General features: G+C 36.6%; 4 protein-coding genes and 1 long non-coding RNA gene across 5 annotated transcripts in view; 2 read left to right on the top strand and 3 right to left on the bottom strand.

The window, feature by feature from the left end:
• LOC110724598 (vacuolar protein sorting-associated protein 36-like) overlaps positions 1–2674 on the top strand; it is a 7041-nt gene extending 4367 nt beyond the window's left edge. The window contains exons 4-8 of the mRNA XM_021904010.1: positions 130–187; positions 272–341; positions 1031–1166; positions 1233–1317; positions 2120–2674. Of these exons, the coding sequence (XP_021759702.1) occupies positions 130–187; positions 272–341; positions 1031–1166; positions 1233–1317; positions 2120–2174 (404 nt within the window). The 3' untranslated portion in view covers positions 2175–2674. The remainder of the gene's footprint in view (positions 1–129; positions 188–271; positions 342–1030; positions 1167–1232; positions 1318–2119) is intronic.
• A 23620-nt stretch (positions 2675–26294) lies between these two features.
• On the top strand, positions 26295–30679 carry LOC110724596. The gene is made up of 4 exons (XM_021904009.1): positions 26295–26535; positions 27834–27927; positions 28041–28145; positions 30265–30679. The coding sequence occupies exons 1-4, from the start codon at positions 26360–26362 to the stop codon at positions 30532–30534; spliced, it is 645 nt and encodes a 214-aa protein (XP_021759701.1). The 5' UTR covers positions 26295–26359; the 3' UTR covers positions 30535–30679.
• A 2327-nt stretch (positions 30680–33006) lies between these two features.
• On the bottom strand, positions 33007–35537 carry LOC110724525. The gene is made up of 3 exons (XR_002512000.1): positions 35140–35537; positions 34308–34367; positions 33007–33223 (listed from the first exon to the last, which is right to left on the bottom strand). It is a non-coding gene; the product is annotated as an uncharacterized LOC110724525 (long non-coding RNA).
• Positions 35538–35813: 276 nt separating this feature from the next.
• Positions 35814–40515, bottom strand: LOC110724481 (zinc finger BED domain-containing protein RICESLEEPER 2-like). Its single transcript, XM_021903901.1, has 7 exons — positions 40479–40515; positions 40239–40359; positions 39430–39654; positions 38982–39327; positions 38329–38667; positions 36231–36236; positions 35814–35987 (listed from the first exon to the last, which is right to left on the bottom strand). The coding sequence occupies exons 1-7, from the start codon at positions 40513–40515 to the stop codon at positions 35814–35816; spliced, it is 1248 nt and encodes a 415-aa protein (XP_021759593.1).
• Positions 40516–42973: 2458 nt separating this feature from the next.
• Positions 42974–66066, bottom strand: LOC110724595 (DNA gyrase subunit A, chloroplastic/mitochondrial-like). Its single transcript, XM_021904008.1, has 27 exons — positions 65524–66066; positions 64885–64954; positions 64726–64791; positions 63460–63561; positions 63277–63321; positions 63088–63186; positions 62879–62965; positions 59790–59860; positions 55355–55463; positions 55200–55262; positions 53110–53175; positions 52936–53024; positions 52701–52749; positions 50179–50265; positions 49975–50068; positions 47303–47373; positions 47121–47210; positions 46752–46877; positions 46511–46668; positions 45224–45305; positions 44993–45157; positions 44780–44881; positions 44032–44168; positions 43769–43889; positions 43633–43687; positions 43436–43535; positions 42974–43332 (listed from the first exon to the last, which is right to left on the bottom strand). Exons 1-27 carry the CDS (start codon positions 65934–65936, stop codon positions 43209–43211), a joined length of 2841 nt encoding a protein of 946 aa, XP_021759700.1. The 5' UTR covers positions 65937–66066; the 3' UTR covers positions 42974–43208.
• Between the last annotated feature and the right edge of the window lie 6023 nt (positions 66067–72089).

The following is a 72089-nucleotide window of genomic DNA, read 5'->3' as shown; positions in this document are numbered from 1 at the left end:
AAATAATTGTTTTTTATTTGTTTTATTTTGGAATTTCTTTATCCTCTACATTCTGGAAGATTATTATAACATGTATTTTTGAACATTGTGTGACTTTGATGATAAGAAACATTTTGTTTTACTCTGCAGAGTTGATTTCACCTGATGATTTATTGCAAGCATGTACTCTTTGGGAGAAGCTTGATGTGTAAGGACAATATAACGTTAACATTAGAATTTTTCACTCGTAGATGCTTTGAGTTTCTAATAGAATAATATTTTGTTATGACAGTCCTATAATGCTGCGGAAGTTTGATAGCGGTGTTATGGTCATTCAAAGCAAGTCCCAAAGTGATGATGAGGTAATTTCCTCTTGTTTTCTTATGTGTGATATTATTTTATAAATTTGGAAAATAAACTACCTTATAAACAACACGTTCTTTTTAAGAACTACTTAATAAAAAATTAAAAAAAATAAATTAAAAGCAACAATGTTGTAAGAAGCTACATTTTGGCTAGATCCCAAATGTTGACCACCTTTTTCAGCGATGACTTTTTCTCCCCTCCATTTTACCCAAAAATTTCATTCTCCTAAGAAAAATGGTATTAAAACTTGGTTGTTTAGCAAATTCGGGTGTAAAAGAAGAAAAAAGGAAAGGGGATAAATAAAACATATATTTAAAAAAAATCAATGCCAAAAATGGTGGTCAACGGCCGGAATCCAACCAAAGGTAGCTTCGTATGACATTTTTTTTTTCTTTGAAAGGTAGGTCCTTAAATAATTTTGTTAACGTGGATTTTCACGTAAACATATCTTTATAAGATAGGTCTTGACAAATTTTTCTTTAAATTTTTTCTGGCTATACTTGGATAAATCTCTATAGAATTTTGTTGCTTTTCACTTTTCCTGTCCATATTAGCTTTGATGCATATTGCTTAAGTGATTGCAGTATTGTTTTCCTGATCTAGTATAATTTTCTTACTACATTTATTATAAATGCCTTGGATCAAGAAGTTCCAGTTGCTCATAGAACACATTTTCTGGATACAGGTTTTTGGTAGAATCAGAACGCTTGTACTGAAGCCTGAAGCCCTCCGAGCTGGTATAAGTGCAAGCGATGCTGCAATGACTCTTGAGATAGCTCCAGCTATGGCCAAGGAGCATCTTCTTGCTGCTGAAAGTAAAGGTATGCTCTTGCCAAATATTATGGCATTGATCTATTTTGGTATTAACCTTTCAATTCCGTTGTCAGGTCTGCTTTGCAGGGATACTAGTCCAGATGGCTTCAGATTTTTTGTTAATCTCTTTCCAGAGATCAATTTGGATGACATGTACCTGTAAGACAACTCTTTACATTTCCCATTTTGATGTTTTATTTTTTTTCTTCATACAACCTTATGATGCTTATTTTGTGGCTCTTGCGTAATATTTTGAAATTTATATTCTTAGTCTTATTGAGGGTGAATTTGTGAATGTTACACCTAGTTATGAACTTGATAAATATTCTTAGGGTTTAGACCACTAATTATTGAACTTTATTTTGGGAGGATTGTTTCAAGATGACCCTCACTTCAGTGTTCCAGAGTTGCCTGTATGGCTCCGATCCTTGGTGTTTTCATCTAGAAATACTTATCTTCACTTCTAGGGTCAGAACTATGCAGTATATTTCTTGTGCAACTTTGAAGTTTAGAGTTCAAAATCTCTGATATCAGATTCTTCCCCTAAAGAAACTCTGGGTTAATTCCTGTAAAGTTGTAACTGCTTGACTGAAAATGATACTGCAGCTTTTTTTCCTCTTCTGAATGACTTTATGGAAACGAGGACTATCATAGTTAGGAGTAAGGATCAATAAGGAAAGGAAAACTCCTCTTTTGTATGTGGCCACTTGAGTACTAAGATGTTAATTCGTTGGCCATGGCCTCTTCTTCTTTTGCAAAGGATTTCTTTGTTGATGATTAAGTCTGTAGGGACAAATGATTGTCGTTTATATGGTTAAAAATGCCACGCCTTAATGAAACATACGAAGTATGATGGAGACTTGAGTTACATTTGAATTTATAGAGTGACTTGAATATGAGGTGACTTACTCATGAGCATGGTATAAATTTTTCTGATATGCATCACGTCTCTTATTTGCAGGGTGAATGAAAGTGGGATTTATGCTTCCTGGGTTTCTGCTGTCGGGGCATCATAGTAAAATGGCTTAAACATCAAAATGTATGCTTTAGTGCTCTAGATTCCTGCTATTGTTGGGTACCTTTTTTTCTTTGCTCTCTGTAACAAATACTCTTAGCAAATCTGCATTGTATAAAAGGTCAAAGCTCTTTGCAATCAAGTCTGAATAACCCGTGTGATGCATAACATCCTCTTTGCATGGAGCTGTTGATAACCTGAGAACAGTGTGAAGCGTACAAAGGTTGCGTCTTATGTAACATAGATTCATTTATGTAACCTCGTTAAAAGTTGCAGACTTGGGGTTCTGTAATCTTTTCATTGTAATCTATTTAATTAGGTTTTTGTTTTGTTCGCCTCGTTTAATATCTTCCAAGTGGTCAAGATTTGTCAACGATAGTAATAGTTGTGAAAGTAGAACTAGAAAATAGAAAGGAAGCAAGTTTAACAAGTACTTGCTATTGGTTTTTAGGCCCGAGCCTGGGTTATCGTATAAAAAACATTTATATCCCTGTGCATGAATTTCTTTTACCTCATCCGTTTTTTAGAAGCATTATTATTTTATTTTTTTTTTATTTTTTTTTATGTAAGTTTCGATTTAAATACATCACTTTTCTTTTTATCTAGGTAAAGTTTTGGGTGAGACGGACTCACCGTGAGTCTGCCGCCAACACTCACAACACCATTCATTCATCAACTCTTGTAAAATCGAAATCCAACCATCATCACCTCGTTACCTACTTCCACCGTCTTCCTCCACCACCACTTCCACTTTTGTCTTCTTTGTTCTGGGTTTCTTTGTTGGCGTTTTCGATAGCATTTTTCAGTGGAGAAGACATTGATATTGAAAGGGGGGAGAAAGGGAAAGTGGAGGAGAGAGAAAAAGGGACCTGAATATCGATGATTCGAGAAGTGTATTTGCGAGCTTCTGATTGGTCGTAGAAAATCTCCGACGGTGCTAATAGCTCAGGCCTCGCCGCCATTATTGTGTAGGAGCTGAGGAGAGAGAATGTTAAATGTTGTTGCTTATGGAGTTGAATGAAAAGAGGGGTTTTGGATGCAATGAGGAGAGAGAATGGAACGATTTCCCTAGAAATTGATAAAATATAAATTAATTTCCTTATTGTGTCGGTTTAAAAACTTATTCCCATGGTACTGTCCACGTAGGACTGGTAGAAGGCTCGTTAATTTTTTTTTTTTTAATTTCTGATTCAGAAAAGAACCGCTAACACCGTTAGCGGTTTTATACATAAAGAACTGCTAACGTCATTAGCGGTTCTAATATATAAACCGCTAACGTCATTAGCGGTTCTTTATGTATAAAACCGCTAAAGACGTAAACGGTTTTACCCTGTGAGCCTGCCAACAGTTAATTACAACTATATTGACCTGTTAAATAAAAAGGCATAATGCCTAAAAGAACCTGCGACAAAAAAATAGAAAAAAATGCAATACAAAATTTTATTTACTCAAATTTAAAGTCCATATGCATTACTCAAATGCTACTTTGGGTTTTGGGTGATCATCAACTGCTTTCCTTTTTTCGTAGAGCAAAATTAGAAGGAATTTGAAAGAGAAATATAAGTGTGGCACTATTTAATTACAAGAACTGCTAATGCCATTTGCGGTTCTTGTCTAAGAATCATTAATAGTGATAGATGTTTTATACAATAGAACCGATATCAGCGTTAGTGGTTCTTTCCTGAACCAGGAAAAAAAAAAAAAAAAAAAAAAAAAAAAACAGAACCTTGTACCAGTCCTACGTGGACAGTAATGTGGGAATAAGTTTTTGGACCGACGCAATTAAAGAATTAATTTATAATTAAGCAATTTCTACAGAAATCATTCGAGAATGTTCAATTATATTCTTATTCTTTGTTCTGAGTGTAAGAGATGCTTTGTTTGATTTAATGTGGAAAATCCCAATCTTGAGGGGTTTTCATGGATGTAATGAGGAGAGAGAAAAATATTGTAGTCATGAAAGAAGAAGAGGGTCTGAAGGAGAAAGTAATGTCAGGTATTAGATTATTATTGTTTGGTATTAGATTATTAATTATTGTCAAGTATTAATTATTATTGTCATGTATTAGAATATCATTGTCAGACACATTATACTCATGGTGAGTCCGGGCTCACGCAAAACCTTAAATTTGCTCATATCACATGGTCCTCTTTATTTCTTCTCTCTATTTCTCTCTACTCCAAAAATTGATTAGGATTTTATAATATCAAAAACGATGCTTTAGAAAAACAGAGGGAGTACATATAAAATCGAGACACGATTAGATATTCACTTATGTGATCAAGATTATGTGAAATTAAAGAAATAAAAATGTACCGCTATTATTTTATTGTAACTAAGTAAGACCCCGTGCCATGCACGGTGATCTATAGTTATATATAATTATAGATTATTGATTGATAAGTATTATAATCATAAATTTAGTCGAGGAATAATAAAAGTATGTGATATGCTGATTTGGTATTTGCATTTTATATTAAATTGTAGCTTCTATACACAACTAAAACAAAAGTAGGCAAAAAGTGTGAGTAATATTTTTTCTTGTTGTGAAACAGGTCACAAATTATTCTAAGAATATGATTTTTGGTTTATAGTTGTCTAACTTTTTTATAGAAAGATTGGTGAAATCTTTTTATTTTAAATATAATAATTACTATATATTAATATGAAATATGTAATATATATATATATATATATATATATATATATATATTGTTTACTTAATCAAAAGATTTTAATAACTAAGGACACAATAGGAGATGACATGTGTCATTATTGGTGTGTCTTTTAGTATTTACTAGATGAATCCCGTGCGATGCACGGTTTGTTTTTATTTTTAAAATAAATTTTATTCGTTGTACGTAGTATATCAATTAATATTTTTATTTTAAAATAAATTGTGATATTTAGATAAAATTCTTGATCTCGAAAGATAGTAATTTATATTTAATTAATTTAAACTTTAAAATCTCATTCGTCAATTTTGCTTATGTGGCATTTGAATTAGTTAATTCTAAAAGAATTTACAAATCTCTTATTTAATTGGTTATAACTAACATTTATAATCCTACATGGCGTGTTAAGAAAATTAATCCTACGTGGCTCTTTAAAAACTCGGGAAAAAACTCCTCTTTATATAAATTTAATCTCTTATTGATTGATTGATTATTGATTATCGAAAAATTTAAACTTGATATGCATTAATTTGTTAAATCTACCCTTTCTTTAGTTTGATTGTTTTCTATAGATAAATATGATTATAAGTGCTTTTGGCAATTTATACTTTTTTCCACGGTTTTGTATAATAGCCGTGTGTCGTTTTGCATATTTAATTATTTATTAGCCATTGATATGTGTAAACCTATACTTAGTATTTAAAAATACAAACCCCATTTGACACATGTCTTCCATTCTTTCTACATTTCATTATATTATTTTGCCATGTGTCTTTGTCTCTTACATTTCTTTATAATCATGTTCTTTTATTGGCCTTCTTTATATGTCATTAGTTATTATAGAACTTTTCTATCTTCCCCCATTTATGTATCAATAGCTCTAATAATTTTGTAACATCCTCTTTAATTCAACATGTTTAAACATTTTGAATTTCTTAATCTTTTCCTCTGCTCCCTCATCTTTCAAATTCAATCTAATTGAATGTATATTTAATTCATTGACCCTTTATCATCTACCCATATTTCCTCTCATAATATAAATTTCTATTTAAGCATTTTTTTACTTCATCTAAATCCCCCTAATAAAAATGACATAAAAATATCTCTAAAAATGTGGTGCAAATTCTGTGCAACGATAGATGAAGATGTTGATTGAAAGGAGATAAATTAAATTTCAGAGAAGGAAAATTTGAATGACAAGAAAAGGAAAGGGTGTAAGAATATTCAGAAAGCCAATACTGTATGGCATTGCTTGCATGTCATAATAAGACCATGCATACTTTAAGATACTAAATGTTCTCTTTTAGAAATAGATTTTAATTTCATATTTGATGTAAAATGTAAATTTATAACAAGCATTTGGTCTTTAGTTATTTGATTTTATATAAGTACCATGCATTCTAACTGTTGATTAGAGGATTTTTCCCTACCAATCATCACTTGACAAGTGGACCATTCAGGCTCTGCCAAGTGTCCGCCACATGGACCAATTGGAGCTTGCCACGTGTCAAGTATTGACTAGTCCACCTTGGACCTCTTATGCTACGACACGTGGCCTCCCCCATGACAAATGGGAAAACCGGCCACCTAGGCCCAAAGTCTTGTGGAAGCCCAGTCAGCCCTAGGTTAATCTAAACCTAGTATTTGGCACGTTTCCCAAGGTTATAAATACTCTAATTAATCCTGATTAAAGGAGGTTAAGAGATTTAATTACACTCACCTAAACACTTTGATCACTCCTCACCTAGAGGAACCAGATCTTCCAACCTTTACTTTTCCGCACTATTCACTCCTCAAGCAAGTACTAACTTGATCGTCGGAGGCGGAACTCCCACCACAAGGAGTCTCCGTTATTTTGCAGGTACAGGCGCACGGATCCAACCGGAATTGTAACTCTCCCGCAGGACATCAGAAAACCCCAAAACATTTTGGCGCTGTCTGTGGGGAGAGTACTTTCGAGATGGAATCACAGTCTGTACCGAATCAAAGTGATAAGCGTCCCATGGACGATCCCCTATTCAGACGGACCAGGATACTGAAGATGAGGTTGAGGTTGAGACTCACACGGCCCCCGACGGGACCCTAAGAGCTCGACGAACTCGTTCCTCCGAAAGGAAGGAGCGCCAGACTTGCCTGGCTGGTTCTAGTAAACCAGCCGGTCAGCCGCTTGATCATCAACAGGCGGTCGATGGATCTGCCCCCATCACTGGAGGTGAACTCATGACCTTCATGAATAGCTTCAAAGGGGAGATTCATGATCTCATCAACAAGAAGACGCCTGCTCTATCCAAGGGGCAGTCGGCTAGAAGACCCTCCCAGTCTGGGAGGAAGAAGCCAGTACAGGGTCGGGAGGCGACCCCCTTATCCTAAGTCTAGGAAGTGGGAGCCGCCAGTGATCGATCTAACAAAGTATCGCTTTCCTTCACCAGTAAAGAGAAAGCCCATCCGTCATGTTCAAGCGGATGGGTCAAAGAAAACTTACTCAGATGCTCGATTGTTGCTAGAGTAGAAGAAGAGTGACCGATTGTCAGAGTCGACCTCTACTTCCGATTTTCAAGACAGTTTGCAAAATACTTCCATGAGGTATTCAAAAACAAATTATGAGAGCCATACACGCGGCACCTCCCGTCGGTCTGGATCCCATAAACACCAGTCAGCATCGCATGAGCCACACCAGCCATACGTGCCGCAACAACAATATTTGTTGCAGCCTCCTTTGTTTAGGGGGCAGGCGGCAAGAAACGTCCAACCTTTGGATTGGCAACTACGGTTGCTAAGACTTGGAGAACAGTCGTCCGCCTTCTCCAAGGAAATTATAGAGGCTGCCCAGTCGGCCAAAGTGAAGAATGTATTAGTAGGCGTTTATGATGGCACTACTAACCCAGAGGACCATCTGATGGCGTTCACCAACTTTATGTACCTCCAAGGGTTGGATGATCCCACAATGGTGCAAGTGCTTCCCAGCTACTTTGAAGGGCATCGCACACCAGTGGTTCGGCAACCTGCCGACTAGTTGTGTGAATAATTTCAAGACCCTCGCCTATTTGTTCACCTCCAACTTCGCCATGAATATTCGAGCAAAGAAGACAACCCTTGATTTAGGGACTATACAGCAGGGAGAAAAGGAGGGACTTCGTTCCTACATCAGACAGTTTAACCTGATGAGAATCCAGATACAAGGGCTGCCAGATGAGGTAGCCTACACTGACTTCTTCAGAGGTCTTAAGGACGGGTCGACCTTCAAGTTTGCCCTGGTCCGAAAGAGAGTCGCTACTCTACAAAAAGCATTAATTGAGGCGGAAGCCTACATACAGGCAACTGACCTGTGTAATACTGGGAAGCAGTCGGAAGGAAGAAAGTTAGACAAAAAAGAGAGCCGGCAAAAGCAGTTGGCCAATAAAGATGAGAAGAAGAGAAAAGAAGTATGGGCGGCCGACTCTTCTGATCAGCCGTCCTAGAAAAAGAAAAAGAGTTCAAACCATACTCCCCAAAGTATGAGTTCAATAAGGATAGCCAAGCTATCCTCAAAGAAATCCAGGGCCGGATGTCCGTTGAGAAGTCGGCCCCCATGAAAGGTTCTGCGAGTAATCGGAACCAAAATAAATTCTGTAATTTTCACGAAGACATTGGTCATGAAACCAATGAATGTATTAGCCTCATGCGCTACCTAGACCGCCTGGCTGAAAAAGGTGATCTTGATTCCTATGTCAAGAAGTCCAAGGGAAATGCTCCCCCTAAACAAAAGAAGTCGGCCAGGAAGAATCACCAATCGGTCGATAGTTCCGATACTAATGACGCAGTCGTCTATACCATAGCAGGCGGCTTCACAGGAGGCGGCCCCACAATCAGGGGCAATAAAAGATAGCATCAGAAATTGTATTACAGAAGAGGATCTGGGAGGTGTTAGGGGGCCGCATGACGACCCCATTGTCGTTGAATGTAAAGTGGCCAACCAAAGAGTTGGCCAGATCCTCATAGATACCGGTAGTTCCTCTGATCTCATCAGCAACAAGTGCTTGGCAAAGCTCAAGTACAAACCTGACTGCTTGCATCCGGTATCTCACCCTTTAGTAGGGTTTGGGGGAAGTGTCGTACACCTAGTAGGACGAGTGGATTTGCCCATTCGTCTTGGTGAGAAAGGGGAGGGCTGCCACATGGTGGTTCGATTCTTAGTTGTGGAAGAGCTCTTGGCCTACAACATGATTTTGGGGAGACCCACCCTGAACAACTCTAAAGCTGTCATTATTCCCTCTCTTATGCTGCTCAAATTTGAGAAGGATGATGGAACAGTTGGCTCCCTAAGGGGAAATCAGAAGATGGCGCGAGAATGTTATCTCATTGATATTAAACCCACTGTAGTGGCTTCTGGCCCAAGTGGAGAAAACAAAGACCTCGCACAGCTCAAAGAGGATGCGCCTGTTCAAGTAGCAGGCGACAAGAAAAGAAAGGCTCCCCAACTGGGGGCCGAGAAAAAAGAAAAACGATAGCAATCACTGGCATAGGAGCGGTCAGATGAATTCCGCCCTCAGCCGGCTGGTGAGCATACGGATGTCATCCTGGACGACTCACGTCCTGACCGAACAGTCAAAGTTGGGACGACTGCTCTTGCGGTACTAGGTGATGATCTTCACCAACTCTTGAAGAAATTCAAGGATGTCTTTGCATTTGAAGTACATGAGATGACAGGCATTAATCCAGACTTGGAAGTGCATAAACTAGCTGTGGATCCAAAAAAGAAGCCAGTCCGGCAGAAGAAACGGAACCATGGTGAAGAGAGAAGTCAGGCGGCTGCCGCCGAGGTAAAAAAGTTGCTTGATGCGGGATTCATTCGGCAATGTTATTTCCCAGACTGGGTTGCAAACGTTGTGCTAGTAAAGAAGCCGAATGGTACCTGGCGAATGTGTGTGGACTACACTGATTTGAACAAGGCGTGCCCCAAAGATAGCTACCCATTGCCAAAAATCGACAATCTGGTCGACTCAAGACCCGGCCATGCTTTAATGAGCCTCATGGATGCCTACTCTGGCTTCCATCAAATTCCTTTGTGGAAGAAAGATCAGGAGAAGACGGCCTTCGTCACTGATCAAGGGTTATATTGCTACACGGTCATGCCTTTTGGTTTGAAGAACGCCCCGGCCACCTTCCAAAGAATGATAAACACGGTCTTCTTTGACCAAATTGGAAGGAATGTTGAGGCATATATAGATGATATGATTGTGTCCAAGCTTCAGACGGACCACTTGGCCGACCTCCGAGAAACATTCACCACACTCAGGCGGCACCATGTCATGCTCAATCCCAAGAAATGTGTTTTTGGGGTTGAGTCTGGGAAGTTTCTCGGATTCCTCATCAATCAGAGAGGTATAGAGGCGAACCCCGAGAAAGTGCAGGCGGTCATAGACATGCAGTCGCCTCGCACGGTCCGAGATGTTCAGAAGTTAACAGGTTGTTTGGCGGCCCTGGGAAGATTTCTCAGCCGATCAGGCGGCAAGTGCCTTTACTTTTTCCAAGCAATAAAAAAGAAAGCCAGGTTTAAATGGGGGCCAAATGTTGAGGCGGCTTTCCAAAAGCTAAAGGTTCATCTGCACTCCTTACCAAGGCTGGTCAGCCCCTTGCCCAAAGAAGTGCTCTACATGTACCTAGCAGTGTCTGAACACGCTTTAAGTGCCGTCCTCCTTGCTGAAAGAGACGGCTGTCAGCTCCCGGTCTACTTTGTTAGTCATGTGTTGAAGAATGCTGAGTTGAGGTACCCCTGGTAGAAAAATTCGGTCTTGCTCTGTTTATGGCAGTTAGAAAATTGAAGCCTTACTTCTTGGCTTATCCAGTCGTCGTATACACCGATCAACCAATCAAGCGGCCACTGACAACCATGGAGTCGTCAGGCCGAATGATCAAATGGGCGATAGAAATTCAAAGCCTTGAAATCACATTTGAGCCAAGAAAGGCAGTAAAGGGGCAAGCGTTTGCTGATTTTATTGTAGAAAATGACTCGGCCCTCTGATTCTGAAATTCCAGACCAAGTCTGGAAGGTCTATGTGGACGGGAGCTCCACTTCAAATGGTTGTGGGGCAGGCGTCATATGTCAGTCGCCAGAAGGCGACAGGTACGAGTATGCTTTACGCTTTAACTTTCAAGCCTCGAACAATGAGGCGGAATATGAAGCTTTACTGGCCGGTATACGCATGTGTAAGGCGGCTGGGGCAAGAAAAATAGACGCCTGTTCTGACTCACAGTTGATAGTAAGTCAGTACAACGGCGAATAACGAAGCAACCCATCCGGTCATGATTAAATATTTGCAGGCGGTTCGACAAACGGCCGGGTCACTTGAGGAGTTTCATCTAACTCAAGTACCTAGGTCCGAAAACAACCAGGCGGATGCTCTCTCAAAGTTGGCATCCTCGGCCTCGTGTGATACTCCAAGAACCGTCTTCTGAGAAATTATAGAGAAGAGAAGTATTGAAGAAGAACCTATTGGAGTTCTAGATCGAAGTTCAACCTGGATGGACACAATCAGGGTGTATTTAGCAGACGGCTCCTAGCCGAATGATCAATCCCAGGCAGCCCTGTTGAAAAAACGGGCATCCAACTTTGAAATCCGCAAGGGAAAGCTCTTTAAGAAGGGTTACCTTCAGCCCCTCTTAAAGTGTGTGACCCCGGAAAGAGGACGAGAGGTCCTAGAAGATCTACATTCAGGGTATTGCTCCTCACATGTAGGCGGCAGGTCGCTTGCTCAACGGGCTTACTTTTGGCCTACCCTAGAAGCAGACGCCATGGAGATGGTGAAAAAATGTGACAAGTGCCAAAGGTTTGGCAAGTTAATCCACTGTCCGGCTACAAATCTCACTGCCATCCATAACCCGATACCGTTTGCTAAATGGGGCATGGATATTCTAGGTCCCTATACGCCTGCTACAGGTAGTAGGAAGTACATACTTGTTGCAGTCGACTACTTCACCAAATGGGTAGAGGCAGAGGCTGTTAAGGGGATCAAGACGAAGGATGTCATCTCGTTTATCTAAAAAAATGTTATCACTTGGTTTGGTGTGCCCATGTCCATGGTTTTTGATAACGGTCCCCAATTTGAGATGCCTGTTCTCAAAAATTGGTTGGGAGACCAAGGCATCTCACACTGCTTTGCATCATTCGGCCGACCACAAGCAAACGGCCAAGTAGAAGCTTTCAATAAGATCATCTCAGACGGTATCAAGAAGAAGATTAAGCGAGCAGGCGACCTATGGGCAGACGAACTACCACACGTTCTTTGGGTCATTAGGACGACTAAAAAAGGGGCGACTGGAGAGACTCCATTCCTCCTAACTTATGGGGCAGAAGTTGTTCTTCTAATAGAACACTATGAGCTGACTCTTCGTATAATGTTGTATGACGAAGAAGCAAATTGGGAGGTCATGCGCCTAGCATTGGATTCACTCCCAGAACGGAGGGGCAATGCAGCCCTGCGCCATGAAATCTACCGCCTGAGAATGACCAGGGCGTATAATAAAAGGGTACACGGGCGTCCACTCAAGGTGGGGGACTTTGTACTAAGAAAGATGGAAGCAGTCGGTAGGGCTAATGAGTCAGGAAAATTAACTCCCAACTGGGAAGGACCCTACCTGAAGAGGTCAGGGACGGCACCTACCGCCTGGAAACACCAGACGGCCAACCCTTGTCTCGAACCTAGAATGTAGATAATTTAAAGAAGTATTAATTTTTTTTTTTTTTTTTTTGGTAAATAGAAATTTTATTACCAAGAAGAAAAGTACACAGTACAAAAATTGGAGCAAACAGACCACCCAAACTACAAAGACCACAAGGCCAAACAACCACCAAAACCAGTTCAAGGCTCAAGGTTAACCACCTTCTAGGAAGAGTGCAAACCGGAGACAAGAACAAACCTGGATCCTAGCTACTGTTCACCTTCTAGGAAGGGTACCAGGAGCAAGGAACAAGCACTAACAGCTTAACAGAACTCAGAAAACAAGCCTGAACAAGAAATGCACGCAAAACAGCCCAAACTAGCCAAAAACAGCAAGGCAAATACAATAAAAACAAACACGAGACTAAAAAGAAAACCAGTCTGCCCTAAGACCAAATAAGCTTCCTTCTGTCAATCTCATTGCTTCTACAAGCAACTCTATACACCAGCTTCCTGAAAACAGTCTCAGCAGGTTCACAAGAGCCTTTAAATAGGACACTATTCCTCTGGATCCAAATACAATGAACTGCTTCAGCCAAGAACATCAAATGTAATCTGCTAATGTGATCAGTTCGTCTGCTTTTCTTGATAGCCCATTCTGTTTCCTGATGAAAACCCTGAACTGGTTTATGACATTTAAGGAGCTACAAGACTCTTGACCAAATCCTGGCAGAGTACTTACACAGGAAAAAAAGGTGTTGTACGCTTTCATTCTCTTCAAAGAAGTATTATTTTTAAATGATGTAAATGGCCGAGAGCTACTAATAAAGTTGGCTATTTTGCTTTATCTATATTGTATACAGAGGGGCATGCCGACTGGTAAAGCAGTCGACTACTCTCCATTTTATTTAAATATGTTTCCAATTAAGAGGGGCACGCCGCTTGTAGCCATACAAGCCGGCTACTCTCCACAACTTAGTTCGCCATGAACTACCCAAGGTCTATGACCGAATGATTAGACCAGGCGCCCAGCCAACTGATCCAATCTTTAAACTAATACGACCTGTCCCAACATCATAGCAGGCGTCCGGCGGCATCCTTTCGGATGAAATTTGTCGCAGAGAGCAGCTCCCTTTTGGGTGGAACATTGCTCTATAAACTAATTACACGGCACCTAGACGACTGCCCCAAGGGCAACCACGTAGCCGTTTTTGAGACAAGGATAACTCTAACACTAAACCAAACAAGTGTGAATCAGTTAACATCCGCGTCGGATGACCGACTGTATTACTTGGGATAAGTACAGCCGGTACCTCTTGAGTAAATAGCCAACAAAAATTGGCGAATCAAGGGGTTCAGTCGGCCTCCGCCGCCTGGTACCTCTACTACTCAAGCTCAGAAGATTACGAATGAGTAATCTCAAAGATTACTCATAAAACTCTCCCATAATTAGTAAGAATCTAAAAGGTATGACGAGTCCGCCTGTCCAAAGACAAAGAAAGGCTCTCGTACCACGACCCTTACTAAGATAATTTCTGTCCAAACCTGTCAATGTTTGAAAATCTAGTTCGAGGGTCGACTGGTTTTTGACAAACGGGGATTCAAGGACTATTCTCATGTTAAAGCAAACAGGTGGACTGGTTATAAGCGGCTTGTCCCTTTCAAACTTGAAAAAATTAAAAACACCTAACGTGTTTCCTAAAATACGTTGGGGATCCGACTGGGAAAATGGCCGACTGATCGCCTAACCTAGAACCCAGACAATCAGTCGTCCAGAGGCATAGGCAGTCGGTACCCAGTACACGCTCGCACTCCTTGGTTTACGATAAGTTACAGATTTTAAAACATTTTTAGCCGAAACAGTCGGTATGACATGCAAGCGGGTAGTAAGGATCCTCTACACTTAGCAAAAAACAAAGCATAGACAATATTCAGTGAGCAAAGACGATCGAAAGATGGTCGCCACATTCATATAAACAGCCCGCCACAAAGACCGGCAAAATATTCAAGAACCCTGGCCGGGTAAAGTGATACAAGAGCACACGGCACGCAGGCCGGAGAACAGAAAAATAATAAAGCTTTAAGCATTGGGAGGGGCTTCGGTGTTAGCTGTCGCCTGATCAAGCTCAATGATGGGCGCTTGATTCTTCAAGGCCCCCTCTTTTGACAACTCACCTTCAGGGGCAGGAGCTTTATGCGCATCCACCTCAATTGGTTGCAAGGCCACCACCTCCTCTTCCTCCTCTAAGCTGGAGTCGGCCGCCTTGTCTTCCTCAGCCGCCTGCCTTATGATCTGTTGGTTGTACTTTTCAGTACAAGCGTTGAACTTTTTCTCCCAGGCGGCATAGCTAGCTTTTGGGAAGAGGGTTGTCCAAGTCATTTTCATGATCTGAGCTGAGTCGTCCATCATGTCTTGGACTAAAGCCATCTTTTCTTTCTCGGCCTTGGCCAAAAGCTCATCAGTGAGGCTCTTCTCCTGCTTTTGCAGGCGGTCCTTGACGTTTTCCAAGGATTTTTGCAAAGACTCGTATTAGAGCGCCATCTGCCTGAGCGGCTTCAGCTCCTCTCGTAGAGTTTTGACAGTCGTCTCCAGCTCATTATTCTTCTTTTTGGCCGCCTCCAACTCGGTGCGGATAGTGGAAGTGGCCTGCGCCTGATAATAAAGAATATCAGTTGTCAAAATTTCATTTTGGGCAATTTGAAACATTGCCTTATCAACGTCAGAGGCGGCCATAGCTTTAGCAGCCTTTACCTCTTTGTTCTTGGCACTGATCGGCCTTTTGAGGCCGTGTACTCGCAACATGGTCTAAAAAAGGGAAAACATGCGTCAGATTTGGCAATAACAGGCGGCACGCAAAATCAACATTTTGAAATCATTCCAAGTTTACCTCAGAAAGGGAACCCATGATGCCGTCTAGGTCAAGGGTGCCGACTCCCTTGACCGCATCCCTCTCCTCTTGAGGGACGACTTTAATCATAGACTTGGCCATTTGGACCAAGTCTGGTTCCTGAGGGCCGCCTGCATCCAAAAAGAGAAGCGTCAAAAACATGAGGAAAACTATGAAGAAATAAGTTAAAACTAGCAGAGCAGTTTGTAATTCTTGGCGACCGACTGTCCCTAAGGACTAGTGAAGATTTACCCACGCTTTGTGGGGTGACTGGCTGTTTGTCAGCCAACTGCTTCCTGGCAGATCCAGGCGTACTCCCACCAGTCGTCTTCCGAACTTTTGAGTCCGGCTGTTGGGAGGAAGAGGGTTTGGACGTGCCCGCCTGCGAGAAATATGAAATTGTCAATACTAATAATTGCAGGCTTTCAAGGTAAAGTTCAAAAGACTAGAAACTCACTATGGGCGTCTCCTTGGCAGGAGAATCAGAAGAGGTCCGCTTCTGATGCATGATGGAGGCACGTAGCAAGGCGGCCGCCTTCTTTGATGCAGAAATTTGGTCCATAGCTTCAGCTGAAAATAAAACCGCAAAGAGTTAGAAAAAATTCGAAAGCAAAACTAAAAGATGTGGACATATGCTCAAGAGGCCGGCTACCTCTGGAGGACCGACTGCTAAGGCCACAGGCGGCCAGAAAATACTCGTCATAGAGCCATTGAAACTCTGGGACGCAGTTTAGGGGCACTTGCTCTCGTACCCTAGTAGTAGAGTTTGCCCTAATCTCTACTTTGAAGAGTCCTCGGTCAAGGATCTCTTCCCGAACCTTGCGGGGGACAAGCGGCATGCTGCGACCGCCTGCTAGAAGAGGCAGATCCTTGTTCCACCTATTGTAGTGCTTGTTCAACAGCTTGTCAGGGCTGACAATGATGAGGAAGATGTTTCTCCAATCCTTCCATTTATTTTCTTTGCCCCTTATCATTAGGTAGCCTTTGTGGCTCGTTATTTGGTACCAGTCGGTACCGCTTGCCTTGGGGGTCCGGCTGAGATAGTTCATATGGGTAAACGCCTCAAAATTCGGCTCCACCCCGTGCATTTCACATCTGGCTACATAGCCAAGGATGTTAAACCAGGAATTCGGGGCTAACTGCCATAGCCCCACCTCATATCCATCGAGGATTTGTTGAACAACCGGATGCAGGGGAAAGTGATGCCCAGCCTTAATGGCCGCCTCATAGCAGCCAAAACAGGCGTCCCCATAGCTGGTTCCCGCGGGCCAGACGACTGTATCCTCAGCATCCGGCACAAATACTTGAAAATCAGGACCCATCACATGGTCCGATAGAAAGGAGTCTTTTCGTTCTTTCATGGCCTTGATCCGGCCCTTTGGGACATGACAGTAATAAGGAGTATTCAACTCCCTATGAGAGGCGGATGGTTCCGACCAGTCGTCCCCCTTTTCAGATGCATGAGAAAGCCTCGCCTCATGCAAGCGAGCATGCCTTTCCTCTGAATTTATAGAGAGGCTGTAACACCTCCAATTCACTAGCTAATAATAAATAATATATAAAGGAAAAAAATAAACCACCTTAAATAAAAACTGCGAAAGCATACACCTAAATCGGAGGTATTACCGCCACACTCAACAACTTGTCAAGTGCTAAGGCTTACAAAATCCCAATAATTACAACTCAATAATCTAAGTGGGCTATTAATACAACTTTACAAACTTGTTATAAAATACTAATCGAAACACTTGAGCTCCTTTAGCTACGATCACTTGATCAACCTGTTTAGACAAACTTGACTGCTCACCATTAAGAACAAATTCCGAAATAGATCGTCGCAGGGCCACCATAAGAAAAAGACATGGCCGCAAACACAAGTAGCACAACAAAATAACACACACGTCAGCAAAAAGCTGAGTAATCATCACTGATCAAAATACAAAGAACAATAGAGTAATTAATATAATTAACTCACTTAAAATAATGTAGTTCGAAACTACATTACACATATACACCTCAAGGGTAAAATAACTCCGTACTCTGAAATAACCTTTGTCAAACTCAACCTCAAATAATAATAAGTCAAAATCAAGTTGTCACATAAAATTTATTACTTTAGTTAAGAAAGGGAAAGAGAACGCCAGTAAGCCGGGACTAGTCCCTGTCACCACCTACTTCACAAAGGGTCGCGCGTAACCCCAAATGGCCATAAATTAAACAGAATGTCCTTAGTGTGCACACCCCTCACTAATACCCATTGATTAGCAGGAAGACTAAACAGCAATATTCGTCAATTTAAACCAACTAGTAGCAACCATAACCACTAGTGGGCAACCTGTTCTTCACCCTTTCGGGTTTCATTTCCCTTCTTAATTTAATGTACATTTAAATAGATTAAATCGCCTCATCACATTGCACACAAGTATTGCACATATCAATTTAATCCCAAGTGACAGTATTTCAATTTCAATATTATTAGAACATAGTCATTTAACATGACATAATAGTTACAACTCGTTTCCCAATAAGCCTTGGAGACCATCAATCACATATAATCAATCATCAAAATTCCCAAGATTGTAATTTTATATAAAAAAAAAAAACTCATACGATACCAATAATCAAATTTTCAAAAATACTATACTAGTACACAATTATAGAAAACTAGTATATAATATGATTCCATAATATCATATGGTAACACATCCATCACGTATAATTACGTAAGCATATAGTTGGCACACAATAATACGTTGTACAATCAATACAAACAATAAGTTATAATTAAACAATTTCAAAGATTAAGATTGGTGTGATTACATAAAAATAAGTAATACAATCAAATTATAATCAAACAATTCCGAAAGATTGATAGTGTTATTACATATAATAATAAGAGTAAGCAAGCAACTCTAAAACGACGAGTGTGATAACATATAATAAACTATACAATCAATTTATAATCAAACAACACCAAAAGATTGATAGTGTGATTACTTGATAATAGATTATAAACATACAACTCAAAAAAAATTAAATTTGTGTAATTACCTTCGATAAAGTACAATGGAACAACAATATTCAAGGCAAAAATTAGATCAAGTGACGTTGCAATTTGTGCAGGTCCTCTATCGATCTCATAATGTAAATCATCAACATTTAAATCCATAGTCAAGATAATGGATAGTAGATAATGAAATAAAAGCTTATAAGAAAGAAAAAAAAAAATTGGGTTTGATTAACAAATATCAGGGCAATTGGAAAACGGCCGCTTTTCTTTTCTCTTTTTTTTTTTTTTTTTTTTTTTTTTTAAAAAAAGCAATTGATAACTTTATTAGGGTTTAAGATAATTTTTATAGGATAACAAAAATAAAGTATAAAAATTCATAAAATAATTTAAAATATCATATTTTAGCCATAAAATATATTTGATAAAATCTTAAAATATTCGGGTATTACAGAGGCGGCTTGAAGAGCTAGAGTTAGACTCGCTGTCAGAGGAGTCCAACCCCTCCCCTCTCCCTGAGGGGACCGACCCTTCTTCAAGGCCCATCTGCTGACTGGCCAGGTCAACAATGAAGTGGGAAGGGGCTACCTTAGCTCCCTCTTTAGAGCTCTCGGCAGAAGGGCTACCTTGGGTCCCTGCGGTATCAGGCGGCTGGTCCGATAGCTCGCTAATTTGAACCCGGAACGAGGAGCCATCCGAGTTTTCAATCCTCGTTGTTCTTTTTGTTCTTGCCATACTGTCCTGCATAGATACAAAGATAGTTGGATTCCAGGACTCGCTCAAAGTTTGAAGTACCGCAGAGCAGTCGGCACCCCTAGTCCTAGACTCAGCCGTCCCCGGTGACCGGCTAATTGCTAACCTAGGTCGTGCCGGATGCTTTTGAGGCCTCATTTTCAAAAAAAAAAAAAAAAATGCAAAAGGAAAACTGAAAAAGGATAAAGGAACAGTCGGTTACCTGAAACTTAAATTCTGGATGAAAAGATTGACCGAACAGGCGTCCCACAAAAAACAAGCGGTTAGTAAAAGCAGTCGTCCAAAAAGTCAGAGCTCAAGTTCAGGGGTCCGAGAGTTCTCTTGAAAAAGTTCGCAAATGTGAACAAAAGACTTGGTCAACATGCCTTTATATAGGGCAAAGGAGAATGCAAAGAGTCGCTTCCAAATTCATAAAACGAGCGGGAAAAATGCTCGGCCCGTCATAGGGCGACACCTGTAGCAGGTCGTCGCCTATTACAGGCCGACACCTGTCACAGGTGACATGTGAACAGTCACGTGCCACCTGTGAGGGGCAAATGATTAGGGGATTTTTCCCTAACAATCATCACTTGACAAGTGGACCATTCAGGCTCCGCCAAGTCTCCGCCACATGGACCAATTGGAGCCTGCCACGTGTCAAGTATTGACTAGTCCACCTTGGACCTCTTATGCTACGACACGTGGCCTCCCCCATGACAAATGGGAAAATCGGCCACCTAGGCCCAAAGTCTTGTGGAAGCCCAGTCAGCCCTAGGTTAATCTAAACCTAGTATTTGGCACGTTTCCCAAGGTTATAAATACTCTAATTAATCCTGATTAAAGGAGGTTAAGAGATTTAATTACACTCACCTAAACACTTTGATCACTCCTCACCTAGAGGAACCAGATCTTCCAACCTTTACTTTTCCGCACTATTCACTCCTCAAGCAAGTACTAACTTGATCGTCCGAGGCGGAACTCCCACCACAAGGAGTCTCCGTTATTTTGCAGGTACATGCGCACGGATCCTGTCCCGGAATTGTAACTCTCCCGCAGGACATCAGAAAACCCCAAAACAACTGTTATAAGAATGTAAAAGTTATATTTTGTAAATGATTTTTGTAACATAAGTAATAACTTTTACACAACCCGTGCTTAGAACGGGCCTAAAAGCTAGTTTTAATAAATAAATAAAAATTTAATGCAAACACCGCCTCCTTGTATATTCTCTCACAATCTAGATGAAAACATAAGGCTAAATACAAGTTTCTCAATTAAGAAACATAAGGTTTCTCAAAGGGTTAAAGTTATCTTTTCAACCAATAAATATAAGGATAACAATGTAATTTTATGATTTCCCCCCCCCCACCCTCTACCCTCTTTCCCTCTCCTCTAGCTATACTCCACCAGACTGCCACCATCAACACTCCCCACTGCACGGCTACCTCTGTTCCGCCGCTCCAACCCCACGACATAGCACCATACCGCCTCATCACTCCAACTACCCGACGATTAGCAAATACCTTTCCCTAAGGGGCTAGTATGGGCCTAATTTACATACTTTGCTACTAGGATATATTTTGTTCGGTTGGCCAGCTTACCGCCGCGAATTGAAGCAGTCTTTAAGTGTTCTTCCCACCATTGAAGCAACTTCTGAGTTACTTATGGAATTTTTAATTTCAAAATTTTGTGGCTTCGCCGTAGGAAATGACCGCCGAAAATGGTTGGTTAGGATTGGTGTATGCAGTGTTGTTGGGTTGTTGACTGAGATTTTGGTGAAGAAATCGCCATTGTTACATTGAGAAAGCAAGAAGGAAGGAGGAGGAAGAGGGTAAGTCAGCAACATATTGAGAAACATCCTATGATGGGACTTGCTCAAAACATAATGGCTAACATTTAAATGTACATTGTGGGTTTATTCGTTTTTTTTTTTTTTTTTTTTTTCAATTTTCAATTATTTGAAAAACTAAATAATTTTCAATTTTCAATTTTCAGTTATTTGAAAAACATAATGACTTGTTCTTCTATCGTCTAAAACCCTCCCGGATGCGCTGAAAGCTCGTTCGGAGGCAACGGAGGAGACTTGGATACCAAGAATGTCTCGTGCCATTGCCGCCAAAGTTGGATGCTTCGTGCTTTGTTGTTTCCACCATGCAAGGAGGTCGAGGCTGTTTATCTCATTGTCATCCATGCCCTTGGTGAAGTCGTAACTCAGGTACATTTGTAACTCCGAGACATTGCTTTGCGTTCTCCTTATTGATGAATCACCTGAAAACCTTGAAATCAAGTTAGTAGCTTGTGAAAATAAATGTTTGGCCTTTTTACTTACGTTTTTGGATGGTTGGGAAGGGCCTAAGCGAGGAACGGTGCCATATTTGGTTTCATAGACTCTAAATAAAGCAAAAAACTGATCCTTCACATTACTCTTATAGGTATCTACATTATCGTCAAGAACCATGTATTGAAAATAAATGTCAACTAATATAAATGTATTTTCATACTTTTACCTAGGATCTAATATGGAAGCAAAAATATCAATCAAAGGAATTTCACTATAATATTTACGCCACTTTGTTTCCATTGCTGGAAGATACTGATCATATTGATCATACCCAATGTGAAAAGTTGGGCGAGTAAACATGCATTTGAAAGAAAGTTTTGAGCACAAGGATTATAAACAGAAGAAAAACAATACGTCATGTTATATAATAACTGTAAAAATTGCATATATCGTTCACATTTATCCCAATCATCCTCATATATAGCATTGTTTGGAAATTTTTGGTTGTAAAAAATTGTCAACAGATTCTTGTACTCAATTGCCTTAGTTAATATGTCATAGGTGAAATTCCACCTAGTAGGGAAATCGGTTTTGATTTTTATTGCTCTTATCTTTTGTTGTTTTAGAAAACTCTTCCATTTTTGGTATCTCATGTTTGAGCTATTAATAGACATAATAGCATCTCTAATTTTGTTGTAGTAGGGACCAATTGCTCTAATTCCATCTTGTACACATAAGTTAAGAACATGGCAAACACATCTAGTATGAAGTGCGTCACCATCTAATATTACATCGGTCAAGTTTTGTTTGACATAATTAGCAGTATATGTCATTGAGGTTGCATTGTCAAATGTCATAGACATGATTTTTTCTCGAAGGTTGTATTCATTTATTGCTTCCATTAAATGGTGAGCAATGTTAATACCAGTGTGGGGGTATTCTAACATTTTGAAATGAATTATTTGTTTTTGTAAAAACCATTGATCATCTACCCAATGGCAAATCACACATAAATAGTGATATTTATAACCACGATCCCAAGAATCAGCGGTCAAAGACACTCTACAATTAAGTTTGGCGGTCAAAGACACTCTACAATTAAGTTTACTCAATTCATCTTGTAACCGCATTTTGTACTCTAGGAAGTTTTTCATGGCGGCGGAACGAACAGTTTTCCTAGAGATTCTTTTATGCTGGGGTTGTAATGCTTTGTTAATGTAAGTGTTAAATGGGTCACTTTCGGAGAAAAAAAAAAGTTGTTCGGCGTGTACTATTATTTTCCCTAGTTCATCCCTATCCCTCTCATAGTTGTAGGTAAAGCCGTGTGGATGGAATTGGGAAATTTTTGGGTGGGTTGGATCACTAGCTAGTTTTGCACAACTATTCATGTGTCTACATTAGTGTCCCATCCCGGACTTGGATTGTGCCGAGTATATATCACCACATGTTTACATTTTGCTTTTGTTTGATCTTTATTTAGTAGAAAATAATGCCATACATCACTTTTGCGGCTTTTGATATTTACCATATCACTTTCGGTTAACCATTGCTCTTGTGTGTTTGGGAATTGGATGTTTGTAGTGCTTTTCCTCCCTTTTGGGGGTCAATTCCACCTAATTTCTTGGATTTGTTGGTTAGAAGTAGAACCAGAGGCATTTAGGGTATCTTGTTGGCTACCTTGGCTAGAATAAAAATTTTGTGGGTCAAAAAAATTAGGTGGGAATTGACCAAATTGTGGAATTTGGTTTGGTGGTGGGAATTGGTTCGATGGTGGAAATCCGGGCATATTATTCATGTTATAGGGTTGAAAACCGGAAATACCATCGTGCCTAAATTGTTCAAAGACTAGGGGGACGTTACCGGGGTCATTGGTCGGACTTGAAATTGGGGGGGGGGGGTAATTAGATTAGGTGATTCCCTAGAACTATTACCACGGGCTGTAACACCCCCAAAATTCGGGTCATTATAAACAATAAGAGTAACCCTTTTCTTTCAAAACCGACCATCGAACCTTGGGAGTGTTACTGCTACACTTATTTTCCATAGAAAATAAATGCAAAGCAAAACGAAATACCATTTATAACTAAGTGATCTAAGTGGCGACAAGAATAAAATAGTCGTTACATCCAAACTGTAAAACATTTTAAAACATTAAATGAAAGGAAAATAACTAAGTTCAGAGTTAACTAAAAAAAAAAATCTTAGTTACGTGATTATTCTAACGTCTCCTCACACGTAACCGAGTACCCTTTAACCAACCTGCAAAATAAATCAGAAACAAGAAAAGAGAGAAAACTCCCAAAATCAGATAAACCGAGTAATTCCAACTCCATCCCGTAAAATAATAATTTTAGTTCGAAAACATTTTACCCAACACACTTTTATCAACACCATAATAACAAGAAAAAAAAAATCAAGTTGTCACATAAAATTTATTACTTTAATTAAGAAAGGGAAAGAGAGCGCCAGTAAGCCGGGACTAGTCCCTGTCACCACCTACTTTACAGAGGGTCGTGTGTAACCCCAAATGGCCAAACATTAAACAGAATGTCCCTAGTGTGCACACCCCTCACTAATACCCATTGATTAGGAGGAAGACTAAACATCAATATACTTTAATTAAACCAACTAGTAGCAACCATACCACTAGTGGGCAACCTGTTCTTCACCCTTTCGGGTTTCATTTCCCTTCTTAATTAATGTACATCTTACTAGATTGAATTGTCCGATCACATTGCACACGAGTATTGCACAAAATCAGTTTAATCTCAAGTAACAATATTTTAGCTTCAGTATTTTTAAAACAGAGTCATTTTACAAGACATACTAGTTACAACTCGTTTCCCAATAGGACTTGGAGACCATCAATCACATATAATCAATCATCCAATTCCCACGATTTTAATTATATATAAAAAAACTCATACGATTTCAAATAATCAAATTTTCGAAAATACCATACTAGTACACAATTATAGAAAAACTAGTATATAATATAATTCCATAATATCATACGATAACACATCCATCACGTATAATTACGTAAGCACATAGTTGGCACACAATAATTTAAAACAATTTCCTAACGGGATTCTAAAGATGATGGACATTGAAAATTACCTTGAATTGCGCGTAAAATCTCAAGGTAAATAACCTCCAAAACGTTCACCTAGTAGCCTCCGTCTACAACAAACAATAAAATAAACTAATTCAGTCCTACTCGTATAGCTAATAATCTAATACGAAGTTAGGAGTAGTACGAGACGGAAATAAAACTTATGAGTCAACAGTGTTAGAATTGTAAGGAATTGTATACTAAATAAATAAATGGTCCACTATACTACTTCCTCCACTACCACACTTTTCCATTCCTCTTCTGCAAACTCACGCACCAACTCCAAAAAGAAAAAAGATACTTCAAGATTTCTACTTGGAGAAACAAGCCAATTTTCTTGAAAAGAAACCTTTCAGTTCGTCAATTACAAGTTCACCAAGAAGCAAGAAGATTAAAGAAATTGAGTAGGTAAAACAAGAAATCAAGAGAAGGTTCAATGAACGAAAGTGTAATTCGTAATGGGTTGGCTGACAATTGTTATTAAGAAGGAAGAAGGTGAAGAAGGACCATGGCTTACCGTTGATATATCAAAGAGATGGGTATTATTTGATAGTGTTTGTATACGGCATATCAATTATGGGATTTAGGGTATATATAACTTAGAAATCTTAGGTTTAATTGCTTTAGAATACTCAAAAGATAAGACCCAATTTCAATTTGAGTTTGTTACTAGCTTTGAAAAGATAAGCTTAAATTTTTTTTTTTTTTTTTTTTTTTTTTTTTTTTTTTTTTTTTTTTTGTTTTCAAAATCAGCTTCTGTGAAGCTCCGAAATCAGTTTTTTTTTTTTTTAAAATAATAAATCCGAAAATGGGAACAAAATAATAATTATTAAATTTTTTTTTTTAAATTTGAAAATAATTATTAACTTAAACTGTATACTAGAAAAATCGTTGATTAAAAATAATCAAAAATTTGGGGTATTACACGGGCTTTCCTAGAGGATGATGGATTGTTCGTGTTTGGTGATGCCATAATTAACAATAATAACAATTTTAACAATAACAATAATAATAATTAATAACAACAATTATAACAATAACAATAATAATAATTAATAACGACAATTATAACAATAACAATAATAATAATTAATAACGATAATTATAACAATAACAATAATAATAATTAATAACAATAATAATAATAAGTATTTTAACAAAAATAATAAAGATTAGTTAGATTTTACAACCGTGCTTCAACGCTTTCCACTAATTACGATTACGATTTTTAACTTTTTTTTGATATTAATAAATAATAATTAGAGAATATAAAAGAATAAGAGATTAAGAGAAGAGATGAGTTGAATTGTGATTTGAAAGTGAAGTGAAATTTGGTATTTATAGGCAAATTGGGAAAAAGAGCCGTTAATGGTCGTTAGAAAGAGAGGAAGAGCAACGGCACAATTGAGCAACAACGACTCTAATTATAGCCGTTATTGGCATGCCAGGCCAGGCCGGCACGCGGGCCGTGCCAGGAGTCGTGCCTGTCGGGCCGTGCCACGAGTCGTGCCTGACAGGTTGGCACGCGAGCCAAGAGGCAGGCTCGTGCTAGGCCGTGCTGAAAATTTGCAAATTCTGTCCGTGGCACGGCCCACGACACGCTAGGCGACAACCGTGCCAGGCCGGGCCAGCTGCCGTGCCACGCCGACTTTTGTGCCAGGCCAACCCGGCCCGTGCCGAGCTTTAGTTGGGATTATTTAAAGTAAATCGCCAATAATTAAGATTATTAAAGTGTATTTTTCCTATTTAATAATGTTGGAATTAAAAGTAATGGAGGTAGTACTTGCATTTAGAGTCATAAAATCTGTCGGAGTGGTGGGCAAGACACTAGGCTAATTAAACGAGATCATATGAATACAAAATACAATACTAATGAGGCCTCTAAAACAAAATCAGTCATGGAAAATTTTGAGAAGGTGACAATTTCAGAGAAAATGGAAGATTCAAGTTCTAATACCCTCAATCTGCTTCGCAAATTTCTCTCTCTTCAGCTACGAAGAGCCGAAGCTTATGCCAAATTACGAGAGTATAAACCCTAAACCCTTTTATCAATTGTCATACTTTTTAGTTTGAATTTATTGTTACTATCGTCAAAAAGCAATTTAATTAAATTCATAGAGTTTACGGATTGAAATTGTTGTTCTAGTAATTTAGGCATAATACTAGTTTCCTTGTGCTGTGTTTTTTTTTTTTTTTTTTTTTTTTTTTTTTTTTTTTAATTTTTTTTAATTAATTAGGCTCCCATGAGTTTTTGTGGGAGTTAATTTGGTTTATGCCCTTTATGTTGTTAAATTGGTGGAAATAATTAAGATGTTTATGACAGATTTCAGTGATCAGTTGGGTTACAGCTTTTCAGATTTGAGTATGTTAATTTACTATGGTTTGTATTAGCTGATCAAGTGCCAAAATACTCGCATCCTATTGAAGAATGATATTGGAATAAAATTAAATTTTGAATGTCAGTCGTATTTGATTCGAATAGTTGGGGTGTTTAACCGTGTAATGTGGAGACATTTACTTCTTTGTTATCATCAAAACTGCTTATTGATATCTTGGCTTAGGTTGTGAAGCATTCAATGAGAGAATTTTGCTATGTCAACATGGGATGTGAATTAGTTGACATGAAATTTTGAACTTATTCTTCATCTTTGTGTCAAATGATAAAATCCCGGTTCCATCGGTGGCAGGAGAGGTTAATTTTTTGAGGAGAATAAAGATAGGTTACATACAAATTTTTGTATTTAAACCCTCTGCATACGATTTTTGATGATCACTTGTTTAGGCACTTGCCCTTCACATCATCATTAATTGAATATTATGGTAAGAATGATTTTTTGTGCTCCTTGTCGAGTGAAAATTCCTAAAATGTTAGTCTATTCAAAGGTCAAACCTTGAATCCATGTTTGTACTTTTTTAAGTTGGAAAAGCATCACTTTAGCATTAAAAGGCTAGAGGATTATAAATTTAACGGTAAATTTAATTAAACTGGTTCAAGACGAGAATTAAAAAGTAAAATTTTACATGTTATCACGGGTTTATGCTTGAATAGCCATTTCTATGATCAGTAATCATTGCTTAGTGAATTTTGGAGAATCTAATTGATGTTTTACTGAATTCAAGTCTTTTCATTTTTAAAAATGTTGCATATGAAACATATAAGTCAATTCCCTGTTATAAATGGTAGTGTGGTGCAAAAGGTTGTATTGTTGCAGAATATGATTTCACAATTTGCTTGGTGATGATTTTCATTGCTTATATAATATGTTAGCTTTAATGTTAAATATATCTTCTTTTGTTAATCTGATTTATTGAAAAACACAACAGTGGTTTTTCTGAGTACATGATCTCAGGGGTGGAGTCAACTTACCAACAGCTTTGCAGTGAGGTCACAATAGAGTTCAGTGATTGCTCAAAACAAGTAAGACCTGTGATCGCATAGGTTCTCTATCTTTTGCGTTTCTGTTTGCCTTTTGTGCTGGTAATTGTTTCTTTATTTACCTGAACAACCCTAATATTCATTTTCTGATGCAGGTTCGTGAGATTGAATCCCAATTTCTGAATCCTGACTGCTTTAGAGATGATTTGGCTAGATTATTGAGGTCTGTTCAAGAGCTGGAGAAGCAAAAACTGCACTTGGTAAGATCATTAATTTACAGCTTTTACACATTTATTACAAGAACTTGGAGTCCTTCCTAGGATCTGTTTTGGATTTGCTAATACTGCTCAAGTTTGTCAGTGTGTAAACTTGATATACTTAGGTAGTGTTCTCTTCACTGAATTTCACTTATCTTACTTGTCGGTGAAGAGGAGAGATAAGGGTGGTGTCTTCCATGGAAAACGTGGAGTAGGGAGAGAGGATGTGGCGGTGATCAGTGAGGAATGATGGGTCTGACTGAGGTGATAGAAGATGAGGGAAGGGTAATAAAGGGTATAATGTTTTTATTATGTTGAAAAGGTGAGGGTAAATAAGGAAAAGTGTAATGTTAAATTTGCCAATAAAGGAAACATGTTAAGTAAAATATACTTCCTAGGCTTATCAACCCTTATCTGAACTTATTAACCCTTAAGGAAACATGTTAAGTAAAATATACTTCCTAGGCTCAAGTTTGTTCCATGTTTGACTTGCTCATATAATTGCTTTTCTTCTTTAATTTCCGTAGCAGCAGCTGTTATATCTTATATGTATTACTATTGCATACATCTATGTAATGGTGATTTAAGTGAAATTTATGAAGAGGCTGCAGTGCTGCACTTTGCTCACAGAATTTTTTTCAGTAGTTTGATAATTAGTCTGATTTTTGTGTTAGTCCCTTGAAGACAGGGGGAGGAAGAGAGGGAGGGGGGGGGTGGTAGGATGGTAAAGATGAGGGTAAATGTTATATCCTTCTGCCTGCTTGTGATCGGATGCTCCGAAGTCATTGTAGGCACAGGCCGAACTCTTTTCCACTAAAGAGCTACTTGGTGGAGCTATGTCCATTACTTTTTATGCATTCCCACTCCTGCTTAGATTGATAGTTTTGCACCTAAAAATCTAAGTTGAACATGAGTTGGAAATTGGAAATTTAAGCGGTTTGAATATTTTACTTGTAAGGTAGCAAGAATCAATATTTGTTCATAAAAATTAGAAAACTATAAATGAATTATGTGTAAAAACTAAGAAATTATTAAAGGTGGAAAGTCAAGCAAGTTGCAATGAAATTGGAAATATGTGGTTTTAAGCACTCACCCCTAATGGTGGAAGGGTGAAACATACAAGGTGGTGCATAACTATAGCGCTTATTATTGGAACAAATTATGAAACCAGCTGTATCCTAGAGTGCATATATATCAGCTCTTAATGTTAATTTGCAACAAGAAACATATGTACTATCTTGGTGTAACTCGTTACTTATCCCTTTGGTGTTTGTGTTGACATCACACTATGGCAAGCACAATGCACGGCTTGCCCAGTATTCACCTAAATTGATGCTTCCTAGGATGGAGTTTGAGTAATCAACTGGAAAGAGAGGGAGAGATGGAGAATCAGCAGATTTTAAAATTTTGGAAGATATCTAGGGCTTCTGTTTGTTACTGAATTTGTAATGTGGATCTCACTTTAGCATGCGTATAGGCCGGAACTTTGGCATGAACTTTTCCAATCAGCATACGCATCCTTAGTGTTTTCAAAATTTTGTTCTGGTTGTGCCAATGTGCCATACTAATTTCCTTGAAAGACGTCACAGCTGATGAATCATGTAGTTTTAGCGTGTGAAATGGATATCCTATATATTTTCATTGAAGGACGTCACAGTTGATGAATCATGTTGTTGTTGGGAAAGTGCAATCAGTCAGCAGGTAATTTCTGTCTGATACATTTAAGTGCTGTAGATTCTTTTTGGATATATTCTTAGCTCTAAGAATATTTGTTTGACCTTGTGTCCTCCTTAGGTGTTAAATCCTTTGTCTGCTGTGGAGTTGGTTTATTTATTTTTTGGTTAAAATCTGTACTAAGTTACCAATCATATGCTGTACAAATAACTTGAAAGGATTTTGGTTCCCGATTTGTCCATGCCAAGAACGCATATTATTAATCTGAGGTACCCCAGTGCTCTAATTTCCCTTTATCATATTATTAATCTGAGGTTCCATATCTGTGAACTCAGCATACTGCAAATTCCATCACCTTGAACCTACTGAATTCAATAGACATAGACGTGTCCTTTTTTTTTTTTTTTTTTTTTTTTTTTAATCTGACACTGTTTCTGTTGGTCGAAAGACTGCAACAATTCAGGTGTTGAAGAAGGCTGGGCGACCATCTGAACGGGTTGTAACTCATGAAAATTGTAGGTTTAAAAAGCCAATGCATCATGAATGTGTGCATGTCCACGAGTTAACTGATGCAGCTGGGACTGAAGAAGCAGAGGCAGATGCAGAGTATGATAATGCTGTTAAGGAAGCCGTTCAAGGTGTGCAAGAGGCAGTGACCTCTATAAATGAACACTTAGAAGAAATTAGATATGAAATAGCTGCTCTAGAGTCTGAGTAAACTGTCTAGCTTGTGAAAGAAATCAGTGAATATTGTTGGGATAGGGAGTTTAATCTGTGCAGAAGTAACATTTTTACCCTTCGTTGTAACAGCTCAATTTATCAGCCAATAACATATAATACTAGTCGAATTTTCCCAAGAAAAAGAGTGAAGCTTTATTCCCTTTTTACTTTCACAAAAATTCAGCTTTGAAAAATTCATTAACTGAGGAAAAAATTAATATACTTGCACCTGAAATAGGACTCCATAAGAATGAGAAAAAAGGTACAAAAATTATGCCTACTAGATCTTAAACAACTTTTTTTTGAGGATAAGATCTTATAAACTTTTGTCAAATAGTAGTACTTTTGTGAGAGCAAATTTAAGTTTATCACTATGATAAACTTAAAATGTTTATCAAGGAGTATAAACATATTTTAAGGTGTTTAGTTAGGGGTAAAAATGATATTGATAGTAACTTGAATATTGACAACGTTAGTGGAGACCTTCTGTAACATTTTCTCTCTTGCCAATTTCTTTTTCTTCTTCCTTTCATCCCCTTCTAAACGTTCCAATGGAGGAATTGAAGCTCATGAGTAGCTTTAATAAAGAAGGACGACAAAACCCTATCCGTTAGGGTTAACCATGCCCTTGGTTTCTCTATTTTTCTTAGGGTTTAGATCAATTCGCCGCCGGAATTCGGTGGAGAAAATGTTAGTTGTCCATTGAAGCTCACTAATTCCTCCATTGAAGCTCACGATTGATTGAGCTTAGAGGTACTGCACTAAATTTCTGCTGCACCTTGTGGTGTTGGTGATGATGAAATGGTGTTGGAGGAAGCAGATGATGAAAGGCGCGAGAGGAAAAAGATGAAGAACAAGAAATTGGGTGGGAGGAAGAAATGATGAAAGTCTCTAACACCATCAATTTTCGTCTGACAATGACATGTGGAAAAAAGGAGAAACAATTTTTTTAATGCACAACACAATTTTCAAGATCAAATATTTACTAAAATGCCATTTGATAAACATGAAATTGTTTATCATTGTGAGCAACCTGGGCTTGCTCCTTTTTTAAAAAATGGTAAAATGTTATCTAAAATAGCTTCATAAAGGGGGAAGAGGGGGGGGGGGGGGGGGGGGGGGGAAGAAGAGTCTAAGAAGAGATCTATGATATTGATGTATATCCCATGTAAACTGTACAAACCCTAAATTTTAAATTCCCTTTGTTCACTTCCAATTCTTTGAGATTTGTTTTTGTTACCTTTATTCTTTTTGTTTCTTTTTATAACTATTTAATATTCACTTGTTCACCACGACATCTATTCAAGGTGCTCATTATCCCCAAGGGTTGAATTGTGCACTATATCACCTATCCAAGAGGCTCATTAGCCCTAATGTTGAATTTCAATTAGTTTCATCTAACAATTCGAATAGACTAATACCTTTATATATCTTAAAAGATGTAATGTACAAAAGTTATAAAACAAACTTAATACTTCTTGTTTGACATTGCTCGATCAACATGTGCTAAGATTATGCTCTACAAGACCATTTGAGATAATACACTATATCACTACAAGATCGTGCACCAATCACCTTATCCAAAAGGCAAATCATACATACCATCGCAAATCAAGGGGCTAGCAAGCTCCAATGAGCGAGTTGTAAACCCCATTGCCTAACAAGGTGAGGGCACCACTAAGGTACCTTGTTGCCCAACAAAACAAGGGTGCCCCCAATGGCACCTCGTTACCCAACAAGACGAGGGCACCCTTTGGGCACCTAATCGCCCAGTCTTGGGCAATTTGTCGCCCAACTAGGCCAAGGGCTCTCTTGTTGCTCAGCCAGGCTGAGGGCTCCCCTCTTGGCCTAACTTCCCTTGTTGCCTAGCCAGATTTGGGCTGTCATCGTTGCTCAGTCAGGGGTTACCCGAGGGTTATCCTTTGTCGCTCATTCGCACATAGGTAGTCATCGCTCACTAATATCATTTTTTAACAAGTCGCTAGAGACTCCTTTCGAATTTGTTGTGGGGCTAATATTTGGACCCCCTTAGTAGGCTAATGAACAATAAACTTACGAAAATAACCTCGATGCAAACCCTCTGGTGGGCTCCCATGAGTTGACCGAGGACCAAATCCTAAGAAACCCTAATTTATACGGCTCATTAGTGTCAAAAACCCTAATCAAGTTCATTCATCTTTCCCTATAAATGTTGATCAATCACATCATTTAGGGGTTAATTATTTTCTCTAAACATGAGATGCAATCGGAATTAATGGAGGAAAAGCAAGCACAATTCCTTATACGAACAAAGAGATTTACTAGCGATAAATGTAACACCCCAATAATTCTCTCTTTAAAACCTGTATTAACCTGTAAATTCTTTTAATAACTTGTGAGTGAATTACTGGCGTGCTACCGCCACGTGTTCAAACGTTAAGGCTAGTTTTAGAAATCAGCAGCGGAAAACTAACTTAGTTTTAAAAAAGAATATAAATTTCAAAACTAAAAGTCAAAACTCAATTTAGTCTTACAAGTTGGAACCATAACGGCCCTTATTCAAAATCCAGTAAAATAGGAAGTAAATGGAATTAGAACCAAAATAAAATTTAATCTATGGTATAAATTAAGCTAAGTAATCAGCCAACGCTCCACTCAAATCCCATCACCCTGATGCAAGTCAGTTTATGCAAAAACCTGTGATTAATCTGCTCCCCAATTTTACAAGTGTAAGAATTGGATCATTACAGGGTCATTGAAGATGAAGGCCATGACCAAGAGAAACACACAAAAGCACGCAATCAGCATCGCTGAGTACATACAAGCTACGAAATATAGTAAAGAGTCTTAGCATGATACTACCAAGCATTCCATACACTCACAATATAATCATTGACTCGAACACATGATTCAATTGTTACTCATTACTAAGTTTCTCTAATAGTATTGATCACTTCATTAATTTAATTGGATTAAGAAATAGACCGGGTTGTCCCCCTGTGCTCCATTCCGGAACATTAAATAAGAAAACCCTATGCCTCCTTTCGGAAGACATTAATAAACATCCAATGGCATACGGGCGCGACTCCGTGGCCATAGCTAGTATGAGATCTCATCTAACTCATTATAATTTTAAAAGAATATAAAACAAGAGACTCGTATATCAGACGGCCTCTGAAAAGTGCACGGCTAATACCCCGTGAACCCCAACCCCTGTTTGTCATTACTCTATATGTGCACAAATCTAGAGTTTTATTGCTCATCCTTCTTGCACTTTACGTGATTTACCAGTTTAAATTTGGTGATGACTCATATGCAAACAACACAACCAATCATACATCAATCATTCAAATCATTCAAGTTTCCAATTCAATTCTTAATTTATCAGTGACAAACAACATTTATTATTGAATCCTTTAACTACCTCGGTGTATAAACACCTTAAATGCATAAGGCACCTCATATTTACAATCTTGTCTTATAAGACTTTAACTCTACCTTTATTCATTCCATTTCAATACAAATGAATAAGTAATTAAAATAATTCATTCCATATATCCTTATATTTTTGCCTCTAAGCTCACTTTGCAAATTATTGCATAAATAATGCTCATAAGGAAAATCAATGCAAATTTTCTCATACATAAATTAAACCAATCATCACATTTATCATCAATCAACTCATTACCAAACAATGTCAACCAATCCACAAGTTCCCTAGCATGATTCTAGGTTTTTCCAAGTCCCTAAACATGCTCCTAAAATCAAGTTTTCTCGTATTCTTATACGTACCTTAATTAAATCATCTTTCCAACTAGCCACAATGCTAGAAATTACTCAACTTAAAGTCTCCTACAATATCAAATACATAAACTCAATTACTTTTCCTTGATTACACAAATTTCTAGCAACTTTTAAACACTTTAAACCTTCTCTAATAAGCTGAAATTTTGGTTTAAAACCTTTAAAACTCTTTCTTTAAGAGGGTAATTAAAACCACAAAGTAAAAACTCATTAATGGTGTTTATATAAAAATTCCAGCACACTTTTTAAAATTTAAACCCCCAAAATAAATTTGAAAATTATTTTTAAAACATTAAACCTTTGTCAAAAATCAAAAACTGTCCGAAAACCCTATTTAGAGGCTGATTTTGGCCGCGAGAGGGTGATACTCACTACCAAAGGTAGTGAATCATTATTAGAACGTTGTTTACACATGAAAAACACTATTTATTTGTAAAAATCGGACAAGTTATAATCTCAGCGGGATTAAAACGTGATTAAAAATAATTAAGAACGGAGATCGGAATTTGATTACCGAAAATCAGTTTTTATGTTTAATTAATCTTTATAAACTCAATAGGAATGAAAGCCCTAATTTAATTGATTATTAGAACCCTAAAAATCAACACTTTAATAGTTAAAACCCTAACTTTTTAATACTTTATAAAAACCATAATTTAAAACCATACATAATCAGAAATTTATACTCTTTAGTTATCAAAACACAATTATAAAATATACTAATCATATTTAAATAACAAGAATCAAAACCCAAAAATATATACTACATAAAACAATAATTTAAAACAAGGAGGAGGAGATAGAGAGAAAGGTGGCTCACGGTGGGGATGGTTGCCGACGTGGGTCGCCGGCGGGAGGTGGCCGGCTGGCTGGGGAGTGGCGTGAGGTTGCTGCAAAACATGAAAGCAGCAATTGGCCATGCATTCACGCATGAACCAAAGCAGCATGCAAGGAAAGAAAAGAATAAGAAAAAGGAGAAAAGAAAAGAAAGAAAAAAAAAAAGAAAAGATTACTTACCCCAAAATCTAATTTTTGATCTCTTGTGTGGGAAAATTTTGGGTATTGAGAGGTATTTATAGAGTAGGGAATAAAGATTAGGGTTGGACTTAATAAACAAATGGACTTTAGTCATGAAATCTTTGACCCATAAGGGTTCAAATAGAAGAATTAGGCTTACTTAAATGAAATGGGTTGGTCCACAAGGAGTATGTAAGGATTGTTTACATACTATTATTTAAACGAGCCTAAAAGATTTATAAACATTTAGCCTAAAATAAATTATACTTTTATAAAACTCAATAATTTAAATACTTTAGCCCTTTAAATATTTAATTAAAATACTTGAGTATTTTAAAATATATATTTTATAATTAATTAAATAATTTATAAAATACATAAAAAAATACGGGGTATTACAATAAATCTGTAAAAACTCTAGAATCCACCAGAAGAGTAAAACTCTCAAGAATATTATTAAAATTTCAAAACTGAATATTAAAGTAGAGCTGCCAAAATCTGACCTGACCTGAAAACCCGACTTGAATCGGCAATGATCTGTATCCGACCCATACCAGAAGAGTAGGTGAAAACAGTGACATGTAACCTGAACTGAACAGACCCGGCATTAACTGATAACTTAATAGACTTGATAATGACCTGAACCCGGACCTGTAATCAACTTGATATTAATCGAAAACCAATTTGACTCGGCTTGATTATGATCCGAACACGATTAGTACTCGACTTGTTTAGAACCTGAAATTGATTATAACTTGTCATAACTTGTTACCGACCTGAATGGATATTGACCGACAACTGATTTGACCCAACCTGTTAATGATCTGAACCCGAAATAACACTCAACTTGATTAAGTTTTAAATAATAAACACCTAACATAACTTACTACTTACCTGAACCTGTGATCAGATTTTATCCAAGTCGCTAAACCAACTTATATTGACCCGCGTTGATATTATTTTGACTCAAAATTGACGTAGATTTCAATTTTAGTTAAAAGTTAATTTGAAAATGTTATTAAATTTATCGTAAATAGAAATTGCGGAATTTTACACTTTTATTTTAACCTACTTCCTTCTATTTTGTATTATACTTTTGAAAATGAGTACTAGTACGAAAAATATAAGGATATTTTGGTTTTTAACACCACATGTTTTTTAACATCCCCCAAAAAAAAAACTTTTATTTTAACACCACGTAAAAATTTAAAAATTGGAAGTTAACACCAGTTAACGTTATCTGTGACGGAAAACTAACGTGGGTCCCACGATTTGGTTTTAACTCCAATTTTCACACGACATTCTCTCTGATTTTTTTTCTCTCTCCTCTCTTTCTCCTTCATTCTCTCTGATCTCTTTCTCTATCCTCTCTTTCTCCTTCATTCTTTCTGATCCCTTTCTCCTTTATTCTCTCTGATCTCTTTCTCCTTCATTCTCTCTATCCAACAATGCCGGACGAATTAGACAGCGAAAAACCAGCAATTCGAAGGCCTGGAACTAGCAATTCGAAGGCCAAGAAACACGCAATTCGAGGGTAAAGATCCGACTGTGTTTGTAGATGATGATTCGGCAATTTTAGGCTGGAATTCGACGAGTTTCGCTGCTCAAAGTCCATCGAATTCGCACCCAGATCCAGGTGACTTTGCAGGCAAAAAACCGGCCAAGTTCCGGCAGTAATCCGGTGATTTGGGCAGAAATCCGGGAGTTAGGGTTAGGGTCATTGAACGCAAGTGATTTGGGCAGAAATCCGATGAAATTTGGGCAGAAATCCGGTGATTTAGATGTTCTGATTTTTAATTTTTTTTCTTTTGCTTTTTTTTTGAATTTTTTTATCTCTGCTTTTGCTGCCTTCGCCGGAAAGTGTCAGGAGGTGGTGGTGGTCTTAATGACTGTGAGTACTGGGTATGATTTCTGGGTATGGGTATGATTTCTCTCTTTTTTGCACTCTAATTTTTTTTATTTTATTCAACTTTCGGGGCATCAATTTGTTGATTGGTGGTGGTCCTAAAATTGTGTAATAATTGAGAATTGAATGAAGGAGGAAGAAATCGTGGAATGCAGAGGTGAAAATTGGAGTTAAAACCAAATTGTGGGACCCACGTCAATTTTCTGTCACAGATAACGTTAACTGGTGGTAACTTCCAATTTTTAAATTTTTATGTGGTGTTAAAATAAAAGTTTTTTTTTGGGGGGTGTTAAAAAATATTTTCAGCCTTTTGTGTGGTGTTAAAAATCAAAATATCCAAAATATAATTATATTTCCATACAATAATTACACTAGCTAGTAGCCTAATATTACATGTCTTTGCTGTGAAGTGTGCTTATGGTTAATAGATATCTATACAACATATGTTAAAAAATTTAATTTCAAACAAGTACTTTATTTTATTTTATTATTTATTTTTTTTTTTCTTTTGGAAAAACTATAATACACATTAACATATGGTGGATCCAAAGTAAATATAAACAAAGAGCCGAAAATCTAATATATAGAATTAAACTTGTAAGATGTAACGCACCAAGGTGGTTTTATAGATTTCTCACCGAAATACACCATTTCTCAAAAGTTATTCGTAATTTAACAAATACATGCAAAAGTTATAGTATCATAGGCCTTAATAAAGATAAAAGTTATACATGTATGATTAAATAAAATTTGCAAAATGCTCAAAGTTAAAACATTATTATAAGTCAATAGATAATCATTTATTTTGTTTGCTTTTATTAATTAAGTCATAACAATAAATATAATAAATATAAAAGACAAGGAGAAGAAGTATTAAGATAATGATGGATATCAACCAATGGTGTTGGCAATAATGGAATAACAACCCAAAAGACAACCACTAATCAGAGCCTTAGAGGTACAACACCAATCAAAACATAACAATCCAAATAACGTCAAATGTTAAGCACAACATCTTCAACATGCCATCACCAATCCATCGGATCCTATTTATAATTAGGAAGAAAATAAAGTTTCGACACTAACTTCATTACCTTCAGCCTCTTCTTCATCATAACCATCTAACCAATTTTTAGAAGTAATCAAAACCTCAACATGTGGTGCTGAAAGACAATTTCTCCACTTATTCAAGATTCGACCACCCATACTAAAAGATGATTCGGAAGCAACTGAGGTTATGGGAATGGCTAATATATCTCTTGCCATTCGGGCGAGGATCGGAAAGGAAACTGATTGTTCTTTCCAATAATTGAGTATATCAAAATCCTCATTTGGAACTCGAGGCCTTAGCGGCAAATTCATGTAAGAATCAAGTTCAAATGCAATACCGCTGATTCTATGCTTAGCGACATTTTCATCAAAATGCTGTAAAAATAGATAATTAAAATTAATTTTTAAAGGAACGTAGTAATGTAATTTGAAAATTAAAAAAACTAAAAAAAAATACCTCATAAATATTGCTGATCATAAATGGTGCACGAAATGCAAGAGGCGGAAGCGATGTTGATGTACCTCGTAAGGATGATGATGATGATGAACATGGAGTAGATTATACAATGCAGCAAATTCCAAATAAACTGCTTGTGCCTTACTTCCAGACCCATCAATACCATCATCAACATATAATATACCATACAAGGTCTTCACATAATCAAACTTGTGACGAGGGTCCAAATTACAGCAAAAGACAAAATCATGGAATAATCAGACCAATACTTTTCAAACTTCTTGTGCATCTTCATTTCCATTTCCCTTATCTTAAGATTATCATGAATATGTGCATCAGTTAAAAGCTTCTCAATACTAACAATATTGGCAAAATAATGGTTAGCAGTAGGGTAATCTGAACCAGAAAAGAGTTTAGTAATCTCATATAACGGCTCAAGAAAGTCGCATATAGATTGTATGGACTGCCAATCACTTGTTGAAAGATCAAACTCAAAATTATGCTCTCTGGTAGCAAACAAACTCAAAGGGGTTTTAGCTGACAACGCTCTTTGAAGCATTAAATAAGTAGAATTCCATCTGGTAGGCATATCCAATCTTAACTTCGACTTAAAAAAAGAATTAGATGCTATAACACATTGTTGAAATTTAATTTTCATTCCATCAGAGTATGAAATATACCTCACAAGCTCATGAAGTTTAATAACAGATTCATCAATAACACTCAAACCTTCTTTCACAATTAAATTCAAAATGTGTGCCGAACATCTAATATGAAAGTACATACCATCCATTGGCAAAGAAGAAAGAACACCTAAATCATACCGAAGCTTATCAACCATAACATTCATACTACTGGCATTATCAACTGTGATTGTAAAAATATTCTTACCAATACCCCATTCTCTAAGCAAAGATTGCACAAGCTCATAAATGTCATAGCCATTGTGAGGCGGAGGAAAATGGCGAAAATTTAGAACTTTTTATTGCAATTTCCAAGTATTATCCACGAAATGGGCAGTAAGAGTAAAATACGCATTTACAGTATATGCTTGCCACAAATCACAAGTCAAGCAAACTCTAGAGGTCAGTGCTCAATATGTCAGAAATTGTTTCTTTAAGCTATCATACTCTGACACGCAAATTTTGGTCATGGTATTTCTGCAAACTGTCTTCACATCAGCGTTTAGATAAGAAAGCAATTTTCTACTCCTTTCATGCTCATCCTTACTCAATGCATATCCATGACCTAGTATAGCTTCAGCAAATAATTTGCAAAAGATTTTATGATAAAAAAATCGTTTGGCAGGAACATCATTACTATTTTCTTCTAAGTGCTTTTTATAAGAATCACAACCAAGGTAGTGCTTTTAGCATTAGAGGTACCAACACGACTGTTATACTAATATTTTTTGGTATTTTGCAATACTTGCATTGAACGAACAAATTAAACCTTGTGGTGTATTAATGAAGTTGTAATGATTCCAAACTGGTGAAGTACGTTTGCCCTCTTTATTAGAGGCTGATTCTTTCTTTTCAGAGAAGGTTGAGAATCTTCGAGACCTTCTACATGATTATTAATACGAGATGTTTCGTCTTCATCGTCAAGGGCTGCAAAAACATATATTCACATTAATAAGAAACAAAACAGTTACTATATAATTTGAAATATAATTAATTACTATTTCATTACCTCTCTCATATGCATTATCCAAAATTTGCTTGCTTACAATACAACATAGTTAATTGCTTGCTTGCATACTCCATTATATCTTTTGGGAGATCCAATTATAAAATAGAAATCAAACAATAAAAATATATATACGAAGTATAAAAATTGCACGTGTATGGCTAAAATGTATGCAGTATAATCCATCAGTACATCAACTTAGATACCCTAGTTATAAACTAAGATAGCATTGAGCTCGAAACTATTTCACTAACGTGTCAGGTGGCTGCTGAGTTTAGAGTCTTTCTCTGACTTGTTCAAGTCATCTGTATATTAGTGAGGTAAAAAATATCAAAAACTCAAAAAAATAAAATAAAAATTGGAGGAACCTTGACCTTGAGCTTGAAGGAGGCGTTAGTTTGGAGCTTGAAGGAGGCGTTTAATTGAGTGGAGCTTGAAGGAAATTAAAATTCCAGTGACAAAAAATGAGATTAGTAATTTTAGGTTTTACTGGAGTGAATTTTTTGGCGGTGCTTTTGGGAGTAATTACTATTGACCTGGCGCCAAGCCCATTTCCCCTCAAGTCTCACCAATTAATTAAGCGCAAAACTAAATTATTTTATGCATAATTATTTCACTATTTTCTCTTTATAAAGCCTTTTTTTTCAGATTTTCTTACATATGAAAATATATAATAATAAATGTAAAACATATATTCTCTCTTTACAAAAAAATAAAAAAAATTGTAACGGTTTGACCTCAACCAAATTTTGTCATGCATTATGTCGTTGAATTAATTACAATGTATATTTTCATAATATTAATATTTTATAATTTATACAAATACAAAATTAAAGACATTATTGCTTCCGTCAAAATGTTGCAATAGAGTTGACAAAAACTCAATCTATATATAAAATGTTAAAATTAAATGAACAACATTACAATATGTTGTTTTCTTAAACAAAAAATTTTGAATCAAACTTTGACTCAGTCGAATTGTGATATGATCTAATTCAATCAGCCTGAAATCATTTTAACCTAAACAAGACTTGAACCAAGAAAGCACTTAGTCTGATCTAATTGTGGTTTAATCTATCAAAAATTATCCACATTCGTGATTTAGTCTATCAAAACTTGATTTGACCCAATCTGGCTCAAAGTGTTCTCGTTTTGTTATTGTATACTAGTCAACCAAAATTACTCAACTCATATTTGACACAAGCCTAGAGGTGTCAAAACCTAACCTGACTAACCCGATCTGAAACCGACCCGAAAAAATATCCGATTCAAATTGACTCGCATGGACCCAATAATTTAACATGAGTCAATGAGTCATGTTTGAAATTAAGCCCAACCTGACCCGACTTGACCCCACCACGTCGAACCTGCCTCGATCACTCGAATTGACATCTTAATCTGGTGAGCCTAAAAATGACCTGGCTTGATTGTGCTTTAATCTTCATAACTTATCTTTACCCAACCTGACTAAAATTCGACCCGAGTCTAAGAACAACCTGACCTGAAGTTCATCCGACCAATATTTACCTGCTTCAAACTTGTTTGTAACTCGACTTGACACAAACCGAACCCAAAACAGTACCCAACCCAAAATTGACTCGAATCGAACCCGAACTGCAACCGAAAAGATATAAAACTTGTCATAATCCGAATCGAACTTAACCCAACCCGACCTGAACCCGAGTTGTAAGTAAAAAAAAACCGACATGAACCGACTTGAATTTGACCTGAAACCTGACATGACCCGACCTGGACTCAACTTGAATACCCGATTTGACACCTCTATATTAAAGACAACTAAAACGTTTAAATAGTCTAAACAAAGCCCTAATACAAAAATAAGCAAAAATTAAAATCCGAAAAATGTTTAAACGCTTTTTTCGAGACTTAAACAAACTTGAAGGACTTAAAAAGCCTATCGCACACGACGTAGCTGTGATTTGGACTCGTTGGCCCATTTCTATTTTTGAAAATATATTTTATTATGCAATCTGACTTTGGGAGCCTGGCTAGTAGAAATCATGACCACTAAAAACTGAAATCAAGTCTTCCGAGGTTGAACCTCATCGTCGTACCGAGCAGCTAATCTCCCCACGTCAAGATTAGGTTCCCTCGCATTCCCTCATCAGAATTCTGAACCAACATTCTTTTTTTAGAGAATTGCACCATTTAAATTAATGCACCATTTTCACATGATTATTTGGCTATACATTGAGATTTATATGCAAGGAAAAAAAACCAAGCACAACTGAAATAATCGATTGGTTTCAAATTGTGTACCTAACCCAACTCAACATATACATATTCGAAAAACTCTAATCATATTCTACATAATTTTTTTTACTTCATTTAAAAAGATTAATTCGTATTTTAAAATGTAACTTAACTTCATTTAAAAAGTATTCATTTCTAAAAGCTAATCTTGAGTTAAATTCATCTCTCATTCAAGTTGAGCTTCAACTTTTCAAGATCCAATGTTTTCAAATAGAGTCTAGCTAAGAGTTTGAGACAAGTCAAACTTGAGTTGGACCCGCATCATAACCGCCCCTAGTCCGGAGATGCAATTGAACAGCAAAAAAAGAAAAGAGGCAAACATTTCCGTACACAAAAATTAACATGGTAGATTAGGACTAAAACAAACTGCAACGAGACACTAGAAGACATGTTATATACTAGTATGCACCAAAACCACAGTTTTTTAATTTATATACAGATCCAATACAAAAATGGACAGTCTTTCTGCATATAATACACAAAGTGTTTGAACTCCTCATCCAGCAATTTCACCTAGTAGTTGAACAACTTCATCTTCATCAGGCTCACCTACTGCTGAAGAAATCAAAGACGCTGACTGAATCTTCCCAAGATGATCAAGCCGCATGAGAATAACACCCCTGACAGAAGAAAATAAGAAACATGTTTAGATCATCAAGCCAACACTAATATCAAAATTATCTTGGCCAAGACTGCACTCAACACCAGAATTCTTTTAGTTACCTGGCATAACGTGATTGTATCGAGATATCACGAACTTTAATCCTGTTGATGGTTCCGCTCTGGCTAACCAATATGATATGTTCATCGCTTTCTCCATCTTCTGCCAAAGGGATGCAAGAGTATAAAGTTAATAGGAGTCAAATTTATACGCATGAAAAGGTTAGAAAAGAGTATAGCATACTTAAATGCAAGATTACCTGAGAGTGAAAATCCTACTACAAAAACAGCAGCTAATTGGTCTTCAGATGCAAACTGAAAATGCACATGAGATACATATTTACAATCATACCCAAACCAAAATCCGCTGTAATTGTTCAAGTAGATCCAACTTACTTTATATCCAATCAACCCAACCCTATTGAGGGGTGACAGGCGGAAGCTGCTCAATGGAACCCGCTTCCCATAGCCGCTTTCTGAAACAAAAAGAAGCCATGGACCACTCGTTCCCTTCTTCCTGCATCAAACAAACACATTCTTACAAGCTGCACACTTGCAGAGTTACTATACAATCTAAGGTAAGGAAGCTAATATTGAAGACCACAAGGAAAAGTATAAGCAACTCTTCAAATGCCTCAATAAGGTGCAGATAATCTTACCATATACCATATTCATCCACATTTCGGTCCAACTCTTTTCTAAATGTTGCAGGTATGATATCCATGCTTGCCATCTTATCCCCATTTTTTAGTTTCATGGCAGTTGTACCTCTTGTATTTCTTCCAAGGGATCGAATCTGGAACCAATAGTACGACAACATGAGTAAACAACATCCAAGGCATGCCTTTCATTATTGTAAACAGCATCACTGCAGCATGATCGAGTATTTAAGCGCACAACAGAAAGTGCAGATATCCAGATTATTATAGGCCTTGTAGCGGTTAGATGCAACTTCATAACAAAAAGTATGTCCAGAAAGAGTTAAGAAGTTGGTACTTAGCAAACATAAACTAAAAATTGCTAGTATGTTCAGTTTCAATAGCTTCAGTAGAGTAAACAGTTCAGAAGTGGCATGCCAAGTGGTTAGTATGCTGTTTTTATAAACTTTCAGTTTAATCATGTATATTTAATAATTGTAACAAACCTAAAACTACCTACTGAGTAAGCTAGTAGATCTATTATGAATTGAACTGCTAAATGGTATTATAGCATATTCCAAATGCTCCTCGCATCAACAGAAGAGCTATAAGTACTATTGAAAGCACTAGTTTCCAAGCATAACTACTTTGGCCCTAGTAATGGACTGAAAGTGACCAGATCAAACCATTAAATTTCACATTTTAGGGGCCAAATAAAGTCATGAATTTCATACACTGTTAGATACGTGGAACAATCTATGCAACTTACAGTATCACCAGAGCTAAGAATGACCATTCCATTTTGGGAAGCCATTGCAATTAGGTCATCATTTGTGCAACACCGTACCCATTTCAATTCATCGTCTGGAACCTGTCAAATAACACGCAGAGCATATAGTTAAAACCTAGCTACTCGTACTTGCTGAATGGAAAGTAATACTTAAAATATTGAATAGCAGATAATGCATAAGAGAAGACAGACCAACTGTATAGCAATTATTCCTGTTGATCTGATTGATGAGAAATAGTTCAGCGACACTTTCTTGATGTACCCATTGGCTGTGAGCATTACTAGATATTGGTCATCAACAAATTCACCCACGGGAATGATGGATGTTATTCTTTCACCATCTGACAATGACAAGATCTGACATCCAAATAGAAATCAGAAGATACCACAAATATTCCATGCAAACTAAATAGTTACATGTACCTGTATCAAAGGTGTGCCAGCAGCAGTGCGTGTACATTCCGGAATTTTATATGCACGGGCAGAGTACACGATACCCTTATCACTGCAAAACAAATCATGCATACCAATTCAATATTAAAACAGCTGCCTACACACATGCACACACACGCGCGCACACACACACAGATAACAGGCAAATCTGAAAGAGTTGAGGAGCAAGTCCTAAGAGAAATCAATGCCAAACAAGGGAACAACCGCAAGAAAGGAATGGCTGGCCATGAAGATATTCTTGCATACTGTTCCTTCTAGAACAACCAAGATAGTAATTATAGTCAGGTTGATCCAAGGCTTGGTAGTAGTGGGTGGTTAAAGTAGACGTGGAAATTGTGTAGTCTGGATAAAATCAATCCTGCATTCCTATAAGGTCAGTTCCATTCAGATCTGTGTTGTTATGGTAAAGTCTATGCAAGGAACCAGCTAAATTCTCCTAACCTGATGACGTATGTGCGTAGGGTAAAGAGGGGTGTGTGTTCTCTTAGAAATGAAAACAAGCATAAAAAAATAATATTGAAAATCTGGAACCCACCTATAAAAAACTACAGAAAAAGTTCCTAGTGTATCATTAGGTATGTGTGTGTGTGTGTGTGTGTGTGTGTGTGTGAGAGAGAGAGAGAGAGAGAGAGTGCGTGAGTGTGTTCTCTCAATCAAAATGAAAACAGCCATACAAAATATAACAGAAAATCTGGAACCCACCTTTAAATATCTACATATTGATTGGGACTGCATATAATTATTGAGAATTTAAAGTCTCTATTCCATGTATCAGCTTGATTAACTTTAATCTTTCCTTTTATTTTTTAGCTTCATATATTGCTGAATATATCATTTTCCTACTGATATGGATGAGACTCCCATATTGTCTTTCTGATAACATTCTTATTTATATATTACCAACCAAAAAAATTCAGTTTGGGAAGTTATTTTAGATAACCAAATATTATATACAGAATTGATGTCACTAACTAATAGGAAAACACTAACATAATATTATTGACTCAAAAAAATGACAAAGAGCCTTTCCAATGATGCATATTATTGCTCGAGTGACCATCAGTATACAATTTGCATAGTGTTTTTGGTGCTTAAAAATGAATATTTATAAAAATAAAAAGAAAAACGCATACGATCAAATAGAGGACCTGAACTAGAGATTTCCATGAAGCATTCAAGGCTAAGGATGCATGAAATTAAGTCCAATCATGACTCATGAGGACAAAATACATTGAACTGCTAGAAGAATATTCATACCTGAAGTAAAGTATATGATCATGAGCATGGCAGACAAGGAAGTCAGACATCATGTCATTCACTCGCATTTTCCCAACAGATTTACCTATAGTTCCACGTCTTTGAGCAGCAAATGTGTTGGGTTTCATTCTCTTAACATAACCCTTTTCACTGATAGCCTGGAATATAAAGGGTATCAATAAGATTGAATATTCAGCAAGAGGAAAAATAAGACGAAGGAAGTACAGCACAAATTAACTACCAAGATCACTTCTTCATTGGGAATAACATCAATGTCATCCACCTGACCACCTTCGTCATCATCCAGCATGGAGCGCCTGGGAGTTGCAAACTTGTTCTTCAGTTCAATAGCCTCTTGTTCAATTAACTACAACATAGCACATACAGAAGGTTAGCAACTTTGCAGTTAGACTAGTATTCTTCACTTGACAAAGCAATAGGCATATGAGAAGAGCATAAAACTAAGGTTCCTAGTGTGATAGATTATAATAATTTTTAAAAAGTTCTCGGTTAAAAATAGTTTGGAAATTCCATATTGACCAATGGAAGTTGAAGGAGCAATGTGTAAATAATAGAACACAAGAATATTGAACAACATTTCTGTCTTTACCTGAAGAATATGTTTCTTGCTCGACAATAACTCTTCCAATCTACAGATTTGTTCCATCAGGGATTTACCCTCATCAACAAATTTGTTTCTCTGGCAGCATCAGAAAGATTTACTTTAAGTATACAAATAACAGGTGCATGTAGCCTAGCATACTAATGTTTGGAGAAAGATTTGCACCGCACCTCAAGAACAGTAAGCTTTCTTAGATTAATATCCAATATAGCTTCAGCTTGTTTCTGAGACAAACTATACTCTGCAAAAGTGGACACATTAATATCATTAATCACATACTATATCCGTTCCTTTGAGTTAGTTACAATTACTATTTGCACAAAGATTAAAGAGGGTAGGAGAGATAATATTATAACTGGAGTTTTATGTAATAGAAAATAGGAAAGAGAGTGTTTAAAATGTATTTATACGAAAAAAGTAGAAAAGAGAGTGTTGCATGTGATGTAGGTAGGGGTAAAAGTGTAGAAAACTTAACCAGAAATGGATGAGAGAAGAAGTGCAACCAACTCAAAGGAATGGACAAAAACAGAAAGAGTAACCAGAGATACTGAGGTAGTATGTAAGTAAACCTCGCATAGATGTTAAGCCAAATCTAAATAAACCTCGAATGACTATGATTTATCTTTAGACTAAATCACTAATATAAGTCAAAGTAACCTTAATAGTGCCAAAAGTCAAAACACGTAAACTAAAAAACCAAAGGAGGTATTATAAAAATAAAAAAATAATAAAAAATAAAAAAAAGGAAAATGTCTTAGAAAAAAATCTTAGTTTACACTCTCTTCATTGATTTATTTTGTCAAATAGTACCTTAAACATCATCGTCTTTTTTAAAACTATACCTTGTTTCATTTTTCCGGTGAAAAGTCAATTTTCCGGCAAATGACTTTTTCTTTTCGACTTTTTATTAGTGTGTGTAACACTTAACACTCCCTTCTTATATTTTTTTTACCTCGCACAGTAAACTCCCTCTCCCTCTAATGTATTGGCTCCAATTCTTATCCATCTGTTCATCCTTGTCGCTTCTTTTGATCGTCTTCCTTGAGTTCTTTCTCCCTACAGTTTTTCCTTTCTTTTTAATTCAATTTTTTTTTGTAAAGCAAAATGCTGGAAACTAACAAGGTTTTTTCAATGAACTTTCAAAGACTTGAATCGAATAGTTTAATCAAATTTATACTTTCTTCTAGTTTTTATTTAATATCATATATCATACTTACAATTAACACAGCAAACATCCTTTTCCATCCAACAAAGAAAGGGATTTAACCCTAAACGTCCAGATATGTAACACAATTGGAACAAGTTCATACCACCAAAAACACCTACATTGCTCATGCTCTTTTAATTGTTATTGAATGACTTGCTTTTAATCAGAAGATAACAAAGGGAAAAGGAAGGGGAAAAAAGGAAGAAAAAACAGAGTGAGAAGAAAGACGATTAAGAAGGGAAGAAATTTGGAAGAGACAGATATAAAAACAGAGATCAGATGTGAGCTTCACCCACACAAAAATAGGAGTAGTAAAAAAGCTCAATAGCTTAAAATTTGACTTTTGCACTGGAAAAATGAAACAAGGTACTTTTGTATAAGAAATGAATTTAAGGTACTATTAAACAAAAATATAAATTTCAAATAAGGTACTAGTTCACAAAACAAGCACAAAAATAAGGTAATTTTTGACAAATTTGCCTATAAACAAATCTCAAGCACTTTTACCTAATTTTTTCAGTTCTTTCAGAAGTTATTTGCTTATTTGTTGATAGTCCCTTCAAGATCATCAGAGGTAAACTCTACCATATACAAGTGTAACTGAATTCTAATTTGTTGACGAAAATAAACACACACTCATACAAGATGCCCTCCCAAATATAAACTCAGAAGAAAGGTTCAAACAAATCTAAAATCAACCCCTCTTTTCCAACATCCCTTAAACAGCATTTAGGTCATCAAAATCCAGTTTCTAGAGACGAGTATGTATCGTTAACACAGTTGTTACTTGTCGCATGACAGAAATGATTCCCTTAAAATTAAGTACTCCCTCCATTCCTTATTCTTCCCTCTTTCCAATTCAGTCCTGCCCCTGTTGGCTTCATTACTACTTGGACAAGAAAAAACTCTTCTCTATACCCCCACTACCCATCTCCTTGGACCTGTTTATACCCTACCCCACTCTGCCTCAACTAAAATTACCATATCACCAATCTATTGTTTCTTTCTCTCCTATCTTTCCTCTCTCTTCTTTTTTTAATTCTCCTCCCACCTCCATTAGCAGATCATAATCCCTCATTCTTGCTCACTCAGCTACCTAGTACCAGCAGGTTACAAAACTTACATATTAGCGAACTTTCAATGAGTCAATGCATTAATTTATTAATCATGACATAATAATTCAGGGTCAATAGGCTCTATGGATACAGTCATCAACACCCAATTGTTTGCGCAAAAACTACATAAGAACAATAAGGCCAAACAAATATATAAAAAGCAAATTAATCAAAGGGACTTGAATGAGAAAGAAGAGGAAGGGAGGATGGGATTATATATAGGGTCCCGTGGCTAAGAGAGGTGCAGTTATTAGTCCTTCACTGGACAGGGATTGAAGATGCATGTTTTTACGAAGAGGAGCCCTAGGGACATGGGACAATAGGCAAACTTCTGCCTTTTTCCTTGTAATTGCATACCATAAGTTATATACAAATTGCAAATTCAAGATTATATTACATTATATACGTGGAACTGTTTCACACACCCCGTCACCTTCCATCAAAGAATAGTACATTAAACTGGAAAGAACAACAACCTGACGTGATTTAACATATTGCAAACAAGGTATCAGAAGCTTACTATTCATCAAATCTGCTGATGCCATTGCATTGCTTGATGCTTTCCTGATTACTTGAATAATTTCATCTAAATTATCAAGCCCCACAATGATACCCTTTATATAGAAACACAAGGGAAAAAGGAAAAAAAAAAAAATCAAACACAAGCTACATATACAAGGAAACCACATAAGGAAACATTTCAAGCTTTAACATTTTAAAGTACCTCCACAATATGCTGTCTCGCCTGTGCTTGTGAAAGCTTAAACTGAGCACGTCTTTCAACTACTGAGCACCTAAATTCAAGAAATGCCTGCAAGATTAAAATTCACAAAATCTGAGATGAGCTCAAAACAAGTAGCTAGTATCGTTTTACAAAACCGGAAAGTGTTGGAAACTGTCCATCATGCATTTATATTCTAAACAAAACACAGCTTAACAGACACCATTAAATCCCAGTTTCTACACAAAGCCAGGCTCCATTAGATATCACAGTGACCCTTCTACAATCGATTGTATGGTCAAGTACAATTTATTGAAGAATATTTTAATTAAGTTTGTATTAAACGGCTGGATCCTCCAATAATGATGAATAACCTTCATCTCTTCACTTAAACAATCAACTTTCGGAAAATTGCTCACTTTCCAAGGTGCTCAATTTTTGGGGTTTGGGAACATTTGGGGAAAATCAATATACAAGAGAAAGATGTATACTTGTTTTTGGGGGAAAGCAATAAAATTACTAAGTTAAATGAAGTCAAGGTTTTCAATCGTCATTTTTACCCAAAGTTAGATAATGATTAAGTTAATCATTAGGATTAATATGCTCAAAAAGGTGCAAGAGGAGAGAGAAAATCTCATCATTTGATACTTCTATAGGAAAAAGTTTTTTCTTACAAGTTTACTGTCCCCCATTTATAAGGTAGCTGCTTCTAAATATACCCAGGCAGCTTATAATATGAGCCCTTGGAGGACAAACGAATGGCTAAGATCACTTCATAGTAAATGAGCTATGTTGGAAATTACACAAATACAGGCAGAAGGAAATAAGAATATCAAATGTATGTAGGATAAGGGATAGCAGTCATAGCACACCTCAATATACTACATCAAATTAAGTTACAGTATATCTTTATACAAACTGGAATGATCTATTACCTAGAGAAGATTATTTTATGTAGTCCCGTTATGTAATATGATTAGGAATAATTTGAAGATAAAGATTGACATGCTAATATCTTCAGACCAAAAACTCCTAGTACCAAATTTCATTTTCTTTAAGGACCTGTTTAGATCATTGCAGGAGCTGTAGCATATCACTGACCATAGTATTTACAAACTAATACATACTCCCTCCATCCCTTATTGATAGTCCCTTATGGCCAATTTTAAGTCCCAAAATGATAGTTCCATTTGCTTTTATCAAGTACCATTAATATTAATTTTTTACCAAAATTCCCTCAAATTTGCAACAATATTTGTGCAAATTTAACTTTCCCATGTAGATTTTGCTTTTCCATGTACTTTTATTACTTTCTCTCTCTACTTTTTTGCATACCCAATGTGAATTTACCTTTCCAATGTACTTTTACTACTTATTTATGTTTATTAATTCCCGTGAAAATTGTCCATAAGGGATTATCATTAAGGGACGGAGGGAGTATTTACATATCTATTTTATGATAGTGACCACAAGTTTTACCCCAGTTCCCCCCCCCCCCCGGTTCCCCAACCCTGTTCTTGCTCCTACTGCTCATATAAATGTTTCACCACCTCTTTACTGTTTTCAGAATTTATTTTATCCTTCAATACTCCATTTAAAAATTACATTCAATGAGCATATGCTAAAAAGAGTGAAAACAGTTTTTTGAAATGGTTACAAGGAGCATTGCATAAATATAGATCTCCCTTCACCCAACAGTGGCATGTGCTTTTATTTTTATATTTGTAATTTAGTATTGATATCAGAAGAGAAAATGTCAGTCATGTACATACTGAATACTAGTATCCCATAAGTACTTTTAAGGGTAGTTTCTAGAAAGCACACAGATGCAACCTGCTAGGACCTCCACAAAGTGAGGGAAACTGAATCACCGATTCAGCTAGATCATGTCCATGATAGTATCAACAAAGTTAATTGCCCAGACTGATGAATAATTTCTCATTGGAGATTGGACCATCTGAATGACTTTGTTTATCTCCAATTATAAATCATTAGGTGCAGGCATACACTGCTAAGATCCTACCTTTAAGAAAAGAATAATGTAGATAATTTATGTTAGTTCTGTCAACAAACTTATGAATGGGGAAGAGATCAATGTACTTGAAAGAGAGTTTTAGCTTTTCTTTGCACTATTTTGTTCAAATATGAAGATTATGAAATATGTGCACTTGTTACTGTTAGATTCCCTAAATAAGGTCAGAGGACTTGTTATTTAGCTAAAAGGCATACTTAGCCAATACATACTAAAGAAAACACTTCCGTTGTTTCAATTTAGATGACACGTTCAATTTAGGCACACTTTAAAGAGAGGAGAGAGAATGTTAAAGCAAGTGGGTAGACCATGTGCTTTAGCTTATTTAATCAAGTTTGTAGTGGGGCCAACCAAAAATAAGCTTCCCAAAAAGGAATACATGTCAACTAAAAAAAAACTTCCCAAAAAGGAATACGCGTCAAATAAAAATTAAAAAAAAAATAAAAACAGAGGCAGTAAATTCTAAACGTAAATAACAGAATCAAATTATTACCTGAAGCAACTCTTTCAAGCCCATCAGTTTAGGTTGTCCATTAAGAATCCTGTACATTTAATGATAATTAATTATCAAAGGAAGCCTCAGAAAAGAAGTGATCTAGTTAATTCATCAAAAGGAAAAAGCACATCAAAAGTCAATTTAGCAAGGACAGATGCAACTTTACATCATTTTCATAAATTTCAAAAATCATCAGTGGATGAGAAGTATGATGAGGGAGACCAGAACTTACCCAACCATGTTGCAATTGAAGCTGGACTGAAGTGCAGTAAGACGGTACAAGTTATTTAGAACAACTGAAGGTTCAGCTCCCCGCTTCAACTGCAATAATGTTATAATAATATGCATAAGTGGATCAGCGATATGGTATTATAGATTTAGCTTACCAACACTAGCAATTCCCTACCTCAATCACTATACGCATCCCAGAACGATCACTTTCGTCACGGATGTCACTTATTCCTTCTAAATTCTGCATACAAAAATAATGGAAACGGTAACATGTCAAGTTAGCAATAATATTCAGCATGTAATAGCCTATAGTCCATTTAAGAGTTACATGCATATTAGGCATTAGATACACAAAAGACCAGCAGAAGAATAAGATAAACATTATTCCTCCCATAATCATAAGGAATCAGGATATAGTCCACACAGTCACATAAGCACAGTAAAATTCCCATAAGCGCTTATAAACAGCACTCAAAATTTCAGGCAGCTAATTCATGTTATCTATCAACCTCTTCCTCATCCTCCACAACTGGATCTTTGCCTTTATTCCAACTTTTCCTTGACTTTATATCAAATAATAACATAACATTATGTCACTTTATATTACCAATATTAAAACAATGCTACTCTACAATACCTATGTAATTTTCTTAATGTGTAAAAACTGCTAAAATGACCCAAGACTTGGATCAGAAGGAGTATGTAGACTGCTAGAGATCTCTCCTGTGTAGGCAGGCTTCATTTGGTCAAGAGTGTGTTGCTTGGTATCCAAACATACTGGGCTCAAATTTTTATTTTTCCTAAGAAGATTTTGAGAGAAATGGAGGCTAGGTTCAAGGTGTTTTCTCTGGAAAGGAAAAAGCAATCCTTCAGGAAAGCTCTGGTGTCCTAGAAGCACACGTGTCTTCCCATTTTCCCAAAGTATGTGGGGGCTAGAATATCACTTCTTTGGGTGAATGGAATAAATCTGCAGTGGTTAAGCTTCTTTGGGATCCTTCTCACAAAGCTGAAAATATGTGGATTACATGAGTGCATATATTAATTTCAACAACAAGAATTTATGGTCTGCTGGTATTCCTAAGAAATGTTCTTGGGTTATGAAACTCTGAAGTGCCAGGAGTTGATTGATGGTATTTGTGTATGGTCCTCTTTCATTCATAATGGTGACCTCAGGGTACTAAGATGGATTGGAAGAGATGTTTCCTCATAATAAGGCTTCCCCAAAAAGTCTTTTTATTACATGGCTTGCTTTGTGGAACAAGCTGGTTGCTAAGCACAGGTTGACTTTGTGGCATGTTCCTTGTGACACTCTTTGCTTCTTTTGTTTGACGGAGAATTAGTGCGTGTCTCACTTGATTTTTGCTTGTTCTTATTCTAAAAACATTTGGAGACAGGTGAATGATTTCCTTGGTTGCAGGGAGCCTGTGCAGGGGTTTACTGAGGAAAAGCAATGGCTTATTAAGCATTGCTGAAAGTCAAGTGCAAAAGGAAGGGTCAATGGCCATGTATTTTACAAAAGCTATTCACAGCATTTGGATACAGAGAAATACTTTGATATTCATAGGCAGTTGCAAGTCTTCAGATTCTGTTTTTGGAGATGTAATATAATGTTTCTTGCAGATGTACTTATAGGGATAGAAAATTGTTAGTATAGCACTGATGTATGGTTTTCTATTTTTCCTGGTCCTTTTCTTTGAGTGAATCCTTTCCTAGACGGTGGCATCCAAAGTTCTGAGTCCAGTTGGGGTTTGTGTGGCCTGTTTAGGATGTTGGTGCTTGTTACAGTCTTGCCTTACGAGGCTGAAATTTTTTCTCCTTCTGGTAATAATATTCCAATTTGGCCCAAAAAATAAATAAATAAATAAAATAAAAGAGTATGTTAAACAGTCAATTCTCATTTTATAACATCAGATCAGTGATTCAGTAACCCTTGCAGGTTAACAACCAATTTTAACAAGGGACCGAAACAAAAATCTTTAGTTTGATAGCCTTTATGCTACCAATTTATACAGCATCTGGTTGGCTGGATGGTCAATCTTTAGTAGCCATCCGGGAAATTTAAAATTTTACTCAAATAAACAAATCTAAGCACATATAAGCAACTTAGAGAGGACAATTGAGATTGGGAACTTGAAAAAAATAAACATTAGCATAAAGGCATGAGCATATGGTAAAATTATTCATCCACGCATATTGGACATAGTACAAGTTCCCAATTATATGCTTTATAGACCATGCAGTTCACATGTTGGAAGAAAAAGCTACCTTATTTTCAACATGTTCAGCTATCTTCTCAACTAGAGTGGCTTTGTTTGCCTGGTATGGTATCTGTTTCATTTGTAAACACCGCAAATTAGATCATACTTGGGAGGATAGGAAATATCATTCAAAGAGAAAAGGTAACCACGACAGATGCAGACCTCTTTTATAATAATAGCTGTACGTTTAGTCTTAGAATCGAATTGCTCTATCTCAGTCTTTCCTCTTATGACAATGCGTCCTTTCCCGGTCCGATATGCATCAAGGATTCTATAGAGCATTAGAGAGAAGTCCAGGTTATAAACCGAAATACCAAATACATAACGACTATGATAAAAGTTAATTTTTTCAAAAAGAAGTTGCTAAAGAGACTATTGAATTGTTTTAAATATTCCACACATTTTTGATTTCTAGTATTAACTCTATCAATTGGTTCCCTGATCGTTTTAGGAAACAAATACTACAACAACAACAACAAAGCCTTAGTCCCAAAATGATTTGGGGTTAGCTAACATGAATCGTCATAAGGAACCGTACGACATTAAAAAAAAAAAAAAAAAAAAAAAAAAAAAAAAAAAAAAAAGGGACTAAACAAGATAATAATTTGAAAAAGTTTGAAAAAAGATGAGTAAAGTGAGAAAAATGAAAAGCATAAGGGAGTTTTAAAATAGAACCAAGAATAAGATTTAAGAAAGTTTTCAAGGAGTCGTTAAAACGTTGGGAGTAAAAAACATAAAGGTTTGAGAAAACATTAGCAAAGGAAATCAATACAATTCATAAAACATTAGAGGTATAAAATAATAAAAATTAAATACTAAAATAAATTTAAAAAGTATATATATAATCACGATCCTCTACACCGCCCAATCCAACACCATTATTTCCTCTATCCCGAAAGCACTCATGTCACTCGCAATCACCCTCTTCCAAGTTTTCTTAGGTCTTTCCCTACCTCTCGCAATCCTAACACTTTGCAATTCTTCAAGCCTTCTTACCAGAGCGTCACTTGGTCTCCTTACATGGCCAAACCATCTTAAGCGATTCTCCCTTGTCCTGTACTCAATCGATGTAAATCCTACTTTCTTCCTAATTATCTTATTCCTAAATCGATCCTTTTTTGTATGGCCACACATCCATCGCAACATAGACATTTTCACCACATTCATCTTATGCATGTGGCAATGCTTTACGGACCAACATTATGTACCATATAACAATGCAGGCCTTATTGTCGTTTGGTAGAATTTCCCCTTTAATCTATGAGGCACGCTAGGATCACATAAAAAAAACCTGTCGCACTCTTCCACTTCAACCAACTCGCTTTGAGCCCATGAGCTACATCTCCATCCAATTATCCATTATTCACGCACTCTTCCACTTCAACCAACCTGCTTTGATTCTATGAGCTACATCTCCGTCCTTTTCTCCATCCTTTTGAATAATAAATCCCAAATATCAAAAGACCTCAAAACCTTGGACAATCTTCCCATCCAATGTGATCATCCCTGCCTCACTTTTTCTCACACCCCTAAACTTACATTCCAAATACTCCGTCTTACTTCTGCTCACCTTAAGCCACGAGACTGCAAAGTCCGTCTCCACAATTCCAACTTACTTTTCACGCCTTCTTTCGTTTCATCAATCAACACCGTCAGCAAACATCAGGCACCATGGTATGTCATCTTGAATTGAACTCGTCAATTCGTCCATGACTATAGCAAAAAGAAAAGGACTAAATGTAGAACCTTGATGAACTCCAATTGTAATAGGGAACTCTTCGGTCTTCCCAACAATGATTCGCACACTTATGCTAGCTCCCTCATACATGTCCTTAATGATGTCAATATATTTCCGCGAAACACTTTTCCTTGTTAAAGCCCACCAAACAATCTCCCTTGGTACCTTATAATACCAAAAAATATTTTTCATCCCTGATTATTTTATCACAAGTTAATTCAAGCAGAATAACATTCCCTTATTTTCTCTGCCTTCTCGTGCTTCTTCCATAACTCTTCTTCCCTTCCCTATCTCATCTGTCCCTTTGTTTCCCATCTTATTCCCTTTTATTTGTATCATATTTAGTTTATCAGATAAACATTTGCATACAATATGAGTAAGGAGGACTCATACTTCTCACTTTCTCAGTGTCATTCACTAGTACGAGATCAGGTATGGGTATGCAATTCACTAATATTAGACCAAAATGTACCACTTTCATGTATAATTCGCCTTTTTCGGTTTGTGGTGGGATTAGCAAATTAAGTAACTACGGATGGAGAAACATGATCATTTCTCGCATTTGGTTTCAACCTTTAAGGTTTGGTTCTTTCTGCCCTAATTTGCTTTGCTGCTGACATACTGTAGTTGAGACAGAAAACAGAGTTGAATCTGCCTGAAAGATTTCTGCTTAATTGAACTATATTTCACAACGACATTAACTTCTATTCTTCCCCTCTTTTCTATATGTTCAAAAATCATTGTTCCTTGTATACTCTGCTCTTCTACTTTTAACATCTTCCATTTGATGGAGGAAAGGGAAAGAGCTTTCTGCTGCTGACATACTATAGTTGAGACAGAGAACATAGTTGAATCTGCCTGAAAGATTTCTGCTTAATTGAATTATATTTCACAATGACATTAACTTCTATTCTTCCCCTCTTTTCTATACGTTCAAAAATTCTTGTTCCTTGTATACTCTGCTCTTCTACTTTTAACATCTTCCATTTGATGGAGGAAAGGGAAAGAGCTTGAGTGATCCATAAGCAACATTGGAGATTAAATAATTATATCTTATTGATAATTTAGCTAAATCTATCAAAGTGTTTCCTGAAGCAAGCGTAGCAATACAGGCAAAAAGTAGAAAAGAAATGCAAAAGAAGCAGTCACAAATGATGCAAAAAACAAGTCAACCAAAAAAAAAAAAAAAAAAAATGAAAACTACTATATAAAAGGAAAGGAATTTATGTTTTAAAAACAGGAATTTTAATAAGATTCCTAAAGAATGGAAGGATTAAACAAGAGGTATATTTACCACAAAATGTAGATAAATAATCAGGCTTAGGTGGTACGAGGAAAAAACTATGACATAAAGGGAAAAGAAGATCTGGTAATGGGGCATAGTGGGTGCAGGGAAGGATCCCACAAACCAATATGGTCATATTGTCTAAAAATCCAAATGGCCTTATCTAACCCATTCTGACCACAGAAATTAATATTTATCCCTGAAATCTGTAACTGCCAAAAGTCCCAATAAACGATTACACCATTGTCTGTCTTACCAACAACGGTATCAAAAACTAATTTATTTTGTTTTAATGTCCTTTCTTTCAAGGGACATAAACCGTCAATTTACATCCAAATGAATTTGCACTTTAGACAGCTAAATTGCCACAGTAGTGACAAGTAAAACCACCACATCAAAATTAGTAGGTAATTTTACAATATTGGCAGGTATTTTTTTAACTTCTTCTTCCGGTATTTTATACAAGAAATATTTTGTTTCCTGTATTAGAAGTTATGTTAAAATGTTGCCGATCCATTCAGCAGATGTTTCTGTAGTCTAAAGGGAGGAACATGAAGGGACTCCAAAGTCTGAATCTCAAAGTACTTTAAACTTTAATCACTACAAGCGGCGATATTCTAGTGTTCTCCAGCTTCCCCCCTCCCCTAAACCCCCAACAGAGTAAAGACAAAGGATACCTAGCAGGAATCAAGCAGGGTAGATATGCCAGATGCATCATTTTTGTACCCACCCATCAAACCACATCCATGCATGTCCCAACTGAAGGTGATCCAGAGAGACATTTATCCATCTCATTGCCATTCTGAAATTCATTTAACCCTTCAAAATGTAGGAAGAGAACACAAGAATCCTCTAAAAATCATTTACAACTTCGGTAAATATTCAAGAGGAGCCTATAACTCTCTCGCCTGTAACAGAAATATCGCAGCCACCATATGGATAAAGAAACAGATAAGGAATCCTGAAAATTTAGTTCCAGTAGCTATAATTTCCAAAATAATCAATTGCCTCTAATATGACCCACTTTCTTTTTCCTAACCTCATAATTGGTTTTTTTTTTTTTAAATAACTTCACATAACATCAACAGATCTCATAAGCAGATATAGTTATTGAATATTACAATAACACCCAGCGAGGACCCAACTTGGAATGTCATGTTCTACACCAGCATTACCCTTGAAGACCATGAAGCAACAATTATTGTGACTTTAATAAATTCCATCAACAAAAACAACCCAAGGAATTTTCCTGATGTTTTTGAACTGTGTATATCACTAGACTACAAGAGTGTTCTAACTGTAAGAAAACTCATTTATAGATTCTAAACAAAAAGGATATGATACAGTAAAGATTATCCATGCAGAAAATAATGCAAACAAACATCTTGTTTCAGGTGTTTCAACTGAACAAGCTGTATAATCATACACAAATGACAGAGAAGTCATGCAACATAAAACTCTTTACCATTTTTAGAAAAGCAACTAAACAGCAAGCTTAAATATTAGGGACGGGTGCTTTTCCTATTAAAAATAAAACTATATTTTGAAGATGACAAAGATGAACATAAGCTTACCCGAGGTTACCCATAATAAGACCTCCAGTCGGAAAATCAGGTGCTGGCATGGATTCCAACAGCTCCTGAAGCTATACAAAAGCCCCAAAACAAGATTAATAGATTTACCAAAAAAAAAAAAAAAAAAAAAAAAAAATGTTAATTATTTTCACATATATGTAAATAACAGTAAGAAAAACTTGTACAGAACTGCTATGAACTTTTCAAAAGCATATAGAACAACACATAACCGTGGCATATTATTAAAATAAATGTTAACTAAAAATTATATCAAGTTTTAGATTGATCAAAATAGATATATATACATATATAATGGTTAGGATAAGAGAATAATAGTGTTTGATTGTCAATAAATAATTCAAGTTAACTCTAAAGTGTAATTTAAATATAGCTATTGTTAGGTAATTTGAAAATTAACAATTTTTATACCATTGAAAGAAGCTCGAAATATGCTTTTACATAAGATTCATTAATCAAATGCCTAAATATAATTATATTATTCAAATATTGAAGAACCATTACCTAGGAGATAATAACAAAACATATTATAGTAATAAATAATGTCAGAAGATAAATATGAGTTATGAACACACTCATATACTAAGTCTTTATGTGTTTATGAGAAATTGCTAGGGTACTAGGGAACCCTACTAGGATACACAATATTATCAGGGGAAGAGAGAGAGAGGGGGGGGGGGGGGGGGGTAAGAGAGACTGATAGAGGGACATATAAATATTTAAAGACAAATTACGTCTAAAGAAGATGGTGATAATGCAGGTAAATTTTTTTTATAAACCAAGTTAAAAGAAGATGGACACTTGGAAAGATGTACATATATTGATAATGTTGCTAAATTTTTCTATTAAAGAAAATTTAATTATGTTGGTGATTTTCTTTATAAACCTTCAAGCCACTTTTTACCCAAAAATACTTGTGAAAAATAAAAAATAAAATAAAAAAAGAACCACCATATTAGCACAATAAAGCACAATATAACCACAGAACACACGGCTTGTTGCATAGATTGTAGTATATACTCATGAATTAGCCAGAGGCTCAGAGCAACACTGATCACTAATCATTGGGCGTATTACTTTTACAGGGCGTTTGGTTCACATAGGGTTATTTCATCAAGAAAGGGAAAGAGAAGGAAAGGAATGTAATTCACCTGAGTTTCATATGTTGTTTGTTTATACATAGGAGAAAGGGAATAACTTTTTTAAGAAGAAAGTAGTTGGTCTCTGCAGCTGTACTACCTCCAAGCCTCTACCCCATCTTGATTCCACCCCACAAAAGTACGGCAGCGCCCCACAATTACCAGTCCCACATTACCAGCCCCACCAGCACCTTCCCATGTCATTACGTAATCCACCAACACCACAAAACCCCACCAGGACCACAACCACCCCACATTTTCGGACCCAAAAGGGAGGGGGGAAACGGTGGTTATCAAAGGACCACCATATGTCCTCAAGGTACCTCCCAAAACAGCTCACCAACACCACCCAAAAAGAAAAAGAAAAAGAAAAAGGAAAAAAAAATGATCAAGGATAACAAGAGTAGAGAAAAGAGGAAAGACAGTCGCCGGAATTGGATGACAGTGATGAAAATTGGAGGACGACGGCGGGTATGATAGGTTGAGGGTGGCCACCGGTTGTTGATTAAGATTGGGAACCATTGTTGGAGAGAGAGAGAGTAGGTAGTGGACTAGTGGTTGTGGGGAAAGGGAATGAAAAATCCTAGGGAGATGGGAATCAGCCCAAGAGAACTTTAGGGAAAAGTGATAAAGAAAATAGGGTAAACAACATCAAAGGGAATCAACCCTACTAATTCCCTTACCCTTTGACAAAGACCTAACAAACGGCCCCTTAGTATTAGATCAATCTAGACAAGTTAGAGTAATTTACACCACCTCCTTTTTATATGTTCTTAACACATTTCATTTCTATCCGTTTTGTAATGTTCTTGACATATCTCCTTTATCCCATTTTTAGCAAACCCCTTTTACTATTTTACCCCTCATACCTCACAATATTTACACCTTCCCACTCACTCTTTTATTTCTACCTTTTCTTACACCCATCCATCTTTTTGCACTTTCTTAATTTATCCTTTTTTTTACACCAAACCACTTTTTACATACACTCTCATTTGTATTAATTCTTGTGCCAATAGTAAATGTTATAGACATTATCTCCTTTATTCCATTTTTAGCAAACCCTTTTACTACTTTACCCCTCATACCTCACAATGTTTACACCTTTCCCCTCATTCTTTTATTTCCACCTTTTCATACACCCACCCATTTTTTAACACTTTCTTAATTTATCCACCTTTTTCTTACACCCAACCACTTTTTACATACTCTCTCATAATGATATAAAAATTATGAGATAAGCTCGAATAAGTTTAGGAAAAGTCAAATAAAAAACATTTTAAGAATAGATTTGAACTCATAAGATAGTATAGGAGCTAGTTATCACATTGCTACAAGGCATGGAAAGATATACAAATAGCCAATAGCTCAATCAACAATATGCCAAATTCAGATCAAAGGAAATTAAAGAGTATTTGGTAACTATATAGATAAAATCACTGCTTCCACAAGTTTTCACTTCCATAATTACCCATCGATTAAACTGCAGAAGCAAAGCATTCATTACCATGAAGAATAAACATTCCTAAATTCTGGTACATCATTTGAGGACTTCGAACTGTGTGCATATATCTAATAATTTAAAAGAGGGGGAAAACAGAAAATGGAAACCAAGCCTCAAAAGACTCTGAGCTTATATTCATTGCAACATGAAAGAGAAACAACATTGCAGAAGCATGTAATGAATCCTGGACTTCCCACAAAAGCTTCATTACATAGATCCATGAGGCAAAGTGGAGGCATCAACAAGTTCTAGCTTTTATGAGTTTATCAGAGAAATCTCTAACAAAGGGAAGAACAAGGAGGAATAAAATTTACATATACCCAAAAGATATTGCGTACAAAGCCTAAACACCACCACCATATTGCATCAAAGATCAAACTAGAGGCATGTTTATCTAAAACATTTGAGGCTTTAAGAGTAGAACTTACTGTGGCCTCTGGATTATGAATCAACACAGAAAGTGCATCGACCAACTCTCCAAGATTATGAGGGGGGATATTTGTAGCCATTCCTACCTGGATATAAGGATAAAGCAGCGTTAGTTCAAATTCTTGACACAAAATTGAGCCAGTCGACATACTAAGTATAGGTGCAGAGAGGATGAAAAACATTGATAAGATCATAATACAAACAGTACCGCTATTCCAGAAGAACCATTCAACAATAAATTTGGTATACGAGAAGGAAGCAGTGATGGTTCTTGCTGTGAGCTATCAAAGTTAGGAACAAAATCTACCTGCATCAATAACAATAGATTATAAGTAAAATTCTAAAGCATAGGAGTTGGTAGTATAAACTCTTGAGAGTGATTTGATGGAGAACTGACAGTATTTAGGTCTAAATCCGCCAACAACATTGCTTCAGTTAATGCCTGCAAAAAACAAATTGAACAAAAGAGTTATACCTAAAAGCCTTGCAGCATTGAAGCAGACTATCAGAGAGTGTACCAAATATGATCAGAACGATCCTTTAAGGTAAAGCATGGTGCAGAAAGATAACAGGAGTTTACTTCTAATCTACATTCTGTGTATCGCATTGCAGCAGGAGGATCAGAATCAATTGAACCAAAATTTCCATGTCCTTGAATGAGTGGGCTCCTTAGAGAGAAATCCTTCAAAACAAAGCAAAAGTTTCCAGTTGAATCTTGAGTTATTTCAACATATACATAAGCCAAGGAAAGAAGCATGCAGCAGAGTAAATCATATAAAGACTATGCATCTTAATAAAAATGCAGGCATGGCTTCTTCAATGAATGAGAATGTGGTTTTCAAACAGTGGCTCGAGCTTAGTTAATTTCTAAAAGGTAAGTACAGATATTCTCTCAAGTCTAGCTTTGGGCCGTTTACATTAACCAATAAATCCAACATCATGCCAACAAGAATAACCACTCAGACATAAAAAGTATGATCATGATAACACTAGCACTTAGACATATCTATACAAAGCCAAAAATTATCATGTCAATAATATACTTGAGAGATCTTCATACAAAGGTGTCCAACACTTTTTCAAGAAAGACAAGTCCTTTTATATGGAAAAGAAAGAAAAGTTCTCTTGCCAAAGGCATAAATGATCAACATTATTTCAAAAAGGATTCTTTCAAAAGCCTAATAAAGACAATATGCCTTGACATTTTTCAATGATAGATTTACATGAAACAAATTTGGAGGAAGCATCATCCTTGGATCTTAAAACCCAAAATACAGGCACTCAACAAATGTACATACAGAGCCAAGCCTCATTTGACTTTTCTTTCTAGGCCCACTTGAAAGAACATCTCTTCTAGAATTCACTCCACAGTCGCCACCTTGTCAGCCACTTCAGATTACAATGAAATTTTTCTACATGCCACATGCATTTTGACATGAAAAACTTAAACTCAATTCCAGATTATAAGAAAGATCAGTCATATATCAACATTCATCATAAAGCTAACAGACATAAGGTCCTCATTGGAAGACCAATGACAGCATGCTGGAAGTTGAAGTTACACTCTTCATCAAAATGACTTTTGGCAATTTTCACAGACAAAATTGACCGAATATCATTTCTCAAGATCCCTAAATACATGGAGATGATCATTAGAGCAAGGCATACATAATTGACAAACTCGTCATCTGATTTCCTCCATTAACTCAGAAGGTGACAAACAATGCAACAGCAATAATTAGCAAAAGAAAGCTTGCAACAACTTATGACCAATTAAAAGCCTAAAGAAACAAAAGAGTTGATGATCCACTGAATAGTATGAAACTATGGCACGTATCTGTCTTACCTGTGCCATGCGCACCAATGACTCGTAAACGGCAACATCTCCATGCGGATGAAATTTTCCCAAGACCTTCAGTGTAAACATATCATATGAAGTGTTCAGCTTGCCAAAGGGCACAAAGATTTCAAGATATCAATCAGATTTCTGCTCAGTTTTTCTAACCTCTCCAACAACTCTAGCACATTTTTTGAAAGGTTTTCTAGACGAAAGGCCCAATTCATGCATTGCAAATCTGCACCCAGAACATCATACAAGCCAGTCAATATTGAGGTCTCAAGAATAAGTTAAAGTGTGCAATCTCCTCAAAGCACAAATCTTTTGAATCATAATGAGATTGTAGGGGGTTGGAATGGAGTTTTATACCATTAGTATGAGACTCCATAGCATTAAATGCTCAACTAAACATTGGAATGGATTCTACACCATCCCAAAAGGCCCAAACAAACAACATAGTATGGGTTCCCAATCCATTCCATTCCAATTTGGTGAACCAAACGGCCACTTAATGCAAACTACACACTACACTGCACAATGTTGAAAATGGGTTTCTTTCTAACAATTTAGAGAACAAGTACTCCATATAAGAACACTATACGCGATTATATTCTATAAAATTAAGCCGAACTAGCTCGATGCAACCAAATGCAAGTACACTACACCAGCTTTTTGCAAGTTCTCTTGTCAAATGAAGTCATTATTTCAATATCCTGTTCAAATAACTACAATAAAAGCATAAATTCTCCAGAATTTACCCAAAAATAAATCACCAAATTAAAAATAAAAAAAAAACACTACACTCACAGAATTCTACGATGAACAGGCTTAAGTCCATCACGAACATCGGGCAAAGCTCGGCCGAGCAAAACCGACATAGCATACGCCATATAAGCCTCAGTAGCCTCCTTATGAAGCTCAGTAGGTACAATCCTCTCACCACTAATACCCCTATCCAAAAGAGAAACACTACCATTACCGTCTTCTCCATTAACAACCCCTGCTTCACTCTCCTCTCTTCGCTTCGCTTGAATCGTTGGACGCCGAGGATTTTTGACAGAGAAGAAACGGAGCTCCGAGAATGGCTGAAGCTTGGCGAAACTAGGGGAGCGCCATAAATGGTGGTTGTAGCAGCGGAAGAGGCGAATGCCGGCGGTAGAGAAAGCCATGGAAGAAGGATTTGAAGGAAGGAGATTGCAATTGAAGGAATGGATGTTCATTCCATTGAAAAATGGGGGAAAATGGAAAGGATTTGAGAGTAGAGAATGAGAGGAAAGAGATTGTCTGGATGATAATAAACCCTAAAATTAGGGTTTATGTTTATGTTAATGCTTTTTGGTTTTGCGCGCCAATTTTTATTTTTTTTTTTTTTTTTTTGGTTACTTAATTTTTTCATAATGCTTTTTTAGTTTTAACGAGCCTATTGGCCCGTGCCTACACGGGTTATATATTAGAAAAGAAAATCCGTTAATAATTTTTTTGTCCCTTCAAATCTCAATGAATGTTTTAGGAAAAATAAAAACTTTAATTGTTGCATAGGTGATTAAATCTACCAATCAATTTAATAAGAAAAGAATTACTTGTATGAAAATTAAATAGGGAAATGAATAATATAATTGCAGCAGAATGTTGAAGGGATTTAAATATTGGAGATGAATGGGGAAGATAGAGTGTTTAAGGCAACAGAAATTATAAAAGTTTTCTCAAGAAAAAATTATAATAAAATAAATTCAAATGGTGGAGGAGAGGAAGACATGTGGTGTATATAGTTTGTGTTTTCATATAAAAGGTAGATAATTACAAACAAAGTAGATTAATTCATTTAACTCAAGGCCTTCATTATTCAACATAAAGTGATTGTTTTTTTAACGGGAAACATAAAGTGATTGTTATTTATTCACTATTTGATTGAAAATTTAATTTTTACTTTTTATAAATCACGTGTCATTTCTATATTTGTTTTAGGTCCCGTTCACTTCACCTTATTTTTGCTAAACTGAAATTATTTTTACCGAACTTAAATTATTTTTGCTGAACTGAAATTATATTTACTGGACTGAAATTATTTTTGCTGAACCGAAATTATTTTTACTGATTCTATGTTATATTTCTTCTTTGAAATTACTGATTTTTACTAAACTGAAATTATTTTTACTGAACAGAAATTATTTTTGCTGAACTGAACTTATTTTTACTGAACTGGACTTATTTTTACTAAAATGAAATTATTTTTACTTAATATTGTTTTTTTAAGGTAAAGTGAACAGGACCTTAGTGTGTTGTTTTTTTTTTTTTAATTTATTATCTTAACTTATATAAGGAGATATGTATACTATAGCTAAGAAGATATAAAATTTAAAAAAATTCTTTCCAGCCATGAAAAATGCAAGAGGCGTTGGCTTCTTTTTTTTTTTTTTTTTTTTTTTTTTGGAAACAAGAGGCGTTGACTTAATATATTGAAAATTGTACGATGTTCATTTATTTTTTACTAACTTAAATTTACCAAAATCAATTTTGATTTTTGATTTGGTAAATATATTGTGAATCTTATGTAGTCAATGTTTAAATAGTAAATGGCAAGTAAAATAAAAAGGAAAAAAAAAAACCAAAATAGTGATTTTGGAGGGAAAAAACAGTACCAAGAATGACATTTGTCACTCTCGATGTTTGTGTTAAATTCCCCTATAAACCGAAGAGATTGTCCAATAATACCCCTTAATATGGTTTTTATGTACATTAAAAAGATTAGCTTATAGTTTCTCGAATTTATATTGCTATATGAATAGTAAGTAACTTAGTTGATTTTTCATATCATATAAAGATAATGCCCCAAACACAAACGTAGTAAGAATTAGTAGAGCTTAGGACTTATGAATGTGTATTGACAAACTAAAGTCCACCAAATCAAAAGTAATTCCTAAAACCACTAGCTAAAATAGATAGGGAAGTAGGGTCGAATCCACTAGGAAACAATGTTCTTTTACTCCTATATTATTATAATCTAAATAATTAAGTGACCAATGTGATTTTTGTGAATTATACTAAAGGGAATAATTAAACTAACGTAATTAAGAATTGTAAGAATAACAATAAATCAAAGCCTAGGGTATAAGTTCACCAATAAATAATACCCCGGGATGAAAGACAATAATCAATTATCAATGCATAAATTAACCAGATCATAAAGGGCTTTCGCTACATATTATAATCACATAATTAACTTCACTGTATTAAATCTCATCTCTCGAATCTTGATTTAACCATTTAAATTAACCTGCCTATTGAAACTAAGCCTAAACATCAATTTTCATCTGTCGAACCTCGAATCAATATTGCATAACTCATACAAATAAACCTGCGCAAATCTAATTGCATAGCATTATAACAATCAATAGGAAATTAACCCAAAACACTAACAATCAACAATAATAAATCATCCCTTCATATTAATCATGAATCCCCACAACCCTAGAATTAAACTATTCACGCATAATTAAAACCAAACTAATCAAAATGATTAAATTAAACATGATTAAAACAATAATTATAAAACTAATATGAAAACAATAATAACAGAGACTAAAGAAAAGCAATAATAATAAAAAGACTAAAGCAATAACTATAGTTTACGAATAACATTAAATCTCCACTAAACCAAAAACATGAAAGCTAATAAAGAACCAAAACTAATAATGAATCTTCTAAACTGCTGATGAAAGAAAACTAAACTAAAGATAATATAAAATATCCTATTAAAGTTAAACTACGAATTGAACAAGTTACGGAAATAACAAAACTAAGACTAAAGAAAAAAATAAAGTTGCCAACCTCCGAGGAAGTAAGGCTAGTAAAGGCCACTACCTGGTATGGACCCATACCACAGAATAATAATAATTTTTAATAAAAAAGAAAAGGTAAATGAAATTAGATAAGTTAAAGGGGGTAAACTAGGGTAAAAAACAAAAACATAGCCACAAGAAAGAAACGGCCGGAGTTCTCTGCCGGAGTTGTAAAGTTGTGACTTCAGCCACGAGGAACTGTGCTAATTCACCAATGAGCAAAGCGAAATAATTTGGATATCGAATGGGGCGAAGTAGACCACGTGAATTGCTTGTCGGAGCTAGGTGGTGAAAGCACATGTAATCGAAGGGCGAAGTGGAGTTGATCTTGTCCTCGTTTCTCAAGCTCTTTTAACATTTGTAGCACCAAGGTAGCAATTTTTTTATATTTATTTTATTATTCGTCCGCAATTTGAAATTTTGCAATTTGTTTGTAATTTTTTGTCTCTGGATTAATGTAAAAAAGAATGTCTAGGTTTTATTGTCTTAGTTCTTGACATCTACATTTGTCAAGCCATTTATAGTTTTTTCAACTTGAAAAAGGCTCAAATCATTCACATCAACTGTAAGATTTACATCTGAATTTTGTTATCCTAGTTAATTTTAAGTTGGGTAATTTTGATTTTTAATTCTAAATAATTACCTTTTTATTTATGTTGTTTTTACGTGGTGGTGTGTAGAAATTTAAATGTCTGTCAAAGGAATGGGAACGAAACAAGTGGTATAATAAAGTGTGGAAGCTCAACATCTTATTTTCCTGGGCAGTAGCAAAGTATGTCAGTTATTCCTACTATTTGAACCTAAAAGGCATTTGGGTATAGTTGTTCATGTTGAGGATAGAAATTTGTATGATATGTTTTGATTATAGGGTAGGAAAATTGCAGAAAACCTAACAAGCTGTTAATTATCTTGTCATTAGAATGTTCCACTATGTTAGGTAGTGCTTAGATACAAGAATTTAATTTTATCAAGTATTTTTAATCGCTTAATCACTCCGCGTTATGGAAGGTCGAATTCGTTCTTGACTTATTCTTAATTTGATTGATGATAGTAGGGAAATCACTTGGAATAAGAAATGAAGGTACTAATTTATCTTGGCCTACTGAGATTATTTGTGAGCCTCATAATGCTTTTAAGTCAAGAGAGAATGTGAATGTTACGATTCAAATTGAGTTTCATAAGGCGAAAGAATGAAGAGTCGAGTTTGTTTTGGGGTTTTTTGATGTGTCTTGCGAGAGAGTTACAACACCGTGACTGACCTCCGGCTGCCTGTACTTGCAAAACAACGGAGGCTCCCGGGGGAGTTCCGCCTCCGACGATCAAGTTAGAACGTGTATGAGGAGTATATTGCGGAATGTAAATACTTCTCTCTGATTCAGAGAGAATTCTGCAATGAAGATTGCTCGATTTTTGTGTGGATTGAATGTGTATTCAATGTATCTTTTTTTTTTATAAATGAGGATGGCTCGTCTATTATAAAGAAGAGGATCAATCCCCTTCTAGGGTTTGGTGACACGTGTCAGTAGAGGGTTGGATCCCTTTGGGCCTCTCTAAGGCTGACACGTGTCAGCAGGCTATTGGGACACGCGTTGCGTTAATAGTGGTCCGCTTTTAGGGGTATTTTTACCCCTAAACATTAGCCCCTCGGAAGGAGTATGTCACTTTTAAGAGGGATTGCTTCTTTCGAAAACGAGACCTCTTGAGCCTCTTTGGTCGGCATTTGTCTAGTTCAATTGGGGAGAAATTTGATTGACTTGGAAAATTTGATACCTTGAAAGGTATGACATTTTCCGAGTTAATCAAATCATAATAATGATTACCGCTGAACTAGACTGATGTCGACGATTATTGCTTTTAGCCCCACTATGCTGATAGCCACAGCCTAGGCGGACTGTCGACCATCAAGTGGGGGCTTGCACGCAATTTATCTGGCCATAGGCCTTTATTTGATCATTTAGGCCATTGGTCGTTGCTTGATCATTCGAGTGTATAACCGTTTGGGGTGCTTTAAGCAACGCTGGTTATGACCAAGATTTCATGTGCCGCTTGTACCATCTGGTAGTACAGGCGGCTGTAATTTTCTACGGGGAGTACTGGCTATATTACCTTAAGGTAAAGCCTGGGGGTATCGCATTGCAAAAAATACCGGTTGTACTGTTTTACAGTGAAAACCGGTTGTATCTTGGTCACAATGGATCATTCAAACAGCCGTGAGGTATCTTTAACCTTAGCCGGTTAAAGCCGTTTGAGTTATGACCGCTTGAACAATGTACCACCCTGAAGGGAGATGTTCTCTGCGACGAATTCACCCGTATGGGCGTCGCCGGACGCCTGCTGGGGCAGACGGATTGTTTTATCATCCGGCCTTTGGCCTTCGCTTGATCATTCCGGCCATTGGCCTCAATGGGATCATCCGGCCATTGGCCTTCGCTTGATCGCTAAAACAATGTACCACCCGGAAGGGAGATGTTCTCTGCGACGAATTCACCCGAATGGGCGTCGCCGGACGCCTGCTGGGGCAGACGGATTGTTTTATTTAAATTTTGATCATCCGGCCATTGGCCTTCGTTTGATTATTCCGGCCATTGGCCTCAATTTGGTTGTTCTTAAAAGAAACAACACAACTGCTAAGTTGTTTAGACTTAGCTTTTATCCACTCATGTTAAAGCAGATGGTTGATTTAAATTTTGCCGCCTGCACATTGCACAAGCGGTGGTTGTACTTTAAGCCTTTTCAACATACTTTTAGACCTTTTTCGGTCGGTATGCTGTCCTGAAATGGTACCTTCCGATGGAGGATGCCAATATGCTTGCTAGAATGGTACCTTCCGATGGAGGATGCCAATATGCTGGACGGCATTGAAATGCCTCCTGCTAACTCATGATACCAAGCCTTTCAAAGGGCGACAGGCGGCCATGAGACGACGTGCATCGGAGCTCAAGAAACGAATTTGCTCTCAGATCATACAGACGGCTCTCCATTGAGATGCCTCCTGCCTTAGACAATACTTAGTGCCGGGGGGCTACATTAGGCAGTCTTTCTATCATGCCGCTTGGGGTAGTTTCAAATTCAAGTGCCAGGGGGCTGTCAACCCATATACATGCAGTAAGGCTCCAAGCAACATACACTCGGAAAAAGAGCAAGAATTTGCTGAGGTACCCAGGCATTCTTCTGAAGCTCCACTTGATGATACCCCAGACGGTTGATTTGAGTAGCTAGTCTTCGACCCATATATACAACCGGTTTTTATTGAAGTATGATTATGCCGCTGTAGCGCGTGACCAAGGCGGCTGGAGTGGTGAGACTCAAGCGGCCTTCCTCCAAGCTCTCCTTGGGTCGGTTTGATGAACACTTGTGCGGGCGACACACACAAGAGGCAAGACTTACACAGGAGGCAAGACTTACACAGGAGGCAAGACTTAATGCAATGTATATGCGGCAGTCTCCAACTCCAACGCAGAAAAGCGTCAAGCCCCACACTCGATTATTACCCGTGGCATCTCAAGAGGTTGCATTGACCCTTGTACATATGGC

This window comes from Chenopodium quinoa, unplaced genomic scaffold, assembly GCF_001683475.1.
Source record: "Chenopodium quinoa cultivar QQ74 unplaced genomic scaffold, ASM168347v1, whole genome shotgun sequence".
Classification (NCBI taxonomy): Eukaryota; Viridiplantae; Streptophyta; class Magnoliopsida; order Caryophyllales; family Amaranthaceae; genus Chenopodium; species Chenopodium quinoa.
This window is presented reverse-complemented; position numbering and strand designations above follow the sequence as displayed.

Bases quoted from the DNA above. Each gene is read 5' to 3' on its own strand.
- LOC110724596 (XM_021904009.1), top strand. From the start codon at position 26,360: ATGAATACAAAATACAATACTAATGAGGCCTCTAAAACAAAATCAGTC. The intron at 27,928-28,040 runs GTAAGACCTGTG...TTTCTGATGCAG, and splicing joins TCAGTGATTGCTCAAAACAA to GTTCGTGAGATTGAATCCCA. The intron at 28,146-30,264 runs GTAAGATCATTA...GTTGGTCGAAAG, and splicing joins AGAAGCAAAAACTGCACTTG to ACTGCAACAATTCAGGTGTT.
- LOC110724595 (XM_021904008.1), bottom strand. From the start codon at position 65,936: ATGAACATCCATTCCTTCAATTGCAATCTCCTTCCTTCAAATCCTTCT. The intron at 44,882-44,992 runs GTCTGTCTTCTC...GTTATTTGACAG, and splicing joins GAATAATTGCTATACAGTTG to GTTCCAGACGATGAATTGAA. The intron at 44,169-44,779 runs GTAAGTTGCATA...TATTGGTTCCAG, and splicing joins TTCTTAGCTCTGGTGATACT to ATTCGATCCCTTGGAAGAAA.
- LOC110724481 (XM_021903901.1), bottom strand. From the start codon at position 40,515: ATGGAGTATGCAAGCAAGCAATTAACTATGTTGTATT. The intron at 39,328-39,429 runs GTATATTTCATA...TATGCCTACCAG, and splicing joins AAACTTCATGAGCTTGTGAG to ATGGAATTCTACTTATTTAA. The intron at 38,668-38,981 runs GTAATTTGGACC...CTATTTTTACAG, and splicing joins CCATGATTTTGTCTTTTGCT to CATTTTGATGAAAATGTCGC.